The sequence below is a fragment of the Lutra lutra genome, chromosome 4 (assembly GCF_902655055.1).
Source record: "Lutra lutra chromosome 4, mLutLut1.2, whole genome shotgun sequence".
Taxonomy (NCBI): domain Eukaryota; kingdom Metazoa; phylum Chordata; class Mammalia; order Carnivora; family Mustelidae; genus Lutra; species Lutra lutra.
Window position 1 is genome coordinate 93,078,443 of NC_062281.1, and position 72,089 is coordinate 93,150,531.

The 72,089-nt window shown below is 43.9% G+C and overlaps 1 protein-coding gene, 1 long non-coding RNA gene and 2 other non-coding genes across 4 annotated transcripts; 1 reads left to right on the forward strand and 3 right to left on the reverse strand.

The window, feature by feature from the left end:
- Nucleotides 1-3,056: 3,056 nt before the first annotated feature.
- Nucleotides 3,057-17,272, reverse strand: LOC125099281 (uncharacterized). Its single transcript, XR_007127084.1, has 3 exons — nt 17,054-17,272; nt 12,540-12,542; nt 3,057-3,066 (listed from the first exon to the last, which is right to left on the reverse strand). It is a non-coding gene; the product is annotated as an uncharacterized LOC125099281 (long non-coding RNA).
- On the reverse strand, nt 9,382-9,545 carry LOC125099333 (U1 spliceosomal RNA). The gene has a single exon (XR_007127111.1). It is a non-coding gene; the product is annotated as a U1 spliceosomal RNA (small nuclear RNA).
- A 4,023-nt stretch (nt 17,273-21,295) lies between the features above and the next one.
- On the reverse strand, nt 21,296-59,243 carry LOC125097332 (myomegalin-like). Its single transcript, XM_047724903.1, is given in 20 exon segments — nt 21,296-21,375; nt 21,954-22,073; nt 22,722-22,853; nt 23,869-23,965; nt 23,967-24,121; nt 28,765-28,950; nt 31,085-31,115; nt 31,118-31,239; nt 31,856-32,079; nt 33,128-33,179; nt 34,206-34,329; nt 34,331-34,397; nt 34,399-34,440; nt 36,029-36,539; nt 37,159-37,278; nt 40,371-40,563; nt 41,432-41,858; nt 45,222-45,454; nt 58,802-58,887; nt 59,171-59,243. Coding segments are annotated over 20 exon segments (3,075 nt in total).
- LOC125099435 (U6 spliceosomal RNA) lies at nt 26,384-26,490 on the forward strand. Its single transcript, XR_007127164.1, has one exon. It is a non-coding gene; the product is annotated as a U6 spliceosomal RNA (small nuclear RNA).
- Nucleotides 59,244-72,089: the final 12,846 nt, after the last annotated feature.

A 72,089-nucleotide genomic window follows, 5' to 3' on the forward strand; every position in this document is an offset into this window, starting at 1 on the left:
AGGGCTCCTGCAGTCTTTCTATCCCTATGGGTGCTGATCCGAGACTCCGGGGCTGAGGTGACCTCCCATCTGTCGCTGCTCCTCTCTGCTGGCAAAATGCAGAGGTGGCCCAAGGCAGAGAGATAGAATTCTATACCCAGCCAGAATATCTTTTGAAATGGAAAGTGAGAAAAAAGAAGTGTGGGAAGGAAGAAAGACAACTACAGTCGATCTTATACACCACAGGTTAGAACAGCATGTGTACACTTACAGGTGCATTTTTTACAAACAAAGCTTACCATTTTAAATATATGTTCTCTTCCTTATGATTGTCCTTATAACATTTTTTCCCTCTAGCTTACTTTATTTTATGAATACAGTGTAGAATCCATATAAGTTGCAAAAGAGCAGTTAATTGACTCCTTATGTTTTCATTAAGGCTTCCAGTCCACAGGTGACTATTAGTAGCTCAGTCTTGGGGGAGTCAAAGGTATACACAGATTTTTGACCTTGAGAGTCAGCACCCTTAACCCTGCATTCTTTTAAGTGTCAACCTGCATCTCTATTTATAGGGGACATACTTAAATATAGAAAAATTTCAAAGCATCCACACACAAAAATATTAGAGTCCATAAACTCATTCCATAAGGTTTCAGGGTACTATTTATACAAAAATCACTTGTGTTTCTATGCACTACCACTGAACAATCTGAGAAGGAAATGAAAACAATTCCATTTACAGCAGCACTGAAAACAGTAAAATATTTAGGTATAAATTCATTGTAGGAGAAATAAGACTTGTTCACTGAAATGTATAAAACACTGCTGTAGGAGATTAAAGACCTAATGGGAAAAACCATTGTGTGCATGTATGGATGATTTACTGTAGTTCCTATGGCAATACTATACAGGGATCTACAGAGTCAATATGGTTCTATCAATATTTTTACTCTGCATTTTCTAGTTGCTGTCAGTCTCTTGGAGTACACTACCTTTCAGACATCATCATTTTCATCTCTTAAAGATAGATAGGGTCTTGTTCATATTTATCTATTTTTCATTTTCAAGTGATGGAAAATTGTTACAATAAATGTTTTCATGTCCTTTTCTTGTGGCTCTCCCATCTGTATCAGCTCTGGGTTATGTTCAGATGAGTGATCTGTCTCCTGATTAGGGGTCATTTCTCCTGTGAGAGCTCCAGGCCCTGTCCCTCTACTGCTTTCAAATAATTGCCCCTGAGTTGAAGACCCTGCCTATTGGAAATTGTATAAAACAAGATACAAGATATGATAGATGAGGTTTGGGATTTAGTAAGAGCTCGGGATGCCTCTGTGGCTGAGTCAGTTTAGCATCTGCCCTCAGCTGAGGTCATGATCCCTGGGATCGAACCCCACATTGCACTCCCTGCTTGGTGGGGAGCCTGCTTCAACCTCTCCCTTGTGGTTCCCCCTCTTTGTATTCTCTCTCTGTGTCTCTGTCAATGACATAAATAAATCTTAAAAAATATATTGACAACTATTATGATCCTGAACTTCCAAGGAATTGATGACAAGGACCACAAAGCAGCAAGCCAATATGACTTTGGGCTTTTCAAGTTGCAAATGGGCACGTGCAAAGGCATGATACATGGTTTTGGAAGAGAACTCAGCAACAAACTTGGCCATCACAGCCACAAAATCCATGACCCACCAGTTACTCTGTACACAGATTATCCTGCTTTAACTTTGGCCAATGGCAAGTATTTCAGAAAACATCAGAGACTTGCATAAGAGTACATCCAACCAATATGGGGATGACATAAGGAGTTGTATTGCCAAATCAGTCCCCCTAAATCATTAATCATCCCCAGTGTCAAGTTTTACTCACATTTTCAAGGGTCAAATGTTGAGGTACCAGCAAAGCACCTGAGACCCCAGCCGCACTAACTGCAGGAACCTGCTTCCCACAGGAGGACACGCTCTGATGCAGATGAAACATAGATTATCTCTAAGTTTTCTTTAACTTTAAAAAAAAATTTACTTATTTATTTGACAGAGAGAGACAAACAATGAGAGAGGGAACACAAACAGGAGGTGTGGGAGAGGGAGAAGCAGGCTTCCTGCTGAGCAGGGAGCCTGATGTGTGGCTCAATCCCAGGACCCTGAGATCATGACCTGAGCCAAAGGTAGACACTTAACCACTGAGCCACCCAGGTGCACACAATGGAGCTGTTTGGGGTGATTTCCCATGGCCATGCTTACATAGCTGATGTGACAGTTCCTAGGGAATGTGGCCATATTAATCAATAGATTCTAAATTTTGTTCCTTAAATAGTTCTATACACATCATATACACTGTCCTGAGAGCATGCCAGAGAGGGGCCCTCCCAGGGGTCACCAGCATTCGGGTTTTGCTAACAGGGTCTTCACTAGATGTTAACGAGGAAAATTGACCAGGGTACTTCCCCTTTCTTCTTTCTCTCTCTTTCTTTCTCATTCTGTCTTTTTCTTTCTGTTTCTCCCTTCTTCCCTACTTCCTCTCTCCCTCCCTCTTTCCTTCCTTCCATTCTTATCTTTTCTTTCTTTTTTCTCTCTTCCTCCCTCCCTCCTTTCTCTTTCTTCCTTTTCTTCCTTCCCTCCTTCCTTCCTTCTTCTTTTCCTTCTTTCCTTCCTTCTTTTCTTTCTCTCTATCTGCCTTCTTTCTCCCTCTCCCTCTGCCCATCAACCCTGTTATAAATAATAAATAAATAAATAAATAAAAATTTTAATAAAAGAAATAAAAAACATCACGATCTTATGTGAAACTAATACAATGTTGTATGTTAAGTGTAGCGGATTTTTTTTTTTTTAATTTTCAAGGGGCACCTGGGTGGCTCTTAAGTGTCAGTCTTTGGCTCAGGTCAGGATCCCAGGGTCCTGGGATAGGCCCCATGTCCAGCTCCCTGCTCAGTGGTGAGTCTGCTTCTCCCTCTTACTCACCCTCGCCTCACCCCCACTCCTGCTCTCTCAATCACTCTCTCTCAAATAAGGAAATAAAATAATTTTTAAAAAACATTGGGTGAGCCTGGTAGTGGGTATTATGGAGGGCACATATTGCATGAAGCACTGGCTGTGGTACATAAACACTGAATTCTGGAACAATGAAAAGAAACTAAAACAAAACAAAACAAAACAAAACAATGCAATTGTCTTCTCTGGAATCAACCCACTTACAGGCCTACTTTCCTTTTGCTGCCCCCAGTCCACCCCCAAGTCTCTTTACTACCTACCTGACCTCCATCCTTCCACAGTGATGGAAACAGCTAGATGCACTGCTTAACCTGGAGGTGGGGCCAGAGAGAAGAGCACATATGGTACAATGGGCTACCTTCAGAGTCAGCCACAAGGAAGCTACAGGCAGTTAGAAATGAGCCCAAAGTATCATTAGGAATGAGCACTGTGACATGCAGTGGGTTACAGATTTTAGGTGTGGTAATGACATCAACTTCCTAGTGCAAGTATGTTTAGATTCAAGCATGAGACCATGGGATCAGAAGATTGAAAGAAAACTCTGTCCAGTGGGAAGATACTAAGTGACCAAAGTTACTCTGATTTGTAGAACTCTTTTGTTGTTAGCCTTAATTTCCACCACAGAAGCTACAAAACATTCAACAGAGTCTCCACACTTGCCTTCAAATTCATTCCAAGGACACAGTAATTTAATCTGTTAACCCAAACTTTCCATTTTTTTCCTAACCTGTGCTGAATACCAGGGACTTCAATTGCCCATTCTCATTTCCAGTGAGACTGCAGTGAGCGCAGAGAGTAATGTGGTGCATCCAGGGAACATTCTGTTTCTTGGTCTACTTCTGTTCTTAGTGTGCCAACTTTAGTCGGCCAGTGGACTTCTGACCATGCATGGGAAACCCAGCAAATACTAAAGAAGTAGGGTCTCTGGTTTCTCTTGGGAAATGTATAGCAACAATTAGGATTCTCCAGGGCTCAGAATGGCTCTTGTTCTGCAAGGACCAAGCTGCCCCATCCTTTCTTTCTTTTATTTTTTTAAAGATTTTATTTACTTATTTGGCAGGGAGATAGAGAGCACAAGTAAGCAGAGTAGCAGGCAGAGGGAGAGAGAGGAAAGCAGGCTCTCTGCCAAGCAGGGTTCCAATGTGGGGCTGGATCCCAGGACCCTGCAATCATGACCTGAACTGAAGGCAGCTGCTTAACCAACCAAGCTACCCATCACCCTTGCCTCGTCCTTTCCTTAGGGGGAGTAATTCCGGATTCCTGACTCACACTCCTGTTTATTTTTTATTTGTTTTTGATTTTGTTTCTGTTTTTTAGCTAGTCCTTGTTATTAATGTGGGGCCTCTGAGATGAAGAGTTGCACACACTACCGACTGAGCCAGCCATGTGTCCCTTCAGGCACCTTTGATATCCAGGCACATACCATGATTTTCATGTTGGCAAAAATAGATCAACCTCCAGGAATTGCCTTCAATCTGCTCTCCTCCCTCTGGGCATGTTTCCTGAGTTTCTGCTGGGTGGGAGTCCCATTTCCCACCCACTGATTGAAGACCCTGTAGGAAACCATATCAGATCCCCTGGGATCTCTTTCATCCTTTCTGTGGAGTCCTCTCTTGCTCTCAGTGTGTTTGTGTTCCTAAAGACACCTCTGACTAGAACTGCCCTGGGCTCCTGGAGCTACTTTGTACCCAGTCCCAGAGAATGAGGAGTAAGTGCCATATATGACCACCAGCCCCATTGAACTCCCTTCTCCAAAGGCACTCAGCTCTTCATTAATAGGTATAGGAGGGTGAAATCCCCTTTCTTGGCCTGGGGGAGACTAACTGAGAAACACGTTACCTCTAGGTTCTCTTGTCCCTGTCAGGACAAAGCTCTCCCATGGTTGTTACTGAAAACCACCCCTTTCACAGCCATGAACTGAAAATGGTCACAGACCTAAGTAGAAGAGTCATAACAACCATTCTAGATGATTACACAACAGAAAATGGTCAGGACTTTGCATTAAGTGAAGAGTTCTCAGTCGCTACAGCAAGAACAAAACATGGAAGAGAAAAACTTAAGACAAACATGTTTTTTGCATCAAACTTTACCACTGAGAAAGGGAACAGAGAAGCCACTGATAAGAAGGAGACAATATTTGAGGATTAAATACCCAGTGAGGACTCACATCTACAAGACAAAAGAGTACTTTGAATGGGCAGAAGGAACACACTGTTAATAAAAAGCCAGTATAAGACTTGGATACACGTTACCAAAGAAGACACATGCATCGTTCATAAGCACAGAAAAAGGTCATCAATGTTACTAGTCCGCAGGGTAATGAATGTAAAACCATGGACCGTTTTACATCAACAAGTGCGATTCTGATCAAAAGACAATACCAAGTGTTGCTGAGAATGTGGAACAAAACAGGGGGAACGAAAATGAAAGAGCCACTTTGGAAGTCACTTGAGAGTTCTTAAGAGTTCAACACAAGCTTCCCATAGTTCCCAGCAATTCCACAACCAGAAATATGAGAGAAATAAAAGCATTTGACCACTCAAGCCTTGTTCAGAAACATTCGGGTCAGCATGACTCACAATAGGAAAAACCTGACAGCAACACAAAGGGCCACTGACTGGTGAATGAACAAATGTGGCCCATCTGTACCATGGAATTCTATTTGGCAACAACAGGCAGAGAAATCTGATTGAAGCTACAGGATGGAGGACCCTGAAAAGCATGCTACGTGAAAGAAGCCAGTCACCAAGGACTACACACTGTCTCATTCGACTTATGTACAATGTCCAGAACGGAGCCATGTATAGAGACAGAAAGCAGATCAGCATTGCTTGGGGCTGGAAGAGGGAGCAGAGATTGTCTGCAGAGGGGCTGGAGGAGGTGTGGGGAGGTGAAGGAAGTCTCTAAAACAAACTAGGGTCCTAGCTGAACAACTCTGTCATTGTAGGATACTTTTACAATGAGTGAAATTCTTGTATGTAAATTTCACCTAAAAAAAAAAAAGAGAAAGAAGGCGACAGTTCCACTTCAGTGTGTCCTGAGGTCCCCAGGCAAACACTAGCTGGTGAGGTGCCACATCCTGGAGTCCAGCAGTTGGTGATTTAGAGCCTGGTGTCTGAGGTCACAGCTGGAGTCAGGGATTCAGGGCCTGTGCCTTCAGCTTCTGGCCCCCGCAATTTCCCTGAACTCCACAAGGGGGAAGATGACTTAAGGGAGGAACCTCCAGGTGGCACAAGGAGATCAGAGGGCAGGAGGCAAAGAGAGGGGGAACCAGCTCCCTGGAGATTTGGGGAGGAAGTGAGGGCTGCAGAACACATGAAAGCAGCTGGCAAGATCTGGAAGGATTTTTTAAAAAGATTTATTTATATATTTATATATTTATTTATTTGACAGAGAGAGAGAGAGAGAGAACAAGCAGGGGATGCCGCAGAAGGAGAGGGTGAAGCAGGCTTGGGGAGACTGATGGGGGCTCCATCCCAGGACTCTGGGATCATGACCTGAGCTGAAGGCAGACGTTTAACCTACTGAGTCTCCCAGGTGCCCCTGGATAGATCTGAAGTAGGTTTGGTCTGCTGTTTGGGCTCTACCCATCAAACATTAGGTTAACAGCCAAAGACATAATGACATAATTGATGCTCTTCCTGCACTGGCACTGAGGCCCCCCTCCCCCCATCAGAATAGGGAAAAGAGCTCGTGCTGCTATTAAAATTCTTCTCAGTCTAAATGGAACAGTTTGGGCTGGTTTAGGGGAATCTGCCCATTTCTGGCCATCTATATATGGCCAGCTTCTGGGTGCAGAGCCATCTCTGCAGGGACTTAGAAGGGGCACCCTGGTCCTTCAAATTGGAGCTGGGCTTGTGAAGAAGCGTTCCTGCTAGTCTGTATTTCCCTGGCCTGGGCTGAGCATCTTCGTCCAAGATCAGGTGCTGCAGTGACCTATGTGGGGAACCTCCTGTATGTCACTGCTTCACTCTGGCAGAGTCCAAAGGAGGCCTATGGTAGTGGTGGGGGGAGAGGCAGGGTTAGAATTCTACACTCTGTCAAAACACCATCCACAGTGAAGATTAAAAAAAATATATTAAGAGGATAGATGTCAGATTATATACTCGGTGATACAGTAACAGCTCTGCGTGGTGACAGAAGGTAGCTACACTTGCAGTGAACATAACATAATTTATAGAGTTGTCCAATCACTATCTTGTCAAGTCAAACTGGTGTCACATGGTGTATCAACTATAAATCAAGTTTTAAAATAACCTGAAGGCAAGGGGAAACATTTGAAAAAGAAGCAAGAAAACTACAGTTGACTGGGGAACAACACAGGTTTGAATTGTACTGAACAATGCAGGTCCATGTAAGGGGTGATTTTTTTTTCTTACAAATACAGTATGGTACTGTCAACATATTTTCTCTTCCTCATGATTTTCTCAATGACATTTTCTTTACACTAACTCACTGTATTGAAAGAATAAAGTATGTAATACAAACAACATAAAACATGTGTTAATCAACTGTTTCTGTTATCTGTAAGGCTTTAGTAGGCTGTTACTAGTTATATTTTTGGGGAGTCGAAAGTCATACACAGATTTTCAATTGTGGGAACCTGTACGCCTAACCCCCGGGATTTTCAAAGGACAATTTTTATTTGTATTTGCAGACGACGTGCTCCTACATAAAGAAAAACACCAAATACCCAACTACTAGAGTCCATAACTTAAATCGGCAGAGTTGCAGGGTATAAGACAGACAAAATCAGGTGTTTCTATACCCTAGCAATGAACAATCGGAAAAGGAAATTAAGAAAACAATTCCATTTATAACAGCACCCACCAGAATAGTATCTACGAATAATTGATTCAAGGAAGCACAAACCTGTCCACTGAAAACTACAAAACATTGCTGCAAGAGATTAAAGAAAACCTAAACAAGTGGAAAGACATCCCGTGTTCACTGATTGGAAGGACTGAAGTGGCTAAGAAGGCAACACCATGATCTGCAGATTCCGTGGGATTCCTATCAAACTTTTTTCTTCTGCCTTCTCTAATTGCTGCCAGTACCTTGCAATATATTTCCTCTCAGACATTGTGGTTTTCAACTCTTAATGTGAGATTTTTTGTTTGTTTGTTTTGTTTTGTTTTACATTTTCCATGCATCTGCTGAGTGTTTTGAACCGATGGGATGCAGTTATAACAAACGCTTTCTTGTCCTCTGGTGATTCTCACCTTGGTTTCAGCTCTGGGTCATTTTCAGATGAGTGACCCATCTCCTCATGAGGGCTCATTTCCCCTGCTTGTCTGCAGACCTCAAACCATTGGATGGTTTGTGAATGCTATCATGTTGGTTTCCACATATTTTTGTTTTCTGTAATATTAAGCTTTGTTTAGCGATGCATTTAAATTACTTGGAAACATTTCTGGTGTAGCTTTATTGATTTGTTAAATGGTCCAGAAGAGTAAACCACTTCATTTGGGTCCCTATTTGTGTGCCCCACCCAAGTAAAAATCAAAGTTGGGAAGCGTCAATGTAGATTCTGAGTAGAGGCTTTTACAGGGAAAAAGCCCCAACTCCAGTGAAAGCATGAAGCAAGAAACCCCTTCAAGCTCAGATTTACAAAGCAACACAGCTGTGAGGACAGTTTTTGCTTGAGCCTGAGAGCAAGGAGAAGGCCCACCACCCCTTGCCCAAGAGCTAACCTGCTGTCTGGGAAAGGTCTATGGTGCCAACTGAATGGGTCCTTTGCAAGTGGACAGACATGCCTCTTTAGAAGCCTGTCAAGGGTCGTTGGGCTGGCTCAGTCCAGAGAACACCAGACTCTGGATCTAGGGGTCCTGAGCTCGGGATCCCCCCACCTCCGCTGGGTATAGAGATTGCTTAAATAAACTTAAATAAATAAACAAAAGCACATCAAATTCCAAGGCCTATATTCTCTGAAGGGCCCTCTGGAGGAAGGCTGCCAAGGGTAAGAATTGGCCTGATTAAGGATAGGGAGTCTGGGGACTGCGTGAGGCTTTGTAGGGTGCTGGTGGGAAAAGGGAGCCAGAGGGCAGCAGAGGGGGACAGACTCTGGCTTGTGTTTCCTGGGGGAGTGAAAGAAAGGACCTTCTTTGCCTAAATCCTTGGGCTGCAAGACACCAAAACATAGGCAGAATCACACAAAATATTGGAGAACACCGGGCACGCTGCTCCAGGAGAGACCTCAAGAAAAACAAGAGGACCAATCTTTTCCTGAAAACTGTGCATAGAGGACACCTGCGTGTCTCTGGTGAGAAAGACCATCAACCAGCAATGTAGTTAAGTGGGTTATAAATCACACATTCACTGAGTAAGTGGTACTGCTAAAACAGCAACACCTGCAAACGTTCTCTTAAAAGATAAAGCTGTAAGAAAAAAAAAATCAGAGCATCTCCCCTATTACCCAGGGAGAGCATGAATGCAGTCCCCCACTGCCATCAATTATGGAGTCGAGTTTCCCACATTTGGGGAAATCGCAGGGGTCAGCACATCCACAGTGCAATGGACAAGCCTCATCCTGGGAAAATGACCTGCTTGATCATGGTATCTCCCCTGCCGGGTAAGTATGACCCTCTCCGCCTCTGCCTCTGCCCCACACTAGCCTCACCCACAGTCTACCCTGCACACACGCTCACTCACCAACCAACATCCCAAAACCCTCGGCACCCACTCCTGCCCCAAGCAACCTCACCCTCCACAGGAGTCTTCCTAATGCAATGGAAGCTACAGCACTGCTACATCTTCTGCCTTGGGAATTCTCCAGCCCAGAACCGCCACCTAAGGGTAACTGATTGACATCAGACACCCCCTATCCATGATGTTAGGGGGTCTCCCCGCCACAACACACAGGCAGGCACACAGAGCACTCAGCACAGGGAAGGCTGCCCCAGCCTGAGAGGAACATGAGGGAGGACTTTCCAGCAGACAGAGAAGCACAGATCCATCTCTCCCTCTCTCTCTCTCTCCCTCTCCTTAGAACCTGCTTTGAGGAGACAGAGCGCATTGGCTGCACTGTGGGGCTCAGCCTCCTAGCCAGTCCCACACACAACCTGCAGGCCTAGACACCCCGTGGGAGGGGGCGGGGAACCCAAAGTCAGCAACCTCTGGGCCAGCCCTTGGGCTGACACCTGGCAGCAACATCCCAGGCCCTGAGAACACCACCAGGGCTGGCTTCTTCACCAGGCAGGCTCCTAGGGCAGGGACGCGGCGCCCCTCATGGCCACCAGAGAGAGAGAACGCCCAAGGATCCCGCTGTAGAGGACAGGGCCAAAGGAAACCATCCCTTCTGCTCCCTTAGACTGGGCTCAGAGTTCACATCAGGGGGTTATTGAGGTTCCAGGGGCCCGTTTCTGCCACCACCTTCCCTCCCTCCACCGCGGTGCTCTTCCCCTTGGATGAGATTTCTGCATCAAAGTTGGCCTTTTGATGGAAAAAAGTCAGGTCTGAAAAACAAAGCAAAACAAATACTCCCAAGAGACCAGTACTTGGGCAATTGTATGGCCGTGGATGGAGTGTCCTAGGGTCCTGATTTGCCTTCATCTTGATTGCGCCTTGAGGAAGGGCTTTGCTTTTACTGGATTGTTGAAATTTGAAAAGATTGGGGGGTGGAGGGTATTCAACATTAGTTGTCGCCTAGTTCATAGTGTGGTGGGGGGGCAGAATAATGCCCCCTCCCTAGGAGGTGCCCATGCTAATGTCAGTGAGGAGGAAGCAGAAGGCTAGCTAAAGAACAAAGCACAGGCTGACTCCCTGAGCCCCTGACCTCCCACTCCTGGGTGAGATCTCTGGGACAGTTCCAGGAAGCTGCCAGCTGTCTTATTGGTAATGCCGAACTATAGGGAAAAACAACCTTAACTTGACAATGCCAAAGGCCTCTGGGATCTTGAAGGTCCTCTTTAGCATATTCTTTTGAAAATCTCCTTTTCTCCCAGCCCCTAATGCCCAAGTATATAATGAGCTTTGGCTCCCAACCCCAGGGCAGCAGCTCTTTCTGCCCAAGGGTCCTGTCCCCATGCTTTAGTAAAACCAACATTTTGCACCAGAGGCATTGCAAGAATTCTTTCTTTGTCATTGGATCCCGACCTCACTCCACCAAACCTCACCTGTATTCCAAAAACCCATCACCAGGAACCTGTGTACATGTTCCATCAGCAGCAAAAGGGACCCTGCAGAGATGCTTATGTTAAGGACCTTGAGATGGGGAGATGATTCTGGATTCTCCAGGCAACCCCCTGAATGACAAGGGTGTCTTAAAACTGGAAGAGGCAGAGAAGGAGGTCAGAAGGATGCAGTGTGAGGAGGACTCTGCCTGCTGGGGCTGGGGCTGAGCATGGAGGAGGGGCCTCTAAAAGCTGGAACAGGCAAAGAGACACACTGCCTGGTTCACCTAAGAAAATAGAAACTGCTGGTTATTTTACCAGCAAAAATGGAATTTGTTGGGAATAAAAGGGGGAGGCGATCTTGGAAAAACCAACATTGCCAAATCCATAGGTGAGTCCAGAGAACAAATGGGAGAGACACTCTTCATTTTAGAGGAAAGGGGTCAGTTGGGAAGATTGTTCTAAAAGTCCATTGGTGTGAACTGTGAGTCGGAAGAGTGTTGGTGTCTCCCTGGGAGGAAAAGCTAGCATTTCTTCCTCTGGCCAGGTTAGTAGAGGCCTATGCCTGTGCAATGTCAAGTTCCTGTAAGGTCAGATCAGCCCCTCCCCTGGGGCTGCAGTGCCCTAGGAGGTAAGGAGTTAGGCAGAGGAGCTCCCTTGCTAAAACCTTGGGACTGCATTTTAGTGCGGTTTCCCTTGACTAATTTCCACCCTCTCCTAGAGCCTCTAGAAGGGAAGGTGCCCTGTGGACATCTGGATTTTAGACAAGTGAGAACCCTGTTGGGACTCTGCACCCTCAGAACTGTAAGATATATATACATATATATGTATATGTATATATATATATTCTTTTAATGTGCTCTGTTCATGGTGACTTGATGTCACAGTAAGAAGCATCTAGCTCATTCAACTCAATGGTAATGAGTTCTGGGGAATACGATAAATTCTGTACAAACTCTGCAGGTTTTCTGTCTTAGGTCCACAGGTCAAGAGCTAGTTTTATTCGTGTTTATGTCTTACTTTTAGGTACCTGCCAATGTGATGTGGGCCAGGAGTGAATGGTCAAGAGGCCTCTTCAGGGCAAAAAAGGTGTTTTTATTAAAGTTCAGGGATAGGACCCCTGGACAGGAAGAGGTGCCCTGGGATTGTGAGGAGTGATTGATCATATACTGTACGTTGGGAGTGGAGGGTGGAGATAAAGACATTTCCAAAGGGATTTTTAGGTGTTATAAGAGATTTCATGATCCTGGAGGTCTGGCTATTTTCTAGCTAAGGTTGCTTTTTGCCTCTAGCAAAGCATTACCGTTAGGGCGCTTGTGCGTTCCTGGAGGACATCCTGCTCTTTCTGTCATGGGCTGAAGGTTGTAAGGAAATTTACTTTTATTTACATTTCACTGGCCTTTGCTCTCCTCATCACCTGCTTTTTTTTTTTTTTCTTTCCATTATTTTCTGTAGGATTCACAGTCTGTTCCCTGCAGGGGCTCAGCCAGGTTCTTATGGGAATTATGCGAAGTGGAAGACATTGGTGGCCACACAGAAAGATATTTCAAGAGTGGGCTCTGTTATTCTTACAGGGAGGGTTAGTACATAACTTACAAAGAAGTGAATATTGGACAATGTTCCCATCAAAGGTACATTTTTGTTGCAATGAGTTCTCTTAAGGCACAAAGCTACTTTTCAGCCTTTCACAAAGGGTGAAAAGCAACTGATCTGTGACTGGATCCTGAGCCGAGTGAGGTTAATATGACATCATACTCTGTTGCTTTCCTAAATGTTATGTACTTAAAATGAATTTTGTAGAAGCAGTGTCTGAGTTCTTCACTGATTACTGACTATCCCTTCAGAGTGCAGCAGCTCTGGTGTCAGAGGGATGGAGGAGAAATTGCTGGGATGCTGGAATAAGCACAGGGTGACATGGTCTCATGCTTGGTTTCTTTGCCTTAATAGCTTACCGATTTTCATCCATTCAGCCGATTGGGCCATGGAGTTCCTCTGTATTGACAGCCAAAGGCCTTCGTGGAAATACTTGAATAACAGAGTGTGAGAGCAGATGTGGAGTCACTCCATCAACTATAAAAATAGAGGGCATCCCTACCTCAGGTGGGAGTCTTTTTTTGGGTCTTTTTTTACTGGTGGCAGTGGTGGTAATGGTTGTCACATACTATTTGAGGATTTTGTTTGTTGTTGTCCCTGGTTGTGCCTCTTTCTAGGAAATAATTGTGGAGTGATAGCTTTATAGTAATTCTTGGAAGGCAAAAGGACATAACTAAGGACTCTTCCCAAGGAATATTTGCAGATCTCTGTGCCAACATTTATGGAAGGACTTACACACTTTTCAGTTAAAGGTTATCAATCAAAGTGAGACAAATCTATTTATACTTTTGGGTCAATGTTGGAGAACAACAGTTTTAAACTGTGGTCTGCATCAGAATCACCTGGGGTAAGATACAGATGTAGTGAAAAGGAGGGCCATCTGTACCCCAATGTTCATAGCAGCAATGGCCACGGTCGCCAAACTGTGGAAAGAACCAAGATGCTCTTCAACAGATGAATGGATAAGGAAGATGTGGTCCATATATACTATGAAGTATTATGTCTCCATCAGAAAGAATGAATACCCAACTTTTGTATCAGCATTGATGGGACTGGAGGAGATTATGTTCAGTGAAATAAGTCAAGCAGAGAGAGTCAATTATCATATGGTTTTGCTTATTTGTGGAACATAAGGAATAACATGGAGGACATGGGGAGATGGAGAGGAGATGGGAGTTGGGGGAAATTGGGGAGGGGAGATGAACCATGAGAGACTGTGGAAACTGAGAAATGATCTGAGGGTTTTGGAGAGGAGTGGGTGGGAGGTTGGGTGAGCCTGGTGGTGGGTATTATGGAGGGCATGTATTGCATGGAGCACTGGGTATGGTCCATAAACAATGAATTCTGGAACACTGAAAAGAAATTTTTTTTAAAAAAGGCTAAAAACAAAACAAAAACAAAAACAAAAAGCTCTGAAACCCAAAAGGGGAAAAAAAAAAAGAAGAGAATCACCTGAGGTATTTGTGTAAGAAATGCAGATTCTGGGGCCACACATCAATGAAATACTTGGGATTGGAGCCCAGGAAGTGGCTCCTGTGATTTCCACTGCTGATTCTAAGGCTCCCCAAACCTAAGAACCACTCTCTAATATTTTTAGATTGGGGATTCTTACAAAATGGCAGAGAAGGCAAAACTCCTTTTAAGCGTAGACCTCAACAGTATAGTCTATGACCTTCTTAGGGACAGTGTGTCTTTCCTACTCTTACATGCTCATCCTAAAGACTGGTGTGGAAATCAGAAACAGAGCAGGTGAGGAAAACCTTTTATTTCTTTGTACACGTTTTACTTTCATAGCTACCCAAGGACTGTGTTTCATTTCCTCTAACAGACCCTGTCCGTCAGTTATGTTGCCCTTGACAAATTACTATAGCAACATATATAAATATCTATTGTACATTTATACACACATACACACCTTCTAAAGCACTGTCAGGACACAGACTAGGCTTTCCCACAACTGGGGCTTCTCAGGTGCCACTTAAAAATGATCACTGGTGGGTCTTACAGGACTTTCAATGGGCTTGGGCTGGCCCTGAGCCCAAGTTTCCTAGAGAGGAGTTAGGGTGATGAAAAGGAACGGCATATTCAGAGTGAGGTGGCCACACTTCGAAGATCATAAAAGAAGGGGACTAGGAGGTGCTAGGCTAAGCAGGAGATGGCACATGGGAAGCCACCGCTTTCACCAGGAACATTTGAAGCACTCAGGAGCCTCGGTGTAGACGGATGCCTAGCCGAACGGAAGCCGGGCTAAGCCAGACCCAGGGAAGTGTGGATCTGGGAGTTGTGCTGGCTGAGCCCCACTGGCCCTCAGGGCACTGCTGTCACTCGTGGGCTTTGGAAAGTGCTGAGGAGCTCCTGTGTGGGGATCAGGGGTCCCATCTGTAGGAATCAGCGTCCTGTGTCCCCTGAGCTGACCACCTGAGGGCAGGCGTCAGAGCGAGGACTGGCTGCGGCCAGTTCCCAGGCCAGTGAGGTGCAGAGAAGCAGTGTCAGGAGCTCCTCTACAGACTAGTGCTGGGCTGAGCAGACCCTGGTGGGTGGTGTTCCTCAGCCACAGGAGAAGCTGTCTGCCATTCAGGAGGAGGATGGGACCCTCTGGCAGTTGTGGAGGACTGGGGTCCAGGTCTCCTCAGCAGACTGGGATCTGCACCAGAGCGGGGCAGGCCCAGTCTTCCTGCTGTTTGAAGGACTTCCAGTGGCTCCTTTTCTTCCGTGGCTCCTGGAAGGCAAGGGTCACAAGCCTGGGGTGCACAGCAGTGCCCTTAGGGACTTCACCTGGAGAAAGAAATACGACAAGGTGAGAACCTGGTATCAGGTTCTGTGGTGGCTCCCTGAGCTGCAGTGAGCACTGGGTGGGGACTGAGCCAGGAGCTCAGCGAGAGCCTGTCAGAAGGATGAGCCCAGGGGAGGGGGTGTGGACTTGAGGAGCCCCTGGTGCTACCAGGTGAGAGGGAAGCTTCCCCACCACCTCGGGCAAGTGACAGCCCTGCTCAGAGCCACTGCACATGAGATGCTCAGATCCCACAGTCCCTCTTCATGGGCCAGTCTACTCCCCAGTTCACTTGGAGCAAAATGATGGCTTCTGTGACTTCCCGGGAACCGAAGCGCTTAGTATGAAACATGCCCATGAAGAAACAGGCTGTTGTAGGAAGGAGAGGACGTTGTGCAGGGAAGTCCCCTGCTCAGTTCATGTCCCATGTACTTAATGAGGAGAGAGAGGGGCCCCATCAGCAGGGACCTCCAACAGCCCCTAGTGCCACCTCTTACAGATGGATGGGCCAAGGCCACAGAGCCAGTTAGTGACAAGCCTGGGATTGGAACACAGGCCTCAGGCCCTTTCCATTGGTCTCTGGGAAGTGTGGAGGAAATCTCCAAACATGGGGAAGCCAGTGGGTGTGTGGGGCTCTTGGATTACCTTTGCTGGGACAGGAATAAGGCTTTACAGAGGCCATCTTGTATGTGTTCTTCTAAAGAGGCTCATGAAAGAAAGGAATCATCAGAGAAGAACAAAAGGGAATTAGGAAAAAAAAAGGGGGGGGGAGGGTGAAGTCATGGCCCAACCCATTTTCAAGCCATGGGATCAAAATTCTCTTAGGAACATTCCTAGGAATAGGTCCAATTGCTTATGGCAGAACTTTAATGTCCAGTGAAGGATTTAGTTTCTTTTCCTATTCTTTTTTAAGGAATCTCCATGGCTAGTGTGGAGCCCAACCCAGGGCTTGAAGCCACAACCCTGAGATCAAGACCTGAGCCAAGATCAAGTCAGATGCTCAACTGCCTGAGCCACCCAGGTTCCCCTAAATGTTTAGTGTCTGATTTACAAGCCATTTGGTACACTTCAGCTTACTTGCTAGGGATCGGGTTAGTATTTCAAGTGAATGTACAGAATACCTGCCATATACACAAAATGTTTCCCTTCAAGTTTCATTTTTATTTAAATTTATTCATTTAAATTTATTTTATTAATTTTATTTGATAAATTCTCTTTTAGGTCAAGAAGACCCAATGGTTGGTTTCCTTTGGAAAAAGAAAGATCAAGATTGCATGGCTATTCTCTGCCAATAGAGTATGCAACAGAATCAACCAATTTGATGGCATCTCGGGTTTATTTTTTCATGAAGTGAAAAGGGCTACAGGAAACACTAGAGTGGCCCCAGAGCCCTTTTCCTTTCCTTTCCTTTCCTGTACCCACAAACTCAGAATCTGGGGCCTGAGCCAGTTGGGACCCTCAATCCCACCCTCTCACCCAAGACTGGAGATTGAAACGACTCGGATTTCACCTGGACCCTAAGGATTGTGGAAGAGGGAAGGTCCCTTCCACCACAGACATCCTGGCCACTGCCCCACTGGCCACGGGCTTCATGGTCCCCCTGCCCTTCCTACCTTGGAGGAGCAGTTGCTTGTTTCCAGGGTCCTCCTGCTGGGCGGAGGAGGGGCTGAGGCTGGCTTTGCTCCCCCTGCCATCCAACTGCTGCTCCAGCTGCAATCGCAGACAGCTGTTCATCTGGATGCTTTGCTCCAGCTGCCCTCGCAAAGCTCGGATCTCTGCCACCAGGTGGCTCAGCTCACTGCTCAAAGGGACCCGGAGACAGGCATCCCAGGAGGGAGCTGAAAGAAGAGAGAGAAAAGGGGTCTGGTGGCTCAGATCCAAGCTTTTCCAAGCATTTGTCAGAACACTCCTCTGGGGCATTCCTTTCTGCTCGGGACCCCGCTGTCCTCTCAGGGCCCCAGGAGGCAACGCATTTGGGACGGAGCTGCCTCCTTTTCCTGTGTGGGTCTCGGCACTCACTGAGCGAGATACCGCACACCGGAACTGCCCCGAGACTCACGTGACCACCTGCATCTGGAGAGCCTTCCATGAGCAGGTGGGGTCAAAGCCTATTATTATTTGACTTCCACAGTCACCCTAGTCCTATAGGCCAGAGAGCAGGGTCTTCAGAGATTGGCGGGGGTGGGGGGGTCAGCACTGGGCTAGAGAAAGCCAGGGGATGCGGGAGGAGGAAAGCTGATGCCTCCGTCCTCAGGAGTTACCGTGGAGAGGAGGAGGAGGTCACCAGGGAGAGGAGAGGAGGCACCAGGACTTTGGAAGCATGGAGGAATGGGAGTCTCTGCTAGAGGCCAGGGGTTACAACTCACTGAACTATTCTACTTCACCATGTTGTTTTTGTTTTGTTTGTTTTTTAAATCTCTATTTGCTACCACAGTCTGTTTCTTTGTACTAGGGATGAAGACAGCTAAGAAATATTCTACAAAACCACATACCTTATCTGAAAGTTTGAAGCCAAATATATTTCAAAAAGTAGAATTTGTTTTGGTGTTTAGGAAGGCCATAGGATCCGTACGCCATCTCTCACGTAGCCCATACACCAGGCTGCCTCTGGGCCACAGGCCTTTAGTCAAATACATTCATATTTCTGTGATGAGCAGGGTGAATATTACCACTGAGTGGGTTTAAGTAAAGTCTTTGGTCAGTTCAGACAGGTTTTGTGACCAAATGAGTATATGAAAGAGCTACCACAGGAATTCATGTTTCTCATGGGATTACAGAATTAAGGATAAGAAACTATGGGGCTTCAGTGGTAGGAGCTTTGAAATGACTCCTAAAACAACTATAAGAAGGGAGAAAGGCATGAAAGAGGATGTAGTCAGGATGAAGGGATTTTTTTCCCCCTCTGTCATATAAAAATGAAATTGAAAGGAAAAAAAAATATTGAATTTACAAACGAAAAACTGCTCCCAAGAAATTAGTATAGAAAGGTTTCATCCAAGTTGTTACTACAAGTTATAAGGGATAAGAGTTTACTATGAGAAATTTTCTGGAAACATCCCATATTTTCTATTTTTACTCATTTGCATTATGTTTTTATAATCACCATAGTATCCAAATACTGCTATAGTATCTTATAAGGAGGCCAGAGGTCAAGAGGCAGGAGGAAACTCCCCCTGAGAAGTCCTCACGGGGCACCTGCAGTCTATGGTTAGTTATCTACCAACCCCAAAGCTCCATGAAGCTCCTTCCTATCTTTCTTTCCCTATATCCAAATCCTCAGAAAGTTTTGCTTCTTTCTAAGAATGTTGTCTTCTATCCATTCCTCTTTATCTTCCCAATGGCACCTTAGATCAGACTCTCCTCATGTAAGTACCCCATAACCACACCCATTCAGTGGGTTTCCCTGATTGGAGTGTCTCCCGACTCCAGTGTGTCTCACTAGTCTGAGAGTTCTGTTCCCATCAAGTATCTGTTTTGTTTGGAAAAATGTACTCATTTTCCACGGCCCACTCTGTAGAATGTAAACTTTCATCACACACTTCATAGGTCCTCTGTATACCAGCAGCCATCTCAACTGACCTGACTTCTCACATTCCTTCATACAAAGCTCTCCATGGGGAAGGCTGGACCCGATGCTCCCAGGAGTGCACAGAAGCTATTCTCTCAGCCTGCAGTGCCCCCGATACTTCTTCAAGTTCTGGTTCACCTTCTCATCAGCAAGTTAGGAAATCCAATCAGGTTTTATGAAAATTCAAATTTGGCTGAATATTGAAAATTCTGTATTGCTTAAGGAATTTTTAAACAGATAATAAAAAAAATTAGAATTGAAAGGCTTAGACATCCCATCCAAAGCAAGAGCTGTTTCTATGGGATCCTTGACAAGTCATCCCTTTCTATTTAAATGGGGTTTGGATGGGAGGCTTATTCCTTCACAAACTAGCAATTCTATCACTGAAAGCTCTAATGGTCAGGAAGGCATAAGAATGAGTCCATATTCTACTTTGGACATAAAGTCCAAATTCTATTCTATTTGGACTTAAGTCCAAATTCTACTACCCTTTATCCTTTGATGACCCTTGTCTAAATCAATGCCAAACTCAGCAGCTCTTCTTTTTCACCTGATAGTTCTTCAAATATTTAAAACCAGTTCTCATCTCCTTGTGATCTTGTCCAGGCCGAAAATTGTTTAGTTTCTCTGACGTTCAAGATTTCTGGTCACCTGGCATGGTGGCTCCTGTCTTCACTTTGCTCCCTGGTTTGCCAAAGTCCCTTTTACAAGATGGTGTCCCACAATCTAACAATATTTCTGACATGGTCTTTCACCCTACTGTGGTCTCAGGTTGAATTGGTTTTTGTAGCAACCTTTGGCTACAAGTTCCTTGTTCCAGCGGGTTTCTAAGTATTCTTAAGCCCATTCTCAAGTCCATGAATGGCTAGAGAGCCAGACCTTCTGATCCTGTACCTCTACCACTGATATTTTCAATCAAGCTCAGGGTTTCTTTTACTTTCTTTCTTTTTTTATCTTTAATTAAGTTTCTTTTATTGTTAATTTTTTATAAGATTTTATTGATTTATTTGACAGAGATCACAAACAGGCAGAGAGACAGGCAGAGAGAGAGGGGGAAGCAGGCTCCCCACTGAGCATAGGGCCTGATGTGGGCTCCATCCCAGGACCCTGAGATCATGACTTGAGCCAAAGGCAGAGGCTTCACCCCCTGAGCTACCAGGTGCCCCAATATTTTTTAAATTTCATCATATTGACATCAGTACTCTGTTTCAGCCTGGTTGGAGTTATTAACTTGATGTTTACAATACCCTTCCCCATTTGAACAACAATGGGGAAATAGAAGAAGATTCTCCAACATTAGATCAGTATTTTAGCAGGTGGAAAAAAGTCCTCAATAAAACAGTTTAAAATTTAAATCCAGGCTTGGAATTTAGATCCTAATAGAGGTATTTCTGTAAATGTGCATCTTTTAACTTTCTCCCTGGGGAATGCCTCAGGGTAGGAGCAGGGCACCTGCTGTACTGGCTGCATGGGGGCAATATGTATTACTCACAATATTCAAGAGCTTCTCACATGATGGTGCCATCAGGACAGTTCTCTGAATTTTTTTTTTAAGTCCCTATATAACCTGGACTTTGCTCAACTTTTCTCTGGCCACCTAGGCAGGCAGAGTTGGACTCTTATCTAACTACTTTTAAGGATGTCTCAGCTGGATTTTGCACATGTCACCAACCTCTGGGCTTTCACATGAGAGAACCACTTTGTTCTTACTGGGAGCCCCAGACCTGGCTGAGTCAGAACTCTGTAGCTTTCCAGAGCTCTACAACTCCCAGGGTAAGGACCTCTTCACAATCCTAAGCAAGGGCATGGAGCTTATGGGGGAGGTGAGGAAGGAGAACACATATCTTTCAGCCCTTTCTTAGAATTGCCATAAAGCGCCTCATAGATTTGTAACTCCCACTGGAGGGACTGGAAGAGCTGCTGTTTCTCCTCACAAACACTGTGGTTTCTAATGCTCACTATTTTCTAAGTTCACATACCCTCTCTGTGATAATCCGTTCTTTAATTTTGCTAAAGAGCAACATCAAGACTTCTTGTCTATAGTTTTTAGAATATATTATATTCGTCAATTTGAAATGGGCACATCTGTCCTTTTCTGGGCTTGTGGAATCTCAATAACCTGCATGATTTCCCAGAGACTAAGGACAGGGGCTCTGAGAACCAGGCTGCAGGAGCTGTCAGTCTACCAGGGGGAGGTCCCTGGGCATGGCCCACCATGCTTGTCCACATCTTAGTGACCTCTCCCCACTGAGGTCTGTGCTAGCCTGTCCCGGCATGCAATGATGGTTTAGCAGTTATGTCTTCTCTCTTCTCTGTGACGTCTCGTTACTTCCCCATCAGTGACCTCTTCCCTCACATCTTCCTGCTCTGAAGAGGCAGATTTAGAAACAACAATTGACACTAAGGTCAGCTGTCCCCCAAGTCACAGAGTAAATGATGCCCCATCTCCCTTAGATGCCCATTGAATAGTGTTGGGAATGCTCTGGAGGACATCTGGCTGGTGCTTCCATGCACAAGAGTCCTGAGGATTACTGAGCAGAGAGCAGCCCAGACTGGGTGAGTGAGGGGAAGCAATGAGGAGACGGGGATGGCAGCTCAGTACCAGGAGAGACACATGAGGCTGCAGTAAAGTCTGGACAGGTAGAACAGATATCTAACTGGTATCCAGTTCATAACTAATGACTGAGTATCTGAATATCTGTAGGTTGCACAGAGGTGGTGGGTTTCCTAGAACTATCTTTGTCCCTACACCTTGGAGTGTGAGGGCCCATGGTTGGGACCTCTCAGGAAGCAGCCCCTTCTAGACTGAGAACCACATGGGAACTTGGGTTGGTGGATCTGGTTAGCTGTTATCTCCACCTTCTTCTCTTGGCTTCAAAAGGTGTTTGGTGTGGCCAGAGGAAAGGGACCAGGAAGGAGCGCAGTGTGTGGCTTTTACCACCTACCTCTAGAAACACGACTCAGCTGAGTCTGAAGGCTCCAGTTTTCTTCCTTAAGGACTCTGTTCTTGTTGTAGAGCTGAGGTGTGGGTTCCAGGCTGGGGATGTAGAAATTGGAGGTAGATCCTATTCCAGAAAGTGTAAGCAGACACGTTACACATTAGGGTAACAGATGCTTTCCAGAAACTACCCATTCTGTCCCTCCAGAAATACTGTCCCAACCCAGCAGGAGTGCCTGGGTCCCCAAGGCCTGGACCCCAAGCCTGGTGGGCCAAGTGCCTGGTTTCTATGTGGGCCCCACCATGTTCCCTAGCTGCAGCTGTTCCAGAGGCTCTTGTCCCCACAGGAGCCACTGCGGGGCTGGGGGCAGGACAAGGGCATGTAGAAGGAATGGTCTCCAAGGGACCGCAGCCCGAGAGGAGAGTGTTGGGAGAATGGCCGGCTTGGAGAATGGTTGCGGGAGGGTGCCCGCTGAGCAGGCTCCACCACGTGCCAATCCCATGACAAGGCAGAGAGGTCAGCAGGCACATATATAAGCAGACTAAGGATGGGCTGGGAAGTCAGACGCCCTGCAGACACGCCTCGTTAGCTCTGCCAGGAGGAAAGTTCTCTCTTAGCTCTAAGTGAGGATAAGAGCACCTGCCCCCCTGCCTTGCCGGACTGTTTGGAAGGAGCAATTAGAGGAAAGCCCAGCACATGCTTTGGAAAGCATGAAGCCCAGCCTCTGGAGGCTCTCCGGTCGTGACAGTGTGAGTGGCTCTGGGCCTCTCCTACCGCTCCCACAGGCTGCACAGCTGAGCCAGTGTTCAAGCTGCTCCCGCAGCGGGTCGTTGATGCAGATGGACTCCTCCAGGCGCTGGCGCAGGTTCCGGATCTCTCTGAGATGTTCCTCCAGAAGGTCAGCCCCTGCAGCCATCCTGTCAGGACCGGGGAGAGGTGCAAGATGAGGAATCCTGGTCACCAGGGGGGCCCAGGTGGAAGTGGGGCACGGCCAATGGCTCCTCAGCATGATCCCTAAACATCCCCACCCTTCCAACAACTGCATTCTCTCACATGGGCACTCAAGAACAAAGAGACTTTGCTTAAAGAGGAAACGGGCTGTCAAACCCAGGACAGCCCACGTGAAGCATGCACCAGAGGCCTCCTCCTACACACAGTTAAGTGTGAGGGAGTTTCAAGACTATTTATTTATTTGAGAGAGAGAGAGAGACAGAGAGATAGATAGATAGAGAGAGAGAGTGCATGAGCAGTGGGGAGGGGCAGAAGGAGAGGGAGAAGCAGACTTTCCACTGAGCAGGGAGCCCTCAATGCGGGGCTTGATCCCAGGACCCTGAGATAATGACCTGTGCTGAAGGTAAATACTTAACCAGCTGAGCCACCCAGGAGCCCCAAAGTATGAGGGAGTTTTAAATGTAAGTGTACAATGACCAGTGTAACTGGTGAGGGTGAGGGAGTTTCACATGGTTTAGAAAAATAACTGAAGTATCAGGAAATGTGTGGTGACCTGAGTGTGACTTTCTCTCCTGAGTGTGTTAGGGAAGACTTCACTCTAGCCTGATATCATTCTTATGGTTACTTGATGAAATATTCCTTAACGAGGCATCAAGCCCTTCCTCCAGCCTCAGAAAGGAGGCATAAAGTAGAAGTCCATGGATATAAACTTCTCCTGTGTGGTTAATGACATGAACGTGAGAGCACAAGGTGTGTCCCTGACTTTCCTAGTTCCCTGAACAGCACTGAGGCCCTGGGGCAGGGTGGCTGAAGTGGGGCACTTAGGAAGGTCCAGCACAGATGGGACCCTTTAATTTTACCCCCACTCTGTGAGCCAGGGACTAGAGAAATGGAAAATGCCCCTGCCCAGCTAGAAGACTCTAAATGAGATTTCATTTCGCAGACCGACCTGTTTGGCTTTATGTTTTACCTGTGGGTTTGGAGTTAAGCTGACACACAGAGGATCCTGAGGACAGGTCGCCTGATACACTTCCTTTCTGAGGCCTCATCACATCCCACTGGCTGCCTCTTGCCCAGATAGCCGGGCTCCAGGATTTTGCCCAGTTCTGGGCCGCCCCTCAGTGGAGAGTGGGGCTGGGCAGGGTTGAGATAGTGAGAAGAGCTGGCTTCTAAATGATTGCTTGGCAGTGCAGCTGGGGAAGCAGGATGGATGGTGCTGACACCTGGGCAAAAAGAAACCAGAGTGAGGAAGAGAGGATTGGAAGGGAAGGACCAGCAAGAAAGTGTGGGATTGCTAAAAGTGGACACTAAAGGGGACATGTGTGATGTCAGAAATCCCAGTCCATTGTGGAATACCAGTTAGATGAAGACCATAACCTAGAAGCCATAACTTGCACCTCATGTGTTTGCTGGCATGAGACACCAAGAGGTGGAGGATGGATAGTATCTGGAAGTCACCAGTGTACACAAAGGAAAAGTCCAGAGGCTGCACTCCTGGCTTCTACTATAATTCCTCATGATACAGTCCAGGAAAGTTCTGGAAGGAGAACTCAGTCCCAAAGTTGGGGGATATAGTACATTCCTATTCGTAGATGTGCTCAATGCTGGCATCCATGGAGGGATGTGGGAACTTTAACATAGGCTGATGCTCTCATAAATCTTAGGAAATCATGGCCTTTTCCCTGAGCCAAATCATCTCTGCTTCTATGTGAAAAGAAGTCCAGGCTGTGGGAGAGAAAGAGAGAGGTGGGCAGGTCTGTAGTCTTCAGAAGACTGCTTTCCTTCAAGGATTATCAGCATGGGCAGCATAGTAAGCAGGTAACTTGACCTAAGCAAAGAGGAAGAGGTCATCATTCCCTCCAACTAAGCCAAACTCCTCAGAGGGGATAATGCAATTGGCTACTTGTCAATTTTTATCTCCATTTGTAACTGGTTCTCAAATTTATCTACACACTACAGTCACCTTGGAAAATATAAACAAACACATACTGATGCCTGGACCTCACAGAGATTTTGCCTTAACTTGGGATACAGCTTGGGCACTGGATGTTTTAAAACCATCCCAGGTGATTCTAATGGCAGCAAAGTTTGAGAAGTACCCATCACGGGTCTCTCCTTCCTCAATCTGCAAAATAATAGATGTTCATTAGGTTAACTGGGGGATAAACTGTGTCAGCATCTGAATCTTTTTTTTTAAAGTAGGCTCCATGTCCAGTGTGGAGCCCAGTGTGGGGCTTGAACTCATCACCTTGAGATCAAGACTTGAGCTGAGATTTAGAGTCAGATGCCTAACTCACTGAGAGTCACTGGGCTACCCACATGACCCTCAGCATCTAGATTTTAGTTGGGATTTGTGAAGATGTGATTTCCTGCCTCTTTCACACACCCTTCCTCCCCAGGCCAACACAAGACAAAGGGGGAAATCAGGGGTTGTTGACAGCTTACATTTTAACCAAGGCTGTAGAAGGTTCCAAGTCTATCAGTAAAAGCGATCAGCATTCTAACGTTCCTGGTTGCCCAGGCCACATAAGAGAGAGCACATGCCCTAAACCATGAAAAGACACCAGACAGACTCTAACACAAGGAGATCTTTGCCCCCACTGAACCCCAAGAACCCGCCATGCACCACTGTCCACGAGGATGCTTATTTCCAAACAGACAAGGAACACTGGTAAGCTGCCATCCCTCAGAGAGGCCTGTGCTTCAGGACAGAAAAGACAGGGCTGTCATTTTGCTCACCAAAGCTGGGACCATCCAAACGGTCAATGGACCAGCCATTGGTCAGACTAGGTATGACTTGATCCCATCAACAGACCCTTTTTCATGCACAGATGTCTCCTATCTCTCCTTTTGGACAAACTGACAAATATGGAAAGGTAAAGGAAAAGAAAGTCAGCTAGAGATCTCTCTTGCCATTTTGATATGGGACAAAATTGTTTTCCATCCACTGTTGGTTCCAGAACTGCTAAAATGTCAAATTCTAGATCAGAGGTTCTGATGAATCATCTACTGATCTCTAAAGAGACAGAGAAAAGATTGTTTCAAGGGGCTTCCAGAATTTGTTGAGCTTATCTCTGAGCAGGATGGTAACAAAACCATCCTAGACAGAAAAGGTATCATGGAAACCCAGGACTGTGAGCAGAAGACCTGGATTCAAGCCCATCTCTCCCACTTACTAGTAACCTTAAACAAGTAGCTCTACTTCCCTGAGCCTTAGTTCCCTGCCCGGGCTCTACCTATCACACAAGTGGTGTGAGGCTCAGGAAGACCAGGTTTGTGTTGCTGGGTTAGCGTAGATTGCTACACCTGGGTAAAGCTGTGATAAGCAGGAGGCAGTCTTCTAGATGTTACTGCCTGCAGAAAAGGGAGCTGTACAAACTCTCCTAAAAAGGGTGTTATCTAATTGGTTCTGGGAATCAAACTGGGACAGACTAGACTAGAGAGTGTGGTCACTTTCAGAATTGACATAAGAAATAAGCTGGACTGTGCTCGCTTTGGCAGCACATATACTAAAATTGGAACAATACAGAGAAGATTAGCATGGCCCCTGCACAAGGATGACACGCAAATTTGTGAAGCGTTCCATATTTAAAAAAAAAAGAAAAAGAAAAAAGAAATAAGCTGGACTAAATGACAATTGGGGCTTCAGGTATATGAATTCTCAGCTGTGGTCCTAGGTCACTGGACACTGTGCCTGGTTTCCCTTACCATCAATCTCTGGCTCATCTGTGCCTTTAATTAATTAATTAATTAATTAATTAATTAAATTTATTGAAGGCACAGAATGCAGGTTTTTTTTTTAAACAAATCACTAAGGGTATACTTTTTTTTTTTTTAAAGATTTTATTTATTTGACAGAGAGAGATCACAAGTAGACAGAGAGGCAGGCAGAGAGAGAGGGAGGGAAGCAGGCTTCCTGCTGAGCAGAGAGCCTGATGCGGGACTCAATCCCAGGACTCTGAGGTCATGATCCGAGCCTTAGGCAGCAGCTTAACCCACTGAGCCACCCAGGCGCCCTGAATGCGGGTTTTTTAAAATCATTTTTTAAATTTATTTTCAGCATAACAGTATTCATTGTTTTTTGTACCACACCCAGTGCTCCATGCAATCTGTACCCTCTCTAATACCCACCACCTGGTTCCCACAACCTCCCACCCCCCCACCTCTTCAAACCCTTCAGATTGTTTTTCAGAGTCCATAGTCTCTCATTGTTCACCTCCCCTTCCAATTTCCCCCAACTCCCTTCTCCTAACTCCCCATGTCCTCCATGCTATTTGTTATGCTCCACAAATAAGTGAAACCATACGATAATTGACTCTCTCTGCTTGACTTATTTCACTCAGCATAATCTCTTCCAGTCCCGTCCATGTTGATACAAAAGTTGGGTATTCATCCTTTCTGATGTAGGCATAATACTCCATAGTGTATATGGACCACATCTTCCTTATCCATCCGTCCGTTGAAGGGCATCTTGGTTCTTTCCACAGTTTGGTGACCGTGACCATTGCTGCTATAAACATTGGGGTACAGATGGCCCTTCTTTTCACTACATCTGTACCTTTGGGGTAAATACCCAGTAGTGCAATTGCAGGGTCATAGGGAAGCTCTATTTTTAATTTCTTGAGGAATCTCCACACTGTTCTCCAAAGAGGCTGCACCAACTTGCATTCCCACCAACAGTGTAAGAGGGTTCCCCTTTCTCCACATCCCCTCCAACACATGTTATTTCCTGTCTTGCTAATTTTGGCCATTCTAAGCGGTGTAAGGTGGTATCTCAATGTCGTTTTAATTTGAATCTCCCTGATGGCTAGTGGTGATGAACATTTTTTTCATGTGTCTGATAGCCATTTGTATATCTTTATTGGAGAAGTGTCTGTTCATATCTTCTGCCCATTTTTTTTATTTTTTTATTTTTATTTTTTTTTTTTATGCCCATTTTTTTTTATATGATTGTCTGTTTTGTGTGTTGAGTTTGAGGAGTTCTTTGTAGATCCTGGATATCAACCTTTTGTCTGTACTGTCATTTGCAAATAAGGTAACATCAAACTGATTTCTAGGTTTTTTTTTTTAAAGCATTACTAGAGAGCAAATTCCTCATTTGAGGGTTTTTCCTTATTTTCCTAAGCTATAAATGACCTCACCAACAATTTTGACAATGAGTCATCCAGCCCAGACATATATCAAAGGCTTTCCAAAAAGATGACCATACAGAGCCTGTAACGGTTATGATCAATACGATCAATGATCTCTGGAAGTCAGAGGACAGAATTTACAATCAGGTATCACAGTCTGTGCTTCCGGTCTGAGCCGCCAACCTGTCACCTGTCCCGGGGTAGAAATGAACCTTGTGCCCTAGGAAGGGGGGCTTTGTCACCTCTTCTGAATCCCTCTACTGCTACTACCCTTCACACCCTCAACCTAATGATGTCAGGAGCCGAACTTGATGAAGAGCGTGTTTCACAGCAGGAGACTCTCGTAGGCATGGAAAGGACCCCTGGAAATGGCCACTTTGTCTCACCTATATAGCCAAGGCACAAAAGCTCTCACCCGTGTCCTTCCTACAGACATGTCACTGGCGTGTCAGGCTTTCAGCAGACTTGCTGGTACCCCACATTGGCAGCAGTGGGACAGGAGCAGGTCTAGGGCCTGACGAAATGATGAGACACACACACACCAGAAAGACAACAGTAAAGGTATCCCCCCCCCCGCAAAAAAAAAGCAAGCAGGGCCACCTGCCAGTCCCCTACTGGCGACGTGCGTACCCTAGGTCATTTTTCAAAGCTCCGCCGCCATGCCAAAGCCATGCAGGGCCACATGGGGCGGAACAGCCTGGCCCAAGCACATGAAGGCCACAGGAAGTGCTCACTTTCTCCCAGTTGTTTCTGCAGCATCTGTACCTCCTGCTGAGCCTCTGCCAAGGAGACCATGGGGGTCTCACAGCAGCCAACGAAGGGAGGGCCAGTGGGGCTGAAAGGCAGGAAACTGGGTGCTGCTGAGGGCAGTGGTGCCTGGGGAAGGCTAACCAGCATGGGTATGGAGGGAAAGTGAAGGCCTAGAAACACAGAGTTGGGAAGAAAGAAGACATATCATTAGAATGAAAGGAATGGAGAAAAGATGGAGAAAATGAAACTATTTCTTGTCCTGATGTCTCCTTGGGGGCAACTATCATTCAGCATAATGACGGCCAACAAGGCGAAGGGCCAGGGTTGCCACCCCAGAGCCAGGCTTAGTGGACCCCTCTGCCTTCTCCCTTGCTGGGGACTTCCGGCATACATATTCTATGCTCATCTTGGAAACAACTGGCTAGAGCAGGCAAGGTGGCATAGCTGTATCCCAGGCAGCTATGAGAACCTCTCCCAGCTGTCCCAGGCACAGACGGGTCAGAACATCTGCATATTAATGCTCCTAATCACCCTGGGTGTGAGTCGGTCCTTGCCTGTGACAAGACTCTCTACACCTGGAACTCCTCTGAGAGTATGAGGGCTCACCCTGAGGAGGGCAGAAGCAGGCTAGGACTGTGGGGAAATGTGCATTCCTCATGTGTGTCATTTGAGTCTTATGGAGACAAACCTGAGAATCTCAAATCAACACATTCATTCACCAAAAGAAAAATCAAGGTCTTGGTAAAGTGACTCAGACACTACAGATTGCATGCCGGTCTGGGCATTCAAATCACTTAGGAAAAATTCTTAGTGCATGCTGTTGCTTCAGGCTCTGCTCTACTAAGTCATTAACTTTGGGAGGAGGGCTTGGAAACTTGCATTTAAAGTAGATCTCCGGGGCGCCTGGGTGGCTCAGTGGGTTAAGCCGCTGCCTTCGGCTCAGGTCATGATCCCAGGTCCTGGGTTCGAGCCCCACATCGGGCTTTCTGCTCAGCGGGGAGCCTGCTTCCTCCTCTCTCTCTGCCTGCCTCTCTGCCTACTTGTGATTTCTCTCTGTCAAATAAATAAATAAAATCTTTAAAGTAGATCTCCACAGATGACCATGATGTAGCCCATCTATGGACAAGTCTTTAGGGACCCTGGGACATTCTGATGTCTGAATCTGTCTCCTCTTTCCTAAAAACAGTTATATGGCAGGAAGCCTGTGGAGGGAGCAGATACCAAGACTGATCTGCAGAGAATGCCTCCGTGGAAAACAATGAGTATACTCTAATCATGCCCCTCACCCCGGGATGCTGACACACTGTTGGAGAAACACTGCGAAGACACCCACATTGCCCAGTGACACAGGCATCCTTCAGGTAGGCATTCTGATTTTAAAACCCCTGGCCTTCTCCTTTTTGACCCCAGAGCATTTGCATAGATGTCTACAGTACTAGGCAAACAGGTTTTCCCCATGACTTCCTGGGCCAGCTGCTGCCTACTCTGGCCCAGAAACTTCAAGCCCAAGCTCAGAAAGGGTCAGAAACATCCCCTTCTTAAGATTTTGGCTGATGGGCTCTCAGGAGAAATGGGAGCCACAGAAGGACAGCACTGTGCCTTCTGTGGGCACCTTACGACAAACCACACTGAGGGCAGCCAGCCAGCCGGTTGTGGCAAGAGGTAGGAGGCAGGGACAAGGCTTGCCATCTTCTTGCCATCATTGGTGTGGGGCTCTAACCGAACAGCACACTCCTGGCAATTAGGTTGGGGCAGGTAAATGAAATATACCCTTCCCACTGGCTGCAGGACCGGCACTATGTACATATCAAGGGCTGCCCAGCTGTTCGTAAATCCATGAATGAATGACCATGTAATGTGAACAGAATCTTGTAGGATCCTGAAGCATCCTGAGTTGTTGCAGAGGCTTGCCCTGAAGAAAAATGGATAATGCTTCCAGGCTAGCCATGAAGTGACTTTCTTTTTATTCTGTGGTGACTATAATCATGGGAGAGATCTTTTGCCTCTTTGCTCCCCAGAGTGAAATGAAAGAAAGAAATGAAAATGTTTACTTTAAAAGGATTTGCTGACTACTGGTCAAAATTGGTATTCTGATCAAAGTCTACTGCAGATCTCTGATTTGCCTAAAATATTTAGAACCAAGAAAATGCAGACACAATTGGTAGACTAGGAAGGCCTCTTGATTTCATCTAGGTACTGATGCCTAGAAGCCTCTGACAGTGGAAGCATTTGTCCCTGAATAAAAGTCAAACAGGCTGCTGAGGGAGAGGAGACAGCCCTCCCGCTGTGTTGGCTGTCGCATACCTGGATGGGCCTGACTGCCTTTCTGGGGGGGTGGTTCTAGGGAGCTGGCAACCTGATGGGGTTGCTGCTTGGTTCAGCCTTAACCCCCGGAGGTGCACTGGTTGCTGATGGCTTAGAAGACAGTACAGTGGAATGACTCAAATGATGGATGGAATCTACAAAACCCATGAATGAAAGAAAATGTTCGGTGGTTGACAAAGAACTGGAATCTGGCCTTCTATTGAGCCAGGGGTACCAAGGCAGGGCCTGGCTTTCTGGGAAAGCACCAAGCACAAACACTGTGAGCCGTGTTCATTTCCTTGCTTGCAGATAGCTTATTGAGGGAGGCAAACCACCTTAGAGGTGAGAGTGGGGCCCAGACCTAGAAACCATGAAAATGGCATTTCCAAAAGTTCCAAAAGGTGGGAATGACAGTGTCCATGACTGCTGACAGATACCCAGGGGACACTAGCTCAGGACATACAGTGAGCAAGACCTCTGCAGGAGGGAGATGATGTCCCATTTGAAGAAGGAAGTCAGACAGATGATCTGTGCTCATGAGACAATGGGGAAGAGCCTGCCTGGATGTTCTCGCTCTTCCCACTGTGCTTCCCCTTGGGTCTACCAGCTTGCAAATGCAGTGGAGACCCATCAACACTCTGCGGAGTCAGGAGCAGAGCAAAGATCCTGAGACACTGGGGCCTGTACTTGGTGCTTGGTCCCAGGGCCACGTTCAGCCTGACACACAGCAGAGAGGATCTATAAGGCCTGGCTAGAGAAACAGAAGGTTACCTGAGTGACCACGCAGAGCCTTCTTCTCTTCGTAGTGTGTGTACTCGCTGGCTACATCCATGTCAGAACAGGCTTCCAGCTCATCAGACAGGAAGGAGGAGCTGCTGGGAGAGTGCTGGGAGTCCGACAAGGCATGGCTGCTGGAGAGTGTGAGGGACCGGGTATCTAGCTTGGCCTGCTGGACCTCAATCACTCTCTCCTTCTCCAGCAGTTCTCTGCTGAGCCTAGTGGGGGTGGAAGGAGACAATAGGTGAAGCTAAGGGCACCAGCCCAACTTGTCCTGACCAAGGCACACAGGAAAAAACACCTAAGTCAAGGGAACCTCTCCTGTGAAGAACCATCAAAATAACCTATCACTGATTAGGGGCAGAGAGTAGGTGGGGTGCAGTGGGAGAAAAAGGGGCAATCACCACCCAGGGCACTGGTCATGGGAGATGCTGGGAACTAGCAGAAACTCAGCTGTCCCTGTAAGGCACAGCTGCTCCAAGTGCGGCCCCAAGAACTGCTGGTTACCAGTCTCCAAGAAGGTAAGTACAGTAACTGAAGGTAAGTGGTGACAAACACAGAGCAGTCTGGCATCGCCCTTGACAACCGAGAGCAGGATGCGTGGAATCATGTGGATGATTGAGGTACAGCCCAGGTATGTGTCTGGGATGGATTCGCAATGAAAACAAAACCAAAACCCTTTGCTCTTCACCGCAGGGACTCGGAGCAGCACCATGTGGTCTAAAGCAGGCTTCTGACAGAGAGGAGCTTGGACTAGAGGCTACATCTATGGATTTTGAGCCCATATTTTACTGTACATGGTAAGATTCTCTGCAGTGACCCATTGAAAACTGGTTCCCGAGAGACTGAAGCCTCCCAGGCATCTGCAATACCCAGGCCTTTCCCCTCCAAGGAACTACATTATGGTTCTTCAATTCTTTTTTCCCTCTGAGGGAACTGGGCTATTACTAAATGAGCTGCCAACTTAGCAGCACAGCCTCATCTTTAAACACCCGGGAAGAAAGCAGAGGAGAGCCTTGGGGGTGCCAAGACCCCTGGAACCTGGTTAGTTTCCTGTTGGCTCAGACTGAGTCTAGGTTACCAAACCTGGAGAATAATTACATGATAGAAATCAACAGAATTATAGCAAAAGAGAGACTAAAGTGTCTCATGAATAAATGAACATGTTATAATCAGCATTTCCCTGCCCCAATTTGTAAAGTTACAGTCACCTTGGACCCATTGGGCCTTGTTCCTGATTCCTTTACAGATCCTATTTCAAGTTACCTGAGGGCCAGTGGTTCAAGTCCAGCTTGATCTTTCTCACTTTTATGATCCTCTGAAAGCCAAACTCAGAAAGACATGGTAAGAAATTAAACAGATCACACTTCCTACATTACAAATGCAAGAGCATCTGTGGGTACAGAATGGTGATTCCTCTGTGTATGTCCAAGACATGTAGGAGAATTACGTGGGAAGGTTGCAGATTGTATCCTCAGAGGGGAGACCTGTGGGTTCTCTTTAACTCACCAGGCAGACCTCCCCTGACCTGGCAATCAGCCTCAGGACTTCTTCTACTCTAAATCAATGCAAAGAAGTTTGAAGTGCACTTGCTCAGCTTCTCTCTGGAATATTCCACCTTCTAAGCCTGCCACAGACTCGCTCCCAGATGCATGCTCTTTGTCCCATCACAGCATTCATGGAGAGCACACTCTTGCTCTGAGAGATGACAAACTGTCCTGTCCCACCTCTGCACCTGCCACCAGTGTGTGGGATGGTTGGCCCCCAAGACTGATCCTGCTATCTCTTGGTACTCTCAGGAAATGTTTTCTAAGTAAAGAACTCCAATAATAGCCTGTATTCCTAGCCCTTGCACTATGACATTCAATGCCCAAGCTACGTCCAAAGGGCAGGGTGCTTTAACTATATTGGAATTATATTGACGAATGACACCGTGTGATAAACAAAGAGACACTGAAAGGCTAAACCATTGCCCAAAGCAAATTAATGGCAGCATCCAGGCTACCACTTGGGTCTTGCAATTCTCAGGTCAGGCTCTTTTCACTATGATGACATCCTCTGATCTCTTCTCCTTTTCTCCCCCTTAGCACTGGATGGACACAGCCTGCTTCCCTAAAGGTCACTTGCCATGAGTGCTCCAGTTTCTGCCATTGCAATCATGACCTCCGAATCCTGTGTTTCTCCTCAGTGTTCCCCACCAACCAGTTCTGATCCTGTAATGGCCCCAGGAAATGAAGTAGAATCAGGACCTGAGTTAAAAGACTGTGGTGGAGGTGTGGTGACCACCTGGGCCTGGGGCTATGGGAGTGACCAAGTGCGTGCCAAAGCCCTGTGGCCAACTTACTGGTGCTGAGTTTGCTGGTAAGCCTCTCTGTCAACTGGCTTCCCTGGGCAAGTTGCTCTCGGAAGCTCTGCCCCAGGTAGTTGTCAATGTCATTTCTCCTAAGAAGGTCCTCAAAAGATTTTACTGTATCTTTTGCATGCTGGGTGAGAAGGTAACAGATGCCTCTCCCTTTTGTATCTTCTGGTGTAGGTACGACAGCTCTCGGGCCTGATCCTGAATCAGGGAATCATATTTCCTAATACAGGAGAGAAGAGGAAAAATTAAGAATGAAAATGAGTGTGAAATTATGGGCCTTCAGTAGAGATTTCCATGAGAACATTTCAAAGGAGCTCCCCAGGCAAAATTCTGGCACAGAAACCAAAGTATTTAAGAGTAAATCCTGCTCTGGTACATGATGTCAGTTTAGCAATTTAGTGAGTCTTACAATGTTTTGTGCAAGTTAGCCCTATGTCCAGGAAAATACTAGGTCCTGTGGAGGTAAATATGGTGCCCAATTTTACATTCTTCATGGGAGTAGTAGAGTGTAGATTCACAGCTGATACTCAAGAAACACTAAATGTATTTATTGAGTAGATATTCAATAGACACAATAAATAAAAATAAGTTCAGTGACTAGAATCACTTAATCCTGGGACACCTGGCTGGCTGGCTCAGTAAGAAGAGCTCACAACTCTTGATGACAGGGTAGGGAGTTCAAGCCCCACGTTGGGTGGAGACATTATGTAAAATAAATAAATACATAAACTTGGGGGGGGGGAGGAATCACTTAATCCTAAGTCTAGATAAGATCTTTCATTTCTATCCTATTCTATTCTATTTGGAAGATCATCTCTATTATGGCAGACTGTTTTGCCAAGATGGCCATTACATTCCTGTTCCACATGTTGTTTTGCCAATGTGCCTTTGCTCCTTCTCTCACTGGAAGATAGAGGCTGTTCTCCACGTCCTTAAATCTGGTCAAGCTCTGTGAGCACTGTGACTGAGGTAATAAGGAACGCGACACTGTGCTAAGTTGAGGAGTAGCTCTGAACTGTCTGGAAACTTCTACTTCCGCTCTGTTGGAAGCCAGCCGCCATACAGAAGTGGAACAACCTAAGACCACTTGAGAGGCCCACCCCAAGAAGAAAAACCCTGGAAGACAAGAAGCCAAGGGGGGAAAGAGAAAAGGCAAGGAGCATCATATCACCAGACACGTGAAGCCATCGGATGGCTGCTCCAGGAGAGACCCCCAAGCAACGGCCACGCTGCTGAGCCCTGTAAATCCACATGAATTATTGTTTGAGGCCACTAAGCTTTTGCATGTTCTGATACTCAGTGCAGATAACAAGGACAGATACCCGGTGTCTTCCAACACAAAGTATCAACAACAGTAACAGTTATGGTAAGTTGTACTGAGAGCTTAATATATGTTAGGCAATTTTGATCACTTGTACTAATTCATTTAAACCCAGTAACCACCTGTTGAGATAGGTTCTCTTAGTCTCTTCATTTAATAGGTAAGGAGAGAGCCCAGAAAGTCTAAATAAGTTGAACAGCTAGAAAGTGCCAGAGTTAGGATTCAGACCCAGGCAATATGACTCCAGTCTTCCTACTACACCACATATCCAGTCGCTTTACTAATAGATTCCTGAGAGGAAATCCCAGAGACCTGGTGTCTCTCAAGCAGGGCCTACTGAACTTTCTTTGGATCTAGGCCTAGCCTTGAAGTAGGCACTCTTCTGATCACCGTATTGGGTTCTCTCTTCTACTGCCTGGGCTAGCCCACTTCCAACACAAACTTAGACATTTTCAATCCTATCAGGTCCAAAGAGTGTCCCCCTTACCCAGGCCAGGAGGCTGATCTCAGTTCCTCTGCCAGCTTCCCTTCTACTCCAGTTTTCAGGAGCTGCGCCTCTAGCTGGGACACTCTCTGAATCAGACTCCCCAGATCCTTTTTAACCTGAATCCCTGGGGGGTAGTAAGCCCCAGTGCCATCAGACAGCCACCCCTCATCCTTTTCAGTGACACTGTGAGGTGAAGATCCCTCGAGGGCGTCAACGGCCTTCAGCTTTCGCAGTGTCTCCAGACTAGATGAATAATCACTTGTAACTGAGAGGGACCGGATCTGGCTCTTGAGGTTCTGGATGATCTTGTTGGCATTCTGCAGCTGGGCCTTCAGGTCTTCGATGTCCTTCTGCAGGAGAGGGATGTCTTCCAACTTTCTGTATGCACGGAACTCCTCCTGTTTCCCTTCAGGGCTCTTCAAGGGCTTCTTTCCTGGGGGGCTAGCTGCTGAGGAGCCCAGGCACCACTCCATCAGGGCTGTTTCCCTGAGGCTGTCGTACTCCTCACACTCTGAGAGAAGACAAAGACATCTTTCTGAATAAAGCTACACTGTGCTGCTGAGGCTTGGAGGCAGCTCTGGGCTGGGTATAGGAATCACTAGAGCGAAAGTTGAGGCAGTACTTTATTCAGCTCCATGTTTTACTAGCATTCAGACATGGTATTTCCACCCACTCAACAGCCTGCAGGTCAGGAACAAGGTACAGTCACCTTCCACTGCCCTGAGTGTTTTTTCTTTTCTCAATTTCAGTATGGTAGGTGTCTCCACAGTCAATGTCCTTCTAGGATGGAAAAACAGATTTATTAGCTTAGGGTTTACATGTCTCCATAAGCTCATCAGGTCTCTTCAGTAAAAAGTAAGCCTTAGATGATCACCAGTTGGACAGAACTTTCCTTCTTTTAATCAACAGCAGTATGTTGGAAACTAATTAGAGACATTCCCACTCACACTCAGCCTCGTGTTGGACAAGAGTTCTCTGCCAAACTTCCTGTGCCTCACTGATCCTGGATTCCCTTCCATATACCATACCCCTCGGCCCTACTCCTCATTAGGTGTGGGACTGACCAGCAGCTCCCAGATGGGAAGGCTGACTCCAGGGAGGTCAGGTGAGCCCTGCCCTTGTGTTCCTACAGGGACTGGTACTCTCTTCCTGCTCAGCTTCATTCTCACTTCGGCCGCAGGTCTCATAGCCCAGATCCTGGAGGTCCACCTGCACCTGCTTGCTGTCCTGCTTCACCAAGGATTCACGTGCTTGGGAAGAGACATAGGGTGTCACAGGGACTCTCGGAATGTCCCACGTACCCCCTCAACCTCAGCGTCACGTGCCCTAGCCCTCAAGGGGCAGGGAGTTTACAGCCAAAGTAGAATGGATGCTTCTTTGGACCCAAGTGGGAGAAGAGACCACTCACTCCAGGCAGGACTTCCTTCCACCAGGATGAGCCTCTGTGTGCCACTGGTGATCTCACCTACAACAACTGAGGCTTTGTGGGGACCAGATATCTTTATGTTGGGTATTATATATATTATCATCCCTAGAAGCCCCATGAAACTAGCAAGTGCTTTATCCACAGAGGCTCAGTAAATATGTGAATGGGGTCGAACTAATTTAGAATCCTAAAACATCAAGATCCACACATTTCTATAACATAGCTACTAGCCCACCGCAAATATCATCCTCAGTGGGGCTCACAGCCTTCACGTTGAGATCAGGAACACAACAAGGATGCCCACTCTCACCACTCTTGTTCAACATAGTATTAGAAGTCCTAGCAACAGCAATCAGAAAACAAAGAGAAATAAAAGGTATTCAAATTGGCAAGGAAGAAGTCGAAATCTCTCTCTTCGCAGATGACATGATACTTTATATGGAAAACCCAAAAGACTCCACCCCCAAACTACTAGAACTCATACAGCAATTCAGTAATGTGGCAGGATACAAAGTCAATGTACAGAAATCAGTTGCTTTCTTATGCGCTAACAATGAAAACACAGAAAGGGAAATTAGAGAACTGATTCCATTTACTATAGCACCAAGAACCATAAGATACCTAGGAATAAACCTAACCAAAGAGGTAAAAGATTTATACTCGAGGAACTACAGAACACTCATGAAAGAAATTGAAGAAGACACAAAAAGATGGAAGACCATTCCATGCTCTTGGATCAGAAGAATAAACATTGTTAAAATCTCTCTACAGCCTAGAAGCAATCTATACTTTTAATGCCATTCCAATCAAAATTCCACTGGTATTTTTCAAAGAGCTGAAGCAAACAATCCTAAAATTTGTATGGAATCAGAAGAGACCCCGAATTGCTAAGGGAATGTTGAAAAAGAAAAACAAAACTGGGGGCATCACGTTGCCTGATTTCAAGCTTCACTACAAAGGTGTGATCACCAAGACAGCATGGTACTGGCATAAAAACAGACACATAGACCAGTGGAAAAGAGTAGAGAGTCCAGATATGGACCCTCAACTCTATGGTCAAATAATCTTCAACAAAGCAGGAAAAAATACACAGTGGAAAAAAGACAGTCTCTTCAATAAATGGTGGTGGGAAAATTGGACAGCTATATGTAGAAGAATGAAACTCGATCATTCTCTTACACCATACACAAAGATAAACTCGAGATGGATAAAAGACCTCAATGTGAGACAGGAATCCATCAGAATCCTAGAGGAGAACATAGGCAGTAATCTCTTCGATATCAGTCACAGCAACTTCTTTCAAGATATGTCTCCAAAGGCAAAGGAAACAAAACTGAAAATTAATGTTTGGGAATTCATCAAGATCACAAGCTACTGCACAGCATAGGAAACAGTCAACAAAACAAAACCCACGGAATGGGAGAAGATATTTACAAATGACAGTACAGGCAAAAGGCTGATATCCAGGATCTATTAAGAACTTCTCAAATTCAACACACACAAAACAGATAATCATGTCAAAAAATGGGCGGAAGACATGAACAGACACTTCTCCAATGAAGACATACAAATGGCTAAGAGACACATGAAAAAATGTTCATCATCACTAGCCATCAGGGAGATTGAAATAAAAATCACATTGAGATACCACCTTACACCAGTTAGAATGGCCAAAATTAACAAGACAGAAAACAATGTGTGTTGGAGAGGAATGTGTGTTGGTGGGAATGGAAGTTGGTACAGCCACTTTGGAGAACAGTGTGGAGATTCCTCAAGAAATTAAAAATAGAGCTTCCCTATGACCCTGCAATTGCACTACTGGGTATTTACCCCAAAGATACAGATGTAGTGAAAAGAAGGGCCATCTGTACCCCAATGTTTATAGCAGCAATGGTCACGGTCACCAAACTGTGGAAAGAACCAAGATGCCCTTCAATGGACAAATGGATAAGGAAGATGTGGTCCATATACACTATAGAGTATTATGCCTACATCAGAAAGGATGAATACCCAACTTTTGTATCAACATGAATGGGACTGGAAGAGATTATGCTGAGTGAAATAAATCAAGCAGAGAGAGCCAATTATCATATGGTTTCACCTATTTGTGGAGCATAACAAATAACATGGAGGACATAGAGAGATGGAGAGGAGAAGGGAGTTGAGGGAAATTGGAAGGGGAGGTGAACCATGAGAGACTATGGACTCTGAAAAACAATCTGAGGGTTTTGAGGTGGTGGGGGGTGGGAGGTTGGGGGAACCAGGTGGTGGGTATTATGGAGGGCACGGATTGCATGGAGCACTGGGTGTGGTGCATAAACAATGAATTCTGTTATGCTGAAAAGAAATTTAAAAAAATAATTCTGCAATAAACACAGGAGTGCAAATATTTTAAAAAAATAAAAATTTTTTTAAAAAATAAAAATATATAAAAATCTAAAAAAGAGAGCTACTAGCCACACACGACTACTTCATATTAAATTAATTAAAAGTAAACAACATTCTGAAGTTGAATTAGACACATTTCATGTGCTCCATAAGCATTTCAATCACCATAGGAAGTTCTAGTAGAAAGCATGGGTTCTAAACCAACGGTGATGGTTTATTTTTGATTGTGATTTGGTGCCAAGAGCAGGAGAGAAACTATCAGTATAAGTTGAGAGAGGAAAAGCATTTTGCTGACTATAGCAGAAATCAGCAAACCTAGATGTTAACCCGTTTCTTCCCTATATGCTCACTGCAAACTTGCTTTGTTTTTTATTCTTCTCTGCCAGGTGTGAAAACTGAAGTTAAATAACCATTTCCACAATTCTAGGACCCTGGTCAGGATTAAATTTGTTTTGAGGCTATGGAAGAAAAGGGAAGTCTACAAAGCACGTAGGCTGCTGTCTTAGTGATGGTGAACCTAAGACTTACTAAGCATGACTCTGTATTTCTCCATCTGGTTGGCCTGGGCAAAGACCGTGGCTTCTGATATCAGCAGCTTCTCCTGGAGGTCCTGGTAGCGTTGTCTGTACTGGGCCAGCTGGGAGCGCAGGTGCTTGGTGGATCCAGGAAGGCTAAATTCTGATGGGGTCCCAGGGTCTTGGGCCTGGGGCCAGTTATCCAGCTGTGAAAAGAGCCAGCATAGGGACCGGGCAGTAACAGTCCCAGGCAGTCCCTTTATGACCCCTCGTGGACTATATTCATGGGTTTGTTCCAGCATTCCTCAAGCCCTTTGGTAGTGGCTTGCTTTCCAGCTCCAAGCTCCTGCAGAGCTAGGATAATGTTTTATTCATCTCTGTATTTTCAGCACAAAGTACAGTGCCACTAGAGTCTACTGAGGGGCTCTCAGTAAAGGTTGGTTCAGCAGTTAAAGAAAGGAGGGGTAGAAACCTCTCCTCATCTATCCTCATGCTCCTGTCCCAGCCTTGTCCTCCACTCCCCCCACCCCGAATCCTCTCTAGTCTCCATTTACTCAATAGTCAGCAAAGCCCCTCCCCTTAGGAGGATCCCAACAGCCCAATCCTTTGGCCCATGAACAGACACCTAGGATAGGCTGTGATGAAAATGGCAGTGATACAGGGAGATGTCATTACACACCACTTGTCGGGGCTGCCTTAAGTCCCATGTATCCCTATATGGCATCCTATTGAAATGACCTGTTTATGCCATCTTTCCCCACCACACTGCAGACTTACAGGCAGAGACCAGGTCTTTCTGCCTGCTGCCCAATGCCTAATGTGCCATCTGGAAAATGAAACACTATTTATGAAAAATTAATTACCCAAGTAATGTTTGTGAGACAATCTTGTAAAAGCTTTTCCAAAAGCTGAATGTGTGAGGAATATTATTACCACTGCTTGGGGGGCAAATGTGCCTTTCCCTCAGTCCCTTCTGACCCATAGAGCAGAAATGTTTTAGGTAAAAACTGTTACTTCCAGGCCTTCTCCACAGGTCTCTATTTCCATCTAAACCCACACTTACTTGGTGGTGGCCATCCATGGTGAGGCAGCCTCAAGGTCAAGACTCTGGGGTCTGGGGCAGGGCCTTATGGTCATGCACTCCTTTTCCTGGCATTGGAGCTTCTCAGGAGAACAGAACAGCTCTGTGTTCATTCTGTTGATCTCCCGGGCCAGGCATGCAAGGAGCTCTAGGCTAAGCTTACTATTCCTGTCCTTGCTGCTCAGCAGGAGCTGTTCTTTGAGGATGCTGATGATGTTGTGGGCATTCTTCAGTTTTCCATGGAGCTTTCTGAATTCAGCCTGAAGGCTATTCTCATTCAGACCCCCTCTGGCTACCACAGTTTTCACTGCCACCTCGCCCTTCTCCTTGTCTTCCTCGATCTCCCATCCATCAGACATTGCTTCACCCATCTGCTCTTTCAGCTCTACATTCTCAAGGCAAAGGCTCAGCATGGTGTTCCTGCAGGAAACACACACACACCATGAGGGGGTGGCTCCTCTCTTGGCCTCAGTTTCCGTAGCCCCCATCTCAGCCCAGCAGAGACTCAGAGACACCCCAAAGCAGGAAGACACCTCAGAGATGGACAAGGACTCCCTTATTGGATAGACTCAGGAGGAGAAACTCCCGCATTACCACAGCTACTTGGTGGCAATACAGTCCCTAAAAATCTTGGACTCAACACACATGATCTAGTTGTCTTTATCCTGGTCATCTAGCCTCATGTTCTTCTTTTTATGATTTTATTTATTTGAGATAGAGAGAGAATGAGAGCATAAGTAGTAAGTAGTGGCAGAGGCAGGGGGAGAGGAAGAGGGAGAAGCAGGTTCCCCGCTGAGCAGGGAGCTGGATGTGAGACTTGATCCCAGAACAGGGGATCATGGCCCAAGTCAAAAGCAAATGCTCAGCCAACTGAGCTACCCAGGCATCCCCTCTGCCTCATGTTCCACTTTTCACTGGTCTCTGGAATAAACAAGGGTACTTACAGTGTTAAGAAAAAAAATAATAAGAAAGACCTTTCCTGGGACAAATTTATTATGAGTCCTACAATTCTATTAATTATCATTGGTCAGTTTTCAACCACTGGATGAGAAATTGGGACCTAGGAAAACAAGAAATAAATAATACCAATCAGAACTACAATCGAATGTACTTCTGTAATTATTTGCTTTACGTCTGGCTCTTTCGATAAGTCATCTTCATGAGGTCAGGGACTCTTCCTATCCTGTTCACCCTGTATCCCCAGAGCCTCCACAGTGCCTGCCACATAAAACATGCATACTTGTAGAAGACATAAAATGGATAAACAACTAATTTTCACCATGACATTCTAGACTCCATCCTTTCTTCACACTGAACCCTTCGCCAGGGTTGGATGGAAGTGTTAAAAAACAACAACAACAACATTGCTTTAACAAGGCAATTCATTTAAATAGGCAGTTTGCTTAACCTCTTTGAGCCTCAGTATCCTTTTATTTTTTAATTTTTTTTAATGTGGATTTTTTTAAAAGATTTTATTTATTTATTTGACAGACAGAGATCACAAGTAGGCAGAGAGGCAGACAGAGAGAGAGGAGGAAGCTCCCTGCTGAGCAGAGAGCCTGATTTGGGGCTTGATCCCAGGACTCTGGGATCATGACCTGAGCCGAAGGCAGAGGCTTTAACCCACTGAGCCACCCAGGTACCCCACTCAGTATCCTTTTATATAAAATAAGGATAACTCGTACCTAGTAGAGCTACTGGATGCTTAAATGGAATTGCATAGTCAGTTCAGTGTCTATAACAGATGAGTCATTTTATTCTGCTATACCAGCTGCAGACCTGAAAAGTACTAACATCAGAACTCTATGAGGTACTTGTAAAACAAAACAAAACAGAACAAAACAACCGCCCCCTACAAACTTAAAGCTAAGGCCTATAGATCTACATTTTACTTAAGTCCTGCAGGTGATCCATAAGCATGATGTATTGAGAACTGCTGACTAGAAGAGGCACAAGAAACTAGTAATTCATATCTGAAGAATTAGCAGTTGGTTCTCCCCCTAGATTGAGTTTCTTAGAATCCTGAACTGGCTGGCTCAGTCAGAAGAGCATGTGACTCTTGAACTCGAGGTTGTGAGTTCAAGCCCCATGGTGAGCAGAGAGATTACTTAAACAACAATGACTTAGGCTTTCACTTAAGTAGAATTTCATTTCAGTAGAAAGAAATATCATGGGGGCACCTGGGTGACTCAATCGGTTAAGCATCTGACTCTTGATTTCAGCTCAGGTCGTGATCTCAGAGGTGAGACTGAGCTCCACATCAGGCTCTGCACCAGGCATGGAGGCTGTTGGAAGATTCTCTCTCTCCTCTCCTTCCAACCCTCCCCCTCCTTGTGCATATGCTCTCACATGTACTCTCTTTTTCTCTGTTAAAAAAAAAAGAAAAGAAAGAAAGAGAAAGGAAGAAAGGGGTGCTTGGGTGTTTTCAGTCCTTTAAGTGTCTGCCTTCAGCTCAGGTCATGATCCCAGGGTCCTCGGATCAAACCCTACATTGGGCTCCCTGCTCAACAGAGAGCCTGCTTCTCCCTCCCCCTCTGCCTGCTGCTCTATCTACTTGTGCTCTCTCTATATTCCTATCAAATAAATAAAAATCTTAAAAAAAAGGAAGGGATATCATAATTCAGTGTAAAAGAACCAGCATGAATGATGATCACAAGAATATTTCCAAGACTGTTCTAAAAAGTATACAGCATAGAAGAAAAGACTTAGATATTAAAAATTTGGAGGCAGGCATCTAGCCACGGACTAATATGCAACTTTGAGCAAGCTGCTAGAACTTTTTAGACTGGAGTTTCCTTGACTATGAAATAAAGATTAGGCTAGAATCCAAGGTCCTCTTCAGCACTAATATTATTCTATGACTTGGGGACGTTTAAGTGGCACATAATAGGCAGGGAAACTATAGGACATGAATTAGAAATTGTACAATTGCACTGCTGTGCTCTAAACAACAGGCCCCATGATGATTATGACCCTCAGGGATGAACAAATGAATGGATTAGTCCTACATTATCAGTCTGTTCCCTAAGCATCTTTTGAAAAATGTCATGAAAAACAGAGTGGCCAGGGGCACCTAGGTGGCTCAGTCAGCTAAGTGTCTGCCATAGGCTAAGGTCATGATCCCAGGATGCTGGGATCAAGCCCTGTGTCAGGCTCCCTGCTCAGCAGGGAATCCGCTTCTCCCTCTCCTCCCAACCTGTGCTCTATCTCTGTCTCTCTCTCAAATAAATAAAAAAAATATTAAAAAAAAAAACACACGGTGGTCAATCTAACCAATGAATCAGCTATATACCACTTCTGTAAAGTTAACAAACAGCAGATATTGTTAAAAGTACTGTTCCATGATTTAGGGATTCATGCTGCTAAGAGATTGCTGAGTGGAAGCAAAGGGGCCCCTGTATACATCATCTTCCCTCAGGGACTCTTCTGGTTCCACACGCAGCAGTAGGGTAGTTATGGGTAGTCATGTAGGGTAGTCATGGGTAGTAGGACATTCTTCAAAATGTTCCAGTCATACACTGGCAGATTTTCACTTGTGACTCTATGGCTAATAATGGGCATTATTACATGGAATTAAGGCTAGATTTAAATAATTTGAATCATCACCATTATCCAATATTATTGAGTTTTCTCTTAAGAATTTGAGCCCTTAATGCACAGAGCTTGGGATGTGGACCAGGAAGCCCTGGAGCAGCACAAATGCCTTCATTGCAGTGAGGTGAACTCCCTTGCCTATGGTGACATCCGGATTAGCAGGCTCTCCTCCTCTGGGCAGTGTCCTACCTGATGTGGGCCACAGAGGAGAATCCTGCTTCCTCAATTTGAGCCTTTAGCTCTTTCAGTTCCCCCTCAGCTCTCCTCTTCTCCTCTAAGTGTTGGTGGATCTCGGCCCTCAGGTGGAGCATTTCCTCCTGAAGACCTCTGTTATTGTTCCCTCCTGCTGAGGAAGGAGGGGGAAGAAATACATTCTGGGTCTGCACAGCTGCTAGGCTTTTCTCCAAGGCCACCTTGATGAGCTGAAAGAAAATCATAATTTATAAAGAAGTTAGGTCATGAGAGAGGATTCAAGAGGAACATCAGATTGCAAAGGCAGCCATTAATGGGAACAAAAAAGACAGCCCTAAAATGAGCTCGCCCTAAGGACTTCCTCAGCCATAAGGGCCCTGGAGACTGGTCTGGATGGGGAGGACATGAGAGAGCCAGTGTTTGGAACTGCCGCCATGGGCAGAAGAGCCGCATCCAGATGTGTGTCAGAAAACAAACACAAGCCCATCATAAATAAAAACCCAAATGCAAACAATTGAGGTTTACACAGGACCAGAGAGTATGGATGCTGTGATTCTTTTCTCCCTGGGGAACTGGGAGAAGCATCCTGAGATGCTTCTTACAAGACAGGAAACTTCCTTGATGCCACAACATCCAAGTCCTTGACTATAAAGATCTTGGCTTGAGACACTAGCTCTCAGAGCCTAAGGCCAAGCCTGCACCTCATGCCCTAAAAAGGAAGACTGAGACAGGAGGCACTCAGCCACAGGTAAAACAGCAGTTTAATTTTGCTGGCAGCAGGAGAATCACACCCCATAACTATGGAGAAGTTAAAGTGAGGCCACCTGCCCACTTGTTGCTTATCACTCTTGCGCTGATGCTGACAGGCAAACTCTCTCTACAAATCTAAGCACCTGAGGAGAAAACAAGGTGGAAACAACTTCCCAACACCTTTCTATGTTCTGTGGATACTCCTGAAGTTACTCTTCAGTGCGTCAACTCAAGCAGATCGTGTAGCTTTTCCTCAAAGAATTTTTTTAAAGACTTTCTTATTGTTCATCTTGGGTTCCTTTCCAATTTCCCCCACACTCTTAAAAGTATAGAAACCAAAACCTGAGTATGAAAACCCACTCCATGTATGACTAGGTATTTTTGTGCAAGGGTTTCTTGTCCATCCATCCAATATTAATCTTAATACATCCCATAGCTAAGTTGCTTCTTTCTCCTCTTGGTGACTACACTTTGGGGTTCTACTTAGTTTCCGGTCTATGTTGACCTCCCAATTTCCCACCTCGCTACCACAGCTATTTCAGGCTTGTGGTGTTTCTTCTATCTGTATTAACAGTGTGACTTGTACTTGTCACTGGTAAATTCGTTCTGGCTATCCAGAATCATTTCTCAATGATCAAAGTCTTCAAAATATTTTATGGGCATCTCCATAAATCAAGTAGTAGCCACTCAATTGGGCATTATTTGTAGAATTAATTACATGCTTTATACCTTCATTCAGGTTACAAATATATAGAACAGAACAGGGCCCAGAGCCACTTAAATGGATCAATGACTGACAAAGCTGCTTGGCCTGACACAAAGCCACAGACTTCTGCTAGTAATGGAGCTTGGTAAGACCTAGGCTGCATGGGTGGAGTCGATTCACAGCATGAATTTGCCAGTAACACAGCCACTGAGGTTGCAAAGAAAGAGAATGAAGAAAGATGCATAGACACAGCTGCTCATTTCCCAGGCCTTCCTCGGGTTCTGAGCCTGACTTTTGCCTCTCTTGTTCTCCTACCAGGCCTAGTTAGGTTGGCCTATCTCCACATGTGCCACCAAGCAATTGGGACAAAATAAAGGGGGACTGGATAAAACCACTTCTGAAAAGTTAGGACTTCAACCCCTCATTTAAACTATGAGATGTTACCTTTCTATATAAACCCTTTCCAATGAACTTAACTAAAATAAACATTGGCAGGGCACCTGGGTGGCTCAGTTGGTTAAGCATCCACCTTCAGCCTCAGGTCTTGATCTCAGGGTCCTGGGACTGAGTCCCACATTGGTCTTCCTGCTCAGTGGGGAGTCTGCTTTCCCCTCTGCCCCTGTCCTTGCTTGTGCTCTCTCTCTCTCAAATAAATAAAACCTTTTAAAAAATAAATAAACATTACCATCAGCTTTGAATATGGGCACTTTATTCTTTGCTAAAAACTAAGTGTTCTTTCTCTTTAAAAATAACATCTCACTTTCAGGCTCCTGGGTGGCTCAGTTGGTCAAGTGTTTGCCTTTGGCTCAGGCCATGATCCCAGGGTCCTGGGATCGAGCTCCATGTTGGGCTACCTGATCAGCAGGGAGTCTGCTTGTCCCTCTCCCCCCACCCCCTGCTCGTGCTCTCTCTCTCAAATAAATAAATCTAAAAAAAAATCTCATTTTAATGATATCTTTTTTTTAAGTGGGCTCCAACCCAGGGATGAGCACAACATGGGGCCTGAACTCATGACCTAGAGATCAAGACCTTAGCTAAGATCAAGACCTGGATGCCCAAGTAACTGACTGAGCCACCCAGGTGCTCCATCTATACCTATCTATTTTTATACTGCCTTCTGAATGTATGTTATCTTTCACTGATTTAAATATACATAGTGTCTTTAAAAATAAAAAAAAATAAATAAAGAACGATGGAATGTCTACACCAGAAAGGACCTGAAGTTACACCTGGTCTAATTTCCCACTTTAAAATTAGAAAAAAAGAGCTATGATTTGTTTCCCAGCTAATTTGGGTTCTGTGTCAGCGGAATCTTACTTTAGGCTAGCTTATCTTTAAAATTGAAATGTAAATGCATGAAAAATGACTCAGAATTTAGCTTTTTATTTATTTATTTATTTATATTTTTTTCAGCATAACAGTATTCATTATTTTTGCACCACACCCAGTGCTCCATGCAATCCGTGCCCTCTACAATACCCACCACCTGGTGCCCCCAACCTCCCACCCCCCACCCCTTCAAAATTCTCAGATCGTTTTTCAGAGTCCATAGTCTCTCATGGTTCACCTCCCCTTCCAATTTCCCTCAACTCCCTTCTCCTCTCCATCTCCCCTTGTCCTCCATGCTATTTGTTATGCTCCACAAATAAGTGAAACCATATGATAATTGACTCTCTCTGCTTGACTTATTTCACTCAGCATAATCTCTTCCAGTCCCGTCCATGTTGCTACAAAACTTGGGTATTCATCCTATCTTTCTTTCTTTCTTTCTTTTTTTTTTTTTACAGCTTTATAAACATATATTTTTATCCCCAGGGGTACAGGTCTGCGAATCGCCAGGTTTACACACTTCACAACACTCACCATAGCACATACCCTCCCCAATATCCATAACCCCACCCCCTCTCCCAACCCCCTCCCCCCATCAACCCTCAGTTTGTTTTGTGAGATTAAGAGTCACTTATGGTTTGTCTCCCTCCCAATCCCATCTTGTTTCATTTACTCTTCTCCTACCCCCTCAACCCCCCATGTTGCATCTCCTCTCCCTCATATCAGGGAGATCATATGATAGTTGTCTTTCTCCGATTGACTTATTTCGCTAAGCATGATACCCTCTAGTTCCATCCACGTCGTCGCAAATGGCAAGATTTCATTTCTTTTGATGGCTGCATAGTATTCCATTGTGTATATATACCACATCTTCTTTATCCATTCGTCTGTAGATGGACATCTAGGTTCTTTCCATAGTTTGGCTATTGTAGACATTGCTGCTATAAAAATTCGGGTGCATGGGCCCCTTCGGATCACTACGTTTGTATCTTTAGGGTAAATACCCAGCAGTGCAATTGCAGGGTCATAGGGTAGTTCTCTTTTCAACATTTTGAGGAACCTCCATGCTGTTTTCCAGAGCAGTTGCACCAGCTTGCATTCCCACCAACAGTGTAGGAGGGTTCCCCTTTCTCCGCATCCTCGCCAGCATCTGTCATTTCCTGACTTGTTAATTTTAGCCATTCTGACTGGTGTGAGGTGATATCTCATGGTGGTTTTGATTTGTATTTCCCTGATGCCGAGTGATATGGAGCACTTTTTCATGTGTCTGTTGGCCATCTGGATGTCTTCTTTGCAGAAATGTCTGTTCATGTCCTCTGCCCATTTCTTGATTGGATTATTTGTTCTTTGGGTGTTGAGTTTGCTAAGTTCTTTATAGATTTTGGACACTAGCCCTTTATCTGATATGTCATTTGCAAATATCTTCTCCCATTCTGTCAGTTGTCTTTTGGTTTTGTTCACTGTTTCCTTTGCTGTGCAAAAGCTTTTGATCTTGATAAAATCCCAAAAGTTCATTTTTGCCCTTGCTTCCCTTGCCTTTGGTGATGTTCCTAGGAAGATGTTGCTGCGGCTGACGTCGAAGAGGTTGCTGCCTGCGTTCTCCTCGAGGATTTTGATGGATTCCTTTCTCACATTGAGATCCTTCATCCATTTTGAGTCTATTTTCGTGTGTGGTGTAAGGAAATGATCCAATTTCATTTTTCTGCATGTGGCTGTCCAATTTTCCCAACACCATTTATTGAAGAGGCTGTCTTTGTTCCATTGGACATTCTTTCCTGCTTTGTCGAAGATGAGTTGACCATAGAGTTGAGGGTCCATTTCTGGGCTCTCTATTCGGTTTCATTGATCTATGTATCTGTTTTTGTGCCAGTACCATGCTGTCTTGATGATGACAGCTTTGTAATAGAGCTTGAAGTCCGGAATTGTGATGCCACCAACTTTGGCTTTCTTTTTCAATATTCCTTTGGCTATTCGAGGTCTTTTCTGGTTCCATATAAATTTTAGGATTATTTGTTCCATTTCTTTGAAAAAAAATGGATGGTACTTTGATAGGAATGGCATTAAATGTGTAGATTGCTTTAGGTAGCATAGACATTTTCACAATATTTATTCTTCCAATCCAGGAGCATGGAACATTTTTCCATTTCTTTGTGTCTTCCTCAATTTCTTTCATGAGTACTTTATAGTTTTCTGAGTATAGATTCTTAGTCTCTTTGGTTAGGTTTATTCCTAGGTATCTTATAGTTTTGGGTGCAATTGTAAATGGGATGGACTCCTTAATTTCTCTTTCGTCTGTCTTGTTGTTGGTGTAGAGAAATGCAACTGATTTCTGTGCATTGATTTTATATCCTGACACTTGACTGAATTCCTGTACAAGTTCTAGCAGTTTTGGAGTGGAGTCTTTTGGGTTTTCCACATAGAGTATCATATCATCTGCGAAGAGTGATAGTTTGACTTTTTCTTTGCCGATTTGGATGCCTTTAATTTCCTTTTGTTGTCTGATTGCTGAGGCTAGGACTTCTAGTACTATGTTGAATAGCAGTGGTGATAACGGACATCCCTGCCGTGTTCCTGACCTTAGCGGAAAAGCTTTCAGTTTTTCTCCATTGAGAATGATATTTGCGGTGGGTTTTTCATAGATGGCTTTGATAATATTGAGGTATGTGCCCTCTATCCCTACACTTTGAAGAGTTTTGATCAGGAAGGGATGCTGTACTTTGTCAAATGCTTTTTCAGCATCTATGGAGAGTATCATATGGTTCTTGTTCTTTCTTTTATTAATGTGTTGTATCACATTGATTGATTTGCGGATGTTGAACCAGCCTTGCAGCCCTGGAATAAATCCCACTTGGTCGTGGTGAATAATCCTTTTAATGTACTGTTGAATCCTGTTGGCTAGTATTTTGGCGAGAATTTTTGCATCTGTGTTCATCAAGGATATTGGTCTGTAGTTCTCTTTTTTGTTGGGATCCTTGTCTGGTTTTGGGATCAAGGTGATGCTGGCCTCATAAAATGAGTTTGGAAGTTTTCCTTCTATTGCTATTTTTTGGAACAGTTTCAGGAGAATAGGAATTAGTTCTTCTTTAAATGTTTGGTAGAATTCCCCCGGGAAGCCGTCTGGCCCTGGGCTTTTGTTTGTTTGGAGATTTTTGATGACTGTTTCAATCTCCTTACTGGTTATGGGTCTGTTCAGGCTTTCTATTTCCTCATGGTTCAATTGTGGTAGTTTATATGTCTGTAGGAATGCATCCATTTCTTCCAGATTGTCAAATTTGTTGGCGTAGAGTTGCTCATAGTATGTTCTTATAATTGTCTGTATTTCTTTGGTGTTCGTTGTGATCTCTCCTCTTTCATTCATGATTTTATTTATTTGGGTCCTCTCTCTTTTCTTTTTGATAAGTCTGGCCAGGGGTTTATCAATCTTATTAATTCTTTCAAAGAACCAGCTCCTCGTTTCGTTGATTTGTTCTATTGTTTTTTTGGTTTCTATTTCATTGATTTCTGCTCTGATCTTTATGATTTCTCTTCTCCTGCTGGGTTTAGGGTTTCTTTCTTGTTCTTTCTCCAGCTCCTTTAGGTGTAGGGTTAGGTTGTGTACCTGAGATCTTTCTTGTTTCTTGAGAAAGGCTTGTACTGCTATATATTTTCCTCTCAGGACTGCCTTTGTTGTGTCCCACAAATTCTGAACCGTTGTGTTTTCATTATCATTTGTTTCCATAAATTTTTTCAATTCTTCTTTAATTTCCTGGTTGACCCATTCATTCTTTAGAAGGATGCTGTTTAGTCTCCATGTATTTGGGTTCTTTCCAAATTTCCTCTTGTGATTGAGTTCTAGCTTTAGAGCATTGTGGTCTGAAAATATGCAGGGAATGATCCCAATCTTTTGATACCGGTTGAGACTTGATTTAGGACCAAGAACGTGATCTATTCTGGAGAATGTTCCATGTGCACTAGAGAAGAATGTGTATTCTGTTGCTTTGGGATGAAATGTTCTGAATATATCTGTGATGTCCATCTGGTCCAGTGTGTCATTTAAGGCCTTGATTTCCTTGTTGATCTTTTGCTTGGATGATCTGTCCATTTCAGTGAGGGGAGTGTTAAAATCCCCTACTATTATTGTATTCTTGTCGATGTGTTTCTTTGATTTTGTTATTAATTGGTTTATATAGTTGGCTGCTCCCACGTTAGGGGCATAGATATTTAAAATTTTTAGATCTTCTTGTTGGACAGTTCCTTTGAGTATGATATAGTGTCCTTCCTCATCTCTTATTATAGTCTTTGGCTTAAAATCTAATTGTTGTGCTATAAGGATTGCCACTCCTGCTTTCTTCTGATGTCCATTAGCATGGTAAATCCTTTTCCACCCCCTCACTTTAAACCTGGAGGTGTCTTCGGGTTTAAGATGAGTTTCTTGTAGGCAACATATAGATGGTTTTTGTTTTTTTATCCATTCTGATACCCTGTGTCTTTTGATTGGGGCATTTAGCCCATTAACATTCAGGGTAAGTATTGAGAGATATGAATTTAGTGCCATTGTATTGCCTGTAAGGTGACTGTTACTGTATATTGTCTCTGTTTCTTTCTGATCTACTACTTTTAGGGTCTCTCTTTGCTTAGAGGACCCCTTTCAATATTTCCTGTAGAGCTGGTTTGGTATTTGCAAATTCTTTCAGTTTTTGTTTGTCCTGGAAGCTTTTAATCTCTCCTTCTATTTTCAATGATAGCCTAGCTGGATATAGTATTCTTGGCTGCATGTTTTTCTCATTTAGTACTCTGAATATATAATGCCAGCTCTTTCTGGCCTGCCAGGTCTCTGTGGATAAGTCTGCTGCCAATCTAATATTTTTACCATTGTAGATTACAGACTTCTTTTCCCGGGCTGCTTTCAGGATCTTTTCTTTGTCACTAAGACTTGTCAATTTTACTATTAGGTGACGGGGTGTAGACCTATTCTTATTGATTTTGAGGGGGGTTCTCTGAACCTCCTGGATTTTGATGCTTGTTCCCTTTGCCATATTGGGGAAATTCTCTCCAATAATTCTCTCCAATATACCTTCTGCTCCCCTCTCTGTTTCCTCTTCTTCTGGAATCCCAATTATTCTAATGTTGTTTCGTCTTATGGTGTCACTTATCTCTCGAATTCTCCCCTCATGGTCCAGTAGCTGTTTGTCCCTCTTCTGCTCAGCTTCTTTATTCTCTGTCATTTGGTCTTCTATATCGCTAATTCTTTCTTCTGCCTCATTTATCCTAGCAGTGAGAGCCTCCATTTTTGATTGCACCTCATTAATAGCTTTTTTGATTTCAACTTGGTTAGATTTTAGTTCTTTTATTTCTCCAGAAAGGGCTTTTATATCTCCTGAGAGGGTTGCTTTAATATCTTCCATGCCTTTTTCAAGCCCGGCTAGAACCTTGAGAATCATCATTCTGAACTCTATATCTGACATTATTACCAATGTCTGTATTGATTAGGTCCCTTGCCTTTGGTACTGCCTCTTGTTCTTTTTTTTGTTGTGAATTTTTCCGCCTTGTCATTTTGTCCAGATAAGAGTTTATGAAGGAGCAAGTAAAATACTAAAAGAGTGGCAACAACCCCAGGAAAATATGCTTTAGCCAAATCAGAAGAGATCCCGAATTGTGAGGGGGGAGAAAGGGGATAAAAAGGAGTTTAGAAAGAAAGAAAAAAAAAAAAAAGAAACTATTAAAAAAAAGAAAGCCGATAAAGAAAAAATATAAAAAGAGGAAAAAAATATATATATTAGATAAACTATTTAAAAAACGTAAAAAAAAGAAAACGGTAAGAGTTAAAAAAAATTCAGCAGAAGAAGAGAAAAAGAAAAAAAAATTGAAAAAGAAAAAAAAATTAAATTAACTGCAAGGCTAAAAAATCATGGGGAGAAAGCCATGAGTTCCGTGCTTTGCTTTCTTCTCCTCTGGAATTCCGCTGCTCTCCTTGGTAGGTGAACTTGGTCCTGGCTGGGTTTCCCGTTGATCTTCTGGGGGAGGGGCCTGTTGTAGTGATTCTCAAGTGTCTTTCCCCCAGGCGGAGTTGCATCGCCCTTACCCGGGACCGCGCTGAGTAATCCGCTCGGGTTCGCTTTCGGGAGCTTTTGTTCCCTGAGCGCTTTCCGTAGAGTTCCGGAGGACGGGAATGAAGATGGTGGCCTCCCAGTCTCCGGCCCGGAGGAGCCGAGAGCCCGGGGCCCCACTCCTCAGTGCGCCCTCAGAGAACAGCGCCCAATGTCTCCCGCCACCCTGGCCTCCGGCCACGCTCCGAGCTGACCGAGCCTGCGACCGGTTCAAGGCAACCCCGAGCTGAGAGTCACTCCTCCGCTCTGTCTCTGCAGCCGGCTTCCCCGTTCTAATACCGGTAAGCTCTGCGACACTCAGACACCCCCGATCCTTCTGCGACCCTGCGGGAGCTGAGGCCGCGCTGACCCCGCCTGGGCTTCCAGTTAAGCCTCTGGAGCGATGTCCCTCATCGGAACAGACTTTTAAAAGTCCTGATTTTGCTCCGTTGCTCCGCCGCTCGCCGGGAGCCGGCCCCTCCCCCCGCGGTCTATCTTCCCGTCGCTTTGGATTCACTTCTCCGCCAGTCCTACCTTGCAGAAAGTGGTTGATTTTCTGTTTCTGGAATTGCTGTTCTTCTTCTCTTCAATCTCCCGTTGGATTTGTAGGTGTTTGCAATCTTTAGATAAGCTATTTAGCTGATCTCCCGCTACCCGAAGTAGTCTCAGCCTGCTACTTCTCCGCCATCTTGACTCCTCCTCCTCCAGAATTTAGCTTTTTAATCAGTTTTTCTTGCTCATCTATGGAAAGTTGACATTTCCATATTTTTCCCAGGCTTTCAGTATGTGTGGTGTTAGTATAAATCCTTTAGGTCTATTGTTAATTATATCTCATAGAGTTTCCGCCCCACTGGCCAGTTCCTAATTCATTTGTTCTATTGCTTCCATGGTAAAATTAAACCTCTTTTGTGTGTGCTGGGATTCCTTTTACCCTACAGAAATTCATATGCAAGTCTGATCTCCTGTTTGAATCGCGTTGTTTTGTTTTTACCCTATGACATACGTTTCACAATGTAAATCAGTTCTCACACATGTGAAAGGTATTAATGATTTTTTTTTTCAAGTTCTTCACAGGAAGTCTACTGACTTTTTTCTCCATCATTGCATTTGACACTTGATAACTTTTTTCTGTTGCACACATTCAAATGAAGAAAGGCAATGGTTGATTCATTTCACAGGCATTTCCTGTTATTTATTAGAGACCTTACATTTGCTTGAGAATGGGATTTTTTGGGAGATACCTGGGGAAAATTACCAACATAGCCAGACCTGAGACTTCCAGATGTGAATAAGTCTAAAAATAAGGATGAAGCAACTTGTTTTGGCCAAAAGATAGCTCTTGCCTTGGAAGGAACACAATGTGGGATGCGTTTGTTAGGGGAAGTCTGTGTATACTTGAGGTAGGAAGGTAGCTTGGTGTTGAATAAAGTTTACCTTCCAAGGATGCAGCAAAGAGGAACTTAGAACCTAACTGTAAGAGTCTATTTCACCAGAAACCAGCAAACACAGTTTTGAGAATCTGGACACAAAACAGTTATGGCAAAACAAGCTTTATTTATTTGGTAGCCGGACAGTCACACCCTCAAACTCCAGAAAAGCTGAAGTGAATTTACAATGATTTCATACAACAAGGTTCCTCTTACCCAAAACTAGACATTGATTTTCAAGGAAAGGTGATGGAAAGAAAATTATGCTTACCCAAGATATCTCCATCCAGCAGGTATATAAATTTGTCCATCATGAGCCCTATCCAAAGGCTAACAAATAATTCATTAAGTATCTCTGCCTAGCAGTAGGGCAGCCATTGCAAAGGAAATATACTTGCCCCAATGCAAAAGGTTTAGTCCTTTAGTTTGAGAACTGACCTTCTCAAAATGTCATCTGGTTATTTGCTCCATGCTAGGCTATAGGAAGGAAGGTTGAGAAGGAATAACTTTACAAACCTGTTTGCCTACAACTGAGAACTAGAGCAAAGGGCTCACATGACTACTCATAGTTAAGATCGTGTCAATCAGAATTTGGCTGTCTTCACATCTGTGCCTTTTGTTCACTCTTTCTGGAACTAATCCTGTCCATAGTAGCAATAATCACATGACTGGCTGACACCCCAATCTAACTCTTAGAATGGACATTTGCTTATCTTGCATATACCTCTCTTCTCCCCAGAGTCCCTCAGTGGGAGGAGTGGGAGGCAGAGGGATCTGTCCGGAGAGGCAATACTGTACATAATTAAAGTCACAAGCATTGGATAGGAGAACTTAGAAGAAGCTGTTCAAGCAAAAGGAGAAGTGGAATTCATGCAAGAATTTAAGGGAGAAGTAAGGGTCAGGTACGGCTAGAGCAACAAAATGGGGATCTTGGTAGAAGGGGAAGAAATGGTGTCGAGGACGTGAGGTATCCCAGACAACCAACTACTCATGTCCTCAAGAGCCAAAGACTGTGCCAAGTCCAGTGAGATTTGAGGAATGCTCATGTAGGTTCTTTTTGTTGGTCTCCTCTTTTTATTATACAGGAGGTATAGAGGCAGACCCAGAGAGCCTCATTTTCCCAGCAGTTTCTCTAATAGCTCCAAGGAATCTATCCCTGGAAAAGCCCAGCTACTTCTGCAGAAGGACAGATACCAAATGATCCACTTTCTCCTTAATAACTCAGAGACTCACAGGCATGGTCCATGCAGGAGGTGTGATTGCTAAGTGTCACTGGGTAAGGTGGAGACACACAGGAGTGCCAGTGAGTGCACTGGGATCACTGTCAGTGACTTAATCTCTGAGGCCCAAGGCTTTCAACTCTTGAGCTTGTGAACTGCTGGTTACACCTTCAGTGATGGCTGTTGTGAACAGTATTTCAGCCCTGGGTACCAAGTTCTGAGGTTTGATGGGGGCTTGCTCTTGAAGTGTCACCTGCTTGTCACAGATGTGCCCCAACCTGGGTGGTATGTCAGGTTGTCCAACAGATTTCTGTTTTGTGTAACGAGATTTCACCAAGACATATCCCTGCTTTGGAAGCATTTCTGAGCCTCTTGGAGGTTCTCAGCACTTTTCCTGAAGTGGATCTTAGGCCTACCACCTCCCGCAGCAGCCCTCTGATGACTCCCTGTCTTCTGTGGTGTGTTTCTGATACAAAAACCCAAGAGGGGGAACTGTCCATGGTCTTGTTGTAAGTACAAATTTGTCTGAAGCTAGAACTATAGGTGGTACATAGGTGGTACAGAGGGACGAAGGTGGGAAGGAGGAGCAAGAGATAGAAGGGGGGGAGAAAAGGTGGATTGGAGAGAAAAGTGGAGTGAGGATAGGGGTTGGCTGGCATGGTGGCTGGGAAGCTCAGGGAGGGTGGAAAGAAGACTGGGAAGTGGGTTTATTTATTTATTTTTTAATTTTTAATTTTTAATTTTCAGTGAAACAGTATTCATTGTTTTTGCACCACACCCAGTGTTCCATGCAATACGTGCCCTCTCCTATACCCACCACCTTGTTCCCCCAACCTCCCACCCCCCGCCCCTTCAGACCCCTCAAATTGTTTTTCAGAGTCATGGTTCACCTCCCCTTTCAATTTCCCTCAACACCCTTCTCCTCTCCCTCTCCCCTTGCCCGCCTTGCTATTTGTTATGCTCCACAAATAAGTGAAACCATATGATAATTGACTCTCTCTGCTTGACTTATTTCACTCAGCATAATCTCTTCCAGTCCCGTCCATGTTGCTACAAAAGTTGGGTATTCATCCTTTCTGATGGAGGCATAATACTCCATAGTGTATATGGACCACATCTTCCTTACCCATTCATCCGTTGAAGGGCATCTTGGTTCATTCCACAGTTTGGTGACCATGGCCATTGCTCCTATAAACATTGGGGGTACAGATGGCCCTTCTTTTCACTACATCTGTATCTTTGGGATAAATACCCAGTAGTGCAATAGCAGGGTCATAGGGAAGCTCTATTTTTAATTTCTTGAGGAATCTCCACACTGTTCTCCAAAGTGGCTGTACCAACTCGCACTCCCACCAACAGTGTAAGAGGGTTCCCCTTTCTCCACATCCCTTCCAACACATGTTGTTTCCTGTCTTGCTAATTTTGGCCATTCTAAGTGGTGTAAGGTGGTATCTCAATGTGGTTTTAATTTGAATCTCCCTGATGGCTTGAAACTCGACCATTTTCTTAACACCGTACACAAAGGTAAACTCAAAATGGATAAAAGACCTCAACGTGAGACAGGAATCCATCAGAATCCTAGAGGAGAATATAGACAGTAACCTCTTCGATATCAGCCACAGCAACTTCTTTCAAGATATGTCTCCAAAGGCAAAGGAAACAAAAGCAAAAATGAACTTTTGGGACTTAATCAAAATCAAAAGCTTCTGCACAGCAAAGGAAACAGTCAACAAAACAAAGAGGCAACCCACGGAATGGGAGAAGATATTTGCAAATGACAGCACAGACAAAAGGTTTATATCCAGGATCTATAAAGAACTCCTCAAACTCAACACACACAAAACAGACAATCATATAAAAAAAAATGGGCAGAAGATATGAACAGACACTTCTCCAATAAAGACATACAAATGGCTATCAGACACATGAAAAAATGTTCATCATCACTAGCCATCAGGGAAGTGGTTTTGAGAAAAAGATAGCTTCTTACTCTAGGCTTACAAGGGCTGTAGGAGACTACCAGACCCCAAAGGGCTATGAGCCTGCCATCCTGGGAACCCAGAACCTGACTTGGACTTACTTGCTGGCTACTGGGTGCAGCTTCCTCCTCGATGCTGTCTGTGAACTCGGCGCTAGTGTCTTCAGTATCATCCCCTGAAGTTGCACCTGGAAGTGAGTCCAGAAGAGAAAGGTGATTCCCTTCACAGGTGGCTTTCAGATAGCAGCTAAAATTACACTTTTTGCCATCTGCCTCTGATTTCTTCCTTTCCCCATATGCATGGCCCCCTAGCCAGCAGGGCTGAAGGTGGAACCACTGTACCAAATCTGCAGAAAAGACTTATATCACTGATACTTTCTAATATTTAAGCTTAAGACTTAAAACATACACTGACTTTGACTGCACGGACCTGTACCTAAGGAGCTGCTGTTAGAGTGGTTACCCCCTCACCTATTACCAGAAAGCCTGAACTATTTCCTGTACTGCCAGCCTGGCTATATAACAACTTTGTCTTTTGAAACATGGGCCCAACATGACTAACCTTTTCTCCACCATTGAGTACTGAGAGGGTCCCTGATTAAGGGAGACCTGCTTTTCTCAACCTTTTCCATCTCTGGGGTCATGGGGTGGCCATATCTCTGAGGAACACCCTTCTAGGGGCTGTGTATTCTACAGAAGCTCAGGACTAGTCAAGACTCAAGGCACAGAATGGTTTTAGTGTTTCCTAATTCCTTTCTTTAACCTCCCCACCTCTTTCAAACTCTTGTTCAATGCCTCCAGCATCTTTTGCCTGAAGGGTTTCTTATAGTTATTCTACTTCCAAGTGAGTTTTAATACATTCTTTTGTTTCTTAAAGATGGACATAGTCATCCGAGGACACAAACATCCATGTGTTGCACTAAGGGAGGAACAATAGCTGCAGTTTGTGGTCTGGGCAAAGATCTGAGACACTGTTGACTAATAAAACTTTTTGTAATTCTATGCATGTGCTGCCCAATACAGTAGACACATGTGGTTACTCAGCACTCAAAATGGGCTAAGGTGATTGAGGAACTAATTTTTTTTATTTAATTCAAATTTAAATTCAGCTAGGCACACAGGGCTCATGGCCACCATATTGGACAGAACAAAGCTGGGCATATCTGTTATAATAAAAGACTGTCCATCCAATTTTAGATTAAGATTTGTGGCCCACATTACTGATTTCTTCTGAAATTGGAGGAATTTATGATGGTTAATTCATTTTAACACCAAAGAAAACCTACCATGACACTCCCCGTGTCTACAGAACAGGTTTTATAGAAACTGCCTAAGTTAGAGAAACCTGAGATGTCATTCTGATTCTGGCCTCAGCAACCAACCTATTAAAACTCCTCTTATGGGAGGTGACAAGATGGCGGGGAAGTAGGAGGAGGTGCCCTTTCAACCTGTACCCTAAAGTGAGCTGATTACCTTCCAAAGAACTCTGATCACCCATGAAATCAGCCTGAGATCAGAATTATACATGTCTGGATCTCTACAGGAGCAAAAGACGCCAGTGGGCAGCTAAAGCGGAGTGGGAACGTCGGACTAATATCAGAAGATAAACAAAAGGGGGAGGGAGCCATCAGAGATGACCCATTGGAAAGTAATATCCCAATAGGAGAGTGCCCTGCGTCTGGGGACCAGCATTAACTTGCAGTCTGGCAGGAAGCACTCAAAAAGAGCAAAGGATCACGGTGGGGGGGGGGTGGAACTGTGGGAATCAGGGCAGCTAGGAACTGGGGCTTAAGTCCCCAGACCCCGGACAGCCACCCCTGGCGCAGAGCCAGAGAGAGTGCGGCGGAGAAACCAGGTCTTGGTCCCTGAGCCACCAGTGCGTGGGGTCCACTATCCCTGAGAGCGCCTGGGATCCGGCTCCCATGAGGGGCTGGGAGCCTCGCCAGCCAGTAGAAGCACAGCCTTTTTGCAGTCCCCACTCGAGTGCCCTGCCCTGCTATCAGAGTCCAAGTCGCGCCCCGCGCCCTCCCCTGAGAGAGGTGTGCACAGGCGCCAGCCCTGTGCTCTCGGACCCGGAAACACCAGGCACTCCCAGCCTGGGCCAGCAGGAAAATCTCAGTGTGATCACTGCTTGGAACCTCTCTGGCGGTCTGGAGCTGCCCAGACAGCCGCCGCTGCCATGGTTTTGGGTACAAGCAAAAAAATCCTGTGTCCCCAGGGACTGCGACTCAGAACCTGCTCTGCCAGGGGCCAAGGGGGAATTTATTTGGGCTCTCCAGCCAGACTGAGGCTTCTCTCTGAGATGGAGGTCAGGGTGCAGTTTGCTTTCCTCTAAATCTACAAAAACCATCAAAAGCGGTCAAGGCGAGAGAGAGAGAGAGAGAGAGAGAGAGAGAGAGAGGAGAGAGAGAGAGAGAGAGAGAGAGAGAGAGGAGAGAGAGAGAGAGAGAGAGAGAGAGAGAGAGAGAGAGAAAGGGAACAAACATAAAAACCTCCAGAGAACAAAAGTCTGAAAAAACCAGTTTCCTCAGAGCCCATCCCCTTGAGGGGGACAGGAGGACTTAACTCTGAGAACATCATTGACTGAAACCCCACGTGGCAGGCCCCTCCCCCAGAAAACCAACCAGGAAAGAAAGGTTAAAAAAAAAAAAAAAGAGAGATAGAGAGAGACTACAAGAGAACAACCACCACTACTTCATAGGACAACTTTTATTTTTAATTCGTTCCCACTATTCTGGCTCATTTTTTTTTATATAGATAATTTTTTAACCTATTTACCATCACAGTGAGATGTCCAATACATCAAATTCCATAATAACCTTCTAACCTGAACTTTTTGACACATACACCTGTGTTTTTCTTTTGCATTTCTATTTTTTAAATTTCTTTTTTTTTAAATTTTAGTTTAGTTTAGTCTAGTTTATTCCTTTTTTACGTTTATTTTCTAATATTCATATAGAGTTAAACTTCAAGCTAATCCACTTTCCCCAATCAATGCTACCTCTATAGGTAAACCAATTTTTTTTTTTTTTTTTGGTAAACCAATTTTTAATCCCCCTTTATCTTAGGAAAGTTGAGTCCTTTAACAAAGATATCAAGATACATCCAGGAAGAATCAAAACAACCTTCCTCGTCCACACTGAGAATTTATAACCACTCTCCCATCTTTTTCTTCCACCAGTGTTTCTGTGTTTTTGTGTTTGTCCTGATAGTATATAAATCTTACACTTGGGGTTCTTTTTGATGAGGTTCTTCCTTTATTTGCTTATATATATATATTTTTTTTTTTTCTCTTGTCATATACTTTTATCAGTCTTTTGGTTTGTCTGTTTTTGTTTGTATACTTCATAAACTTTACCTTGGGGCCCATTTGGGCTGAACCTTCTCTTTTATCTTCCCTTTCTTTCCTGTCTCTCTCTCTCTCTCTCTCTTTTTTTTTTTCTTTTTCTTTTCTTTTTTCTCTCGTTTGGGTGGGGAATCCTGATTGCTCAGAAGTGTTCCATGGTGCACCGTGACTGCACCACGGTCGATACATCCAGCTACATCCGTTCAGCCATCTCTCACCAAAATGACTAGAAGGAGGAATGCCCAACAGAAGAAAAATACAGAAGATGGGCCTTCTGCAACAGAGCTAATGGCTATCAACATAGACAGTATGTCAGAAAGATAATTCAGGCTAACAATTATCCAGGCAATAACTAGGTTGGAGAAAGCCATGGATGACCAAATGGAACTGATTAGGGCAGAACTGAAAGTGACCAGGGATGATGTTCACGATGTCAGGGCAGAGTGGAAAGCAACCAGAGATGAGGTTCACAATGCTCTCAATGAGTTCCAATCTAATCTAAATTCTCTAAAAGCTAGGGGAACTGAGACAGAAGATAGAATTAGTGATCTGGAGGACAAACAGATAGAGAGAAAGGATCAGGAGGAAGCCTGGAACAAACAGCTTAGAAGCCACAGAAACAGAATCAGGAAAATAAATGATGCCATGAAACATTCAATGTCAGAATTATTGGAATCCCTGAAGGGGAGGAGAAAGAAAGAAGTCTAGAAGATATAGTGGAACAAGTTCTTCATGAAAATTTTCCCAATCTCACGAATGGAACCAGCGTTCATGTACTAGAGGCTGAACGATTTCCACCCAAGATTATAGATTCCAGAAACACATCAAAGCACCTGATAGTCAAACTGAGGAATCATAATTGTAGATATAATCTCTTGAAAGCCACTAGGACAAAGAGGCTCCTTACTTACAGAGGAAAGCCCATCAGAACAACGTCAGACCTGTCCACAGAGACCTGGCAAGCCAGAAAGGGCTGGCAAGATATATTCAGGGCACTAAATGAGAAGAACATGCAGCCAAGAATACTTTATCCAGCAAGACTGACATTCAAAATGGATGGAGAGATAAAGAGTTTCCAAGACCAGCAAGGCTTAAAAGACTATGCAACCACCAAGCCAACACTGCAGGAAATATTAAGGGGGGGTTCTATAAAAGAGGAAAAATCCTAAGAATAGCATTGAACAGAAATATGGAGACAATCTAGAGAAAGAAAGACTTCAAAGGTAACACGATGTCAATAAAAACGTATCTATCAATAATCACTCTCGATGTGAATGGCCTAAATGCGCCCATAAAATGACACAGGGTTGCAGATTGGATAAAACGACAGGACCCGCACATATGTTGTCTCCAAGAGGCCCATTTTGAACCTAAAGATACACTCAGACTGAAAGCGAAGGGATGGACAAGCGTCTTTGATGCCAATGGGCCTCAAAAGAAGGCCGGGGTAGCGATTCTCATATCAGATAAATTAGATTTTAATCTAAAGACTCTGGTCAGAGATACAGAAGGACATTACATCATTCTTAAAGGGACTATCCACCAAGATGATCTAACAATTGTAAATATCTATGCCCCCAATATGGGAGCAGCCAATTACATAAGAAAACTGTTAATCAAGATAAAGAGTCATATTGATATGAATACATTAATAGTAGGAGATCTTAACACGCCTCTCTCAGAAATAGACAGATCATTGAAGCAGAAAATCAATAAAGAAACAAGAGCATTGAATGATACATTGGACCAGATGGACCTCATAGATATATACAGAACATTCCACCCTAAAACAACAGAATACTCATTCTTCTCAAGTGTACATGGAACCTTCTCAAGAATAGACCACATACTGGGTCACAAATCAGGACTCAACCAATACCAAAAGACTGAGATTATTCCCTGCATATTCTCAGATCACAATGCTTTGAAACTGGAGCTCAATCACAAGGAAAAGTTCGGAAGGAACTCTAACACCTGGAAGCTAAAGACCACCTTGCTTAAGAATGCTTGGATCAACCAGGAGATCAAAGAAGAACTGAAACAATTCATGGAAACCAATGAGAATGAAGACACTTTGGTCCAAAACCTATGGGATACATCAAAGGCGGTCCTAAGGGGGAAATACATAGCCATCCAAGCCTCCCCTCAAAAAATTGAAAAATCCAGAACACAGCAGCTATCTCTACACCTTAAAGAACTGGAGAATCAACAACAAATCAAACCAACTCCAAACATAAGAAGGGAAATAATCAAGATTAGAGCTGAGATCAATGAGGTAGAAACCAGAGATACAGTAGAACGTATCAATGAAACTAGAAGTTGGTCTTTTGAAAGAATCAATAAGATTGATAAACCATTGGCCACACTAATCCAAAAGAAAAAAGAGAAAGCCCAAATTAATAAAATTATGAATGAAAAGGGAGAGATCACAACTAACACCAAGGAGGTAGAAACAATTATCAGAAGTGATTATCAACAGTTATATGCCAATAAGCTAAGCAACCTAGATGAAATGGATGCATTCCTGGAAAACCATAAAATCCCAAAATTGAGCCAGGAACAAATTGACAACCCGAATAGACCGATATCTAGCAACGAGATTGAAGCAGTGATAAAAACCTCCCCAAAAACAAGAGCCCATGACCTGATGGATTCTCTGGGGAATTCTACCAAACATTCAAAGAAGAAATAACACCTATTCTCCTGAAGCTGTTTCAAAAAATTGAAGTAGAAGGCAAATTTCCAGACTCTTTCTATGAAGCCAGCATTACCCTGTTTCCCAAACCAGGCAAAGACCCACCAAAAAGGAGAATTTCAGACCAATATCACTGATGAATATGGATGCTAAGATTCTCAACAAGATCCTAGCAAATAGGATCCAACAGCACATTAAAAAGTTTATCCACCCTGACCAGGTGGAATTCATCCCTGGGCTACAAGGATGGTTCAACATTCACAAATCAATCAATGTGATAGAACAAATCAATAAGAGAAGAGAGAAGAACCACATGGTCCTCTCAATTGATGCAGAAAAAGCATTTGACAAAATCCAGCATCCATTCCTGATTAAAACGCTTCAAAGTATAGGGATAGAGGGAACAATCCTCAACTTTATAAAATCTATCTGTGAAAGACCCACAGCAAATATCATCCTCAATGGGAAAAAGCTTGCAGCCTTGATCAGGAACATGACAAGGATGCCCACTCTCACCACTCTTGTTCAACATAGTATTAGAAGTCCTAGCAACAGCAATCATACAACAAAAGAAATAAGGTATCCAAATTGGCAATGAAGAAGTCAAACTCTCTCTCTTTGCAGATGACATGATTCTTTATATGGAAAACCCAAAAGACTCCACCCTCAAACTACTAGAACTCATCCAGCAATTCAGTAATGTGGCAGGATACAAAGTCAATGTACAGAAATCAGTGGCTTTCTTATACACTAACAATGAAAACACATAAAGGTAAATTAGAGAATCGATTCCATTTACTATAGCACCAAGAACTGTAAGATACCTGGGAATAAACCTAACCAAAGAGGTAAAGGATCTGTACTTGAGGAACTACAGAACACTCATGAAAGAAATTGAAGAAGACACAAAAAGATGGAAGACCATTCCATGCTCTTGGATCGGAAGAATAAACATTGTTAAGATGTCTATACTGCCTAGAGCAATCTATACTTTTAATGCCATTCCGATCAAAATTCCACTGGTATTTTTCAAAGAGCTGGAGCAAATAATCCAGAAATTTGTATGGAACCAGAAGAGACCCCGAATCGCTAAGGAAATATTGAAAAACAAAAATAAAACTGGGGGCATCACATTAACTGATTTCAAGCTTTACTACAAAGCTGTGATCACCAAGACAGCATGGTACTGGCATAAAAACAGACACACAGACCAGTGGAACAGAGTTGAGAGCCCAGATATGGACCCTCAACTCTATCCTCAAATAATCTTCAACAAAACAGGAAAAAATATACAGTGGGAAAAAGGCAGTCAGTTCAATAAATGGTGCTGGGAAAACTGGACAGCTATATGTAGAAGAATGAAACTCGACCATTCTCTTACACCATACACAAAGATAAACTCATAATGGATAAAAGACCTCAACGTGAGACAAGAATCCATCAGAATCCTAGAGGAGAACATAGCAGTAACCTCTTCGATATCAGCCACAGCAATTTCTTTCAAGGTATGTCTCGAAAGGCAAAGGAAACAAAAGTGAATATCAACTTTTGGACTTCATCAAGATCAAAAGCTTCTGCACAGCAAAGGAAACAGTCAACAAAACAAAGAGGCAACCCACAGAATGGGAGAAGATATTTGCAAATGACAGCACAGACAAAAGGTTGATATCCAGGATCTATAAAGAACTCCTCAAACTTAACACACAACAAAACAGACAATCATATAAAAAAATGGGCAGAAGATATGAACAGACACTTCTCCAATGAAGACATACAAATGGCTATCAGATACATGAAAAAATGTTCATCATCACTAGCCATCAGGGAGATTCAAATTAAAACCACATTGAGATATCACCTTACACCAGTTAGAATTGCCAAAATTAGCAAGACAGGAAACAACATGTGTTGGAGGGGATGTGGAGAAAGGGGAACCCTCTTACACTGTTGGTGGGAATGCGAGTTGGTACAGCCACTTTGGAGAACAGTGTGGAGATTCCTCAAGAAATTTAAAATAGAGCTTTCCTATGACCCTGCTATTGCACTACCGGGTATTTACACCAAAGATACAGATGTAGTGAAAAGAAGGGCCATCTGTACCCCAATGTCTATAGCAGCAATGGCCACGGTCGCCAAACTGTGGAAAGAACCAAGATACCCTTCAATGGAGAATGGATAAGGAAGATGTGGCCCATATACACTATGGAGTATTATGCCTCCATCAGAAAGGATGAATACCCAACTTTTGTAGCAACATGGACGGGACTGGAAGAGATTATGCTGAGTGAAATAAGTCAAGCAGAGAGAGTCAATTATCATATGGTTTCACTTATTTGTGGAGCATAACAAATAGCATGGAGGACAAGGGGAGATGGAGAGGAGAAGGGAGTTGAGGGAAATTGGAAGGGGAGGTGAACCATGAGAGACTATGGACTCTGAAAAACGATCTGAGAATTTTGAAGGGGTGGGGGGTGGGAGGTTGGGGGCACCAGGTGGTGGGTATTGTAGAGGGCACGGATTGCATGGAGCACTGGGTGTGGTGCAAAAATAATGAATACTGTTATGCTGAAAAAATAAAAAATTAAAAAAAATAAAATGAAAAAAAAAAAAGAGTACACTTATCACTATGAGCACTGAGTGATGTCTAGAATTGCTGAACTGCTCACTCTATTGTACACCTGAAACTAATCTAACACTCTGTGCTAACTATGCTGGAATTAAAATAAAAACAAAAAAAAAATGGGGCATAAACAATGAATCTTAGAATATTGGGGAAAAAAAAGTAACAGAAAATACTCTACAATGACTTGTAGAGTCTAGAAAGTAAGTGAGTAGCCCTGGATCAACTGACCTCAACACGTCCCATAGGGATTCCCCCAGATTCATTTACATTTATTCCACATACATCATTGTATATATATTGATTTTATCCATCTATATATTGCACTGCCGTTACCACTGTATAATTAGCTCGTGGTTCCATCACATCTAATAACTATCATTTCTAAAAGAATACAAAAATAGGAAAAAAATGGGATAAGTGACACCAAAATAGAATGGAAAATTATAGTATAAATTAAACAAAATGAAATAAGAAATTTTCAAGAGCCAGCATTAAAATAATAATTTTCTAGAGCTTTTGAAAAATATTAATCTTCACACTAAGGAAGCTTAAGTTATTCTCTCCATAAATATATAGAAAGGGAGATACATGGATCTCTCTCTCCATACACACATGCATGTACACACACACATAAGTAAGAACTCCTTATATGAGTACATTATAGTAAAAAAAGGAGAAAATTAAAGCAAAGCATATTAAAGCAGAGAGAAAGGTAGTAATTCTAAACATAACATGACTAAAATTTAGATCAGTGTCAGGATTCACGTTTACAATACAGACCAGACCCTAGAGAACATTTCCCATGTGCTCAGTGATAACAATTTAGGTGTTCATATGCCACTAAGGTATCATTCAAGACTAAGGATAAAAAGAGCATATCCAGCCAAAAGAACACACAAGAATGTTTACTACTAGTAGACTATGGTAGAATGTATTACACATGGTTTATGCCAAGACAAAACTAAGCCTAGAATGGAAACAAGAGATTTAAGAAGAAATGGTGACAGAACAAGTAATACATTTTTTAAAGACATTATTTAATTGAAAATTATTTTGCTATTTCTAAATAGGCAGTAGCTTCAAAATAATGTTTCATCAAAAAATAGAAAATGAAAATTCCAGAGAGGAATGGATAAAATAGGAACAAAGGTAATTGTTGAAGAGGGATCTGAGCCCATGTATCAACATGAGTCCATCTTTAGACCCACTTAGAAATGAGGGTCATTAAATGTACTTGCCACAGCCAAGAAACCTGGGGATGTAGGAGTCTCCTGGAGATGGGAAGCACAGTGGGTAACAGAATTAAATCTATTTATGGGAGAATAAGAGATGGTGGGCACTTCTTTACTGATGAAGCAGAGGAGGAAGTGGCCAGGCAGGTCATCTGGAAAGGCTTCTGGATCCAGCTCTGGAAAAAGCAAGACAGGCAGAAAGGTTGGTGGCGGGGGTGGGGGGGTGGGGAGCAGGGATTGAGAGTGGTTTCTAGGAAGTCCATATGTGGAACAAGTGGTATAGGTGACACCTCTTCACTCATACTCTTGGTCCCATATCCTGTATCTGGCTATTTTAGATTCCACTGAGGACAGAGATTAACCAGAGGACAGACTTTACTCAGGTCAGTGGAGAACTACACACCTCAACAGAAATTTATCACAATTCCTGAAAGAATTAGAGATCCTATGGTAGATGCTGGTTCCAGAATCTAAATTATCTTCCTATTGCTACACGCATGATGCAAATCAGCAGCAGGGTAAGGAATGACCAAGAAGAACTAATAGCATGAAAGGAATGAAAACAATTAGAATTGCAGGCTTCAAGAGAATATTTAAACATTTCAAATTCATATTTTCAGAATGACTCAAGAATGTATTTGTTATATAATGCCAGAATATTATACAAAATGAACTACAAAAAAAGTAGGATGGGGTGGGGAAGAGAGTTTAAAAATTGTATACTCATTATGTAAATTAAAAATTTTAAAATATTAAAAAATGAAAAAAAGGAAATTTTATTCAGAGTTAAGAAGACTAAGAGAGATTGATTTTGAGAGAAAAACAGCCTAATGCAGCATTCCAATAGTGTCCATATATGAATGGCATGGATTTGAGCTGTGGAGAAAAGGGGAAAAGAAGGAGAAGGACAAATACCTACAGCAGGCAGAGAAGTCATTTAGAAAAGCTGAGGGGGAAAAACACCCCACAAATTTCACAATAAAAGGACTGCCTAGTGCCCTTAAGAATGGGTGGAAAATATAACTAATTAAACCTTCCCCTTGATACATAAATTTGAAATGCAGAACATTAAGTTTCTAGAGAGAAAGTTCAGGAGAACTGCATCAAATTTTCATCAGAGTGGAGTCTACAAATAAAATTGTGGTGCATCTTTAACATTTTGATTGTAAAATATGATTCAAACCTAAAATTCTCTGTCTCCTAAGACCACCAGACAGAAATTTTACCTCCTATGTTGTCTCTCCTCCTGTGTCTTCCACGCTCTGTATATCTTCCTGCCTGCCTGCCTCTTACTCTATCTTCGTTTCTTTTTAAGGATGTTGTCTGAACATATTAATAAGAACAATATAAGTGAAAGGTAAAATAAGGGAAGGCTATACCCACAACAGTGAAGTTCAACTAGAGTTCCAGCAAAATGGAAATGATAACTTGATATGTGCACTAAGGAGACCTTGAAATACAACATTAAAATAAGAACATAAGTTGTGTGACATCTAAAGGAAAAATAGTCTTGAAGAAAAGGAACCAATTAGATACCAAAAAGTATGTATGGAACAAATAGTCCACGCTAAAGAAAGCTCTCTTTACTTCAGTCAATAAGGATGGCATAAAGGTGAAATAGAAAATCTGGAAAAATAAAACCTGATTTGAGTATAAACTAACTGTAACAAATCACACCTTTGAGACCTTGATGATGAGTAAGAAGAGAGAATCCATTTCAGGAACATGTGAGTTCCATTCTTGAGTAGCTCAGAGCTAGGACACTGACCCATAGATCGGGATACTGCTGCCTATGCAAGTACCATGGTTCTACGTCATAGAATTTTAACATTTATTGTTTTTCATCTTGACTGGAAATGTCAATATTCAGCAGTGTAAATTTTAGTCAACCTAGGCAACATGAAAATAAAGATTATAGCTGCCAGAAAAGGATTGATGGGAAGGAGAAAGAATTATAGATGGAGGAATTGTCTTCATCTGAGAGGCAAATCAAGAGGCAGCATGTTAACCAGTTAGGGAAAAAAAAATAGAAGTTGCAACATATCTTTTAAGTTTCCCAGAAGTAAAAAATTTAAAATGATACGAGTAGTGACAGGATGGTGAATTTGATCTGCACTCTTAGCCATCCTAGCTGTAAGTCATGAGAAAATTTCTAAAGATAAATAAAGAACACAGACCATGATACTCAGTGATAAGGAGGTAACAGATTTGTGAGAAGTAGTATGGGACTGGGCTAGGACTCCAGCTTTCAATTATGATCCCTCATTTTTTTGTGCCATGTATATACCCATTGTTGTATATTAAATATGAAAAAAACAAATCAATGTACTGTATACATATCTGTTTTTGAAATTTTAATTATGAAATTAATAATGTTAGCAAACGCCCTGCTGAGCACAGAGTTTGATGCGGGGCTCAATCCCAGGACCCTGAGATCATGACTTGAGCCAAAGCCAGAGGCTTTAACCCACTGAGCCACCCAGAAGCCCCAAAGTGAGTTTTCTTATGACACCAGATGGGCTAAATAGAAAGCAAACCATTTTTCAAAGAAATAAACTTTGATCTTTCACACAAGCAAATAAAAGAAAGTAAGCAAAAGAAAGAAAGAAAACAAACTTTTTTTAGGTTTTAAAATTTTTTTTAAAAGTTAACATGTGCACAAAAGGAAATTGAAAAATACAAGAAGCAAAGAACAAAGTCACCCATAATCACAAGCAGTTTACAGTTTGACTTCTAGGTCCCATGTGTGTATCTACAAAAGCAAGCATTTTAATGTAATTAAGATCATAGCTATGTATCATGCTTTTTTGACAGAGAGAGAGAGATCAGAAGTAGTCAGAGCAGCAGGCAGAGAGAGAAGGGGAAACAGGCTCCCTGCTGAGCAGAGAGCCTGAGGCGGGTCTCAATTCCAGGACCCTGGGATCATGACCTGAGCCGAAGGCAGAGGCTTAACCCACTGAGCCACCCAGGCGCCCCTGTATCATGCTTTTTTATACACCCTGAATACTTACCATTTCAAAGCCCGCAAACTACGAGTATTTTGATAACCAAGAATACACCATGCCAACTCCATCTGAAAGAAAAAAATGTAATCCTGCCTTTCTTGGTGACAAAAAATTCAGAAAAGACAAAAATGGCAACAGGCCTCTAGATAAAGATACTGGCAGGGTTACAATTAAAACATTGCATTCCCTTAATGTGCAATTAAAACAGACCTAAGTAAGAGTACACAATGTATAATGCTTCTAAAAGAATTCATTATCCAGTCTAGACTATTATGTTTCCATTGAAAGAGATGCACACACAATAACGGTTATTACAATAGAAGAATGAACACATCCGCATACATCTCTCCCTCTATACTTCCTTCTGCCCCTCTGCTACCAACGTAGTGAGTCCTGACATTTCAAAGACAGCATAACAATTCTGTGTCCAAGATGTTTCTTTCCTATCAACAATAACAAAAAGAAACTTATAAATGTGTTGATTCACTG